At 37.1% G+C, this 60,948-nt stretch overlaps 7 protein-coding genes across 11 annotated transcripts in view; 4 read left to right on the forward strand and 3 right to left on the reverse strand.

The window, feature by feature from the left end:
• LOC128025243 (UAP56-interacting factor) overlaps nucleotides 1-77 on the forward strand; it is a 7,651-nt gene extending 7,574 nt beyond the window's left edge. The window contains exon 9 of the mRNA XM_052611395.1: nucleotides 1-77. This exon is cut by the window's left edge and continues 493 nt beyond it. The gene's annotated coding sequence lies outside the window, so the exon portion shown is untranslated.
• A 746-nt stretch (nucleotides 78-823) lies between these two features.
• On the reverse strand, nucleotides 824-16,650 carry LOC128025231 (TSC22 domain family protein 2). Of its 3 annotated transcripts, XM_052611372.1 has the most exons (5): nucleotides 16,535-16,650; nucleotides 14,555-16,353; nucleotides 7,947-8,021; nucleotides 6,168-6,219; nucleotides 824-2,226 (listed from the first exon to the last, which is right to left on the reverse strand). In XM_052611372.1, exons 2-5 carry the CDS (start codon nucleotides 16,042-16,044, stop codon nucleotides 1,939-1,941), a joined length of 1,905 nt encoding a protein of 634 aa, XP_052467332.1. In that variant the 5' UTR covers nucleotides 16,045-16,353; nucleotides 16,535-16,650; the 3' UTR covers nucleotides 824-1,938. The 3 variants fall into 3 exon arrangements, with proteins under 3 accessions (XP_052467332.1, XP_052467324.1, XP_052467342.1); XM_052611364.1 differs by lacking the exon at nucleotides 16,535-16,650 and having other exon boundaries at nucleotides 14,555-16,528; XM_052611382.1 differs by lacking the exon at nucleotides 7,947-8,021 and having other exon boundaries at nucleotides 14,555-16,571.
• Nucleotides 16,651-21,598: 4,948 nt separating this feature from the next.
• On the forward strand, nucleotides 21,599-26,940 carry LOC128025264 (profilin-2-like). Of its 2 annotated transcripts, none has more exons than XM_052611466.1 (3): nucleotides 21,599-21,957; nucleotides 23,489-23,681; nucleotides 24,953-26,940. In XM_052611466.1, exons 1-3 carry the CDS (start codon nucleotides 21,829-21,831, stop codon nucleotides 25,048-25,050), a joined length of 420 nt encoding a protein of 139 aa, XP_052467426.1. In that variant the 5' UTR covers nucleotides 21,599-21,828; the 3' UTR covers nucleotides 25,051-26,940. The 2 variants fall into 2 exon arrangements, with proteins under 2 accessions (XP_052467426.1, XP_052467418.1); XM_052611458.1 differs by lacking the exon at nucleotides 24,953-26,940 and adding an exon at nucleotides 24,624-24,912.
• Nucleotides 26,941-27,636: 696 nt separating this feature from the next.
• Nucleotides 27,637-31,642, forward strand: LOC128025248 (uncharacterized). Its single transcript, XM_052611409.1, has 6 exons — nucleotides 27,637-28,240; nucleotides 28,546-28,722; nucleotides 28,808-28,926; nucleotides 29,000-29,162; nucleotides 29,245-29,360; nucleotides 29,440-31,642. The coding sequence occupies exons 1-6, from the start codon at nucleotides 27,928-27,930 to the stop codon at nucleotides 31,621-31,623; spliced, it is 3,072 nt and encodes a 1,023-aa protein (XP_052467369.1). The 5' UTR covers nucleotides 27,637-27,927; the 3' UTR covers nucleotides 31,624-31,642.
• A 269-nt stretch (nucleotides 31,643-31,911) lies between these two features.
• LOC128025258 (alpha-2-HS-glycoprotein) lies at nucleotides 31,912-34,876 on the reverse strand. Its single transcript, XM_052611446.1, has 7 exons — nucleotides 34,592-34,876; nucleotides 34,204-34,314; nucleotides 34,039-34,123; nucleotides 33,804-33,955; nucleotides 33,611-33,715; nucleotides 33,167-33,235; nucleotides 31,912-32,841 (listed from the first exon to the last, which is right to left on the reverse strand). The coding sequence occupies exons 1-7, from the start codon at nucleotides 34,799-34,801 to the stop codon at nucleotides 32,503-32,505; spliced, it is 1,071 nt and encodes a 356-aa protein (XP_052467406.1). The 5' UTR covers nucleotides 34,802-34,876; the 3' UTR covers nucleotides 31,912-32,502.
• A 401-nt stretch (nucleotides 34,877-35,277) lies between these two features.
• LOC128025249 (protein crumbs homolog 1-like) lies at nucleotides 35,278-48,618 on the reverse strand. 2 transcript variants are annotated; one of them, XM_052611431.1, is made up of 9 exons: nucleotides 48,444-48,618; nucleotides 46,163-47,110; nucleotides 43,294-43,844; nucleotides 41,824-41,989; nucleotides 39,619-40,525; nucleotides 39,457-39,498; nucleotides 37,260-37,382; nucleotides 35,968-36,074; nucleotides 35,278-35,865 (listed from the first exon to the last, which is right to left on the reverse strand). In XM_052611431.1, the coding sequence occupies exons 1-9, from the start codon at nucleotides 48,490-48,492 to the stop codon at nucleotides 35,822-35,824; spliced, it is 2,937 nt and encodes a 978-aa protein (XP_052467391.1). In that variant the 5' UTR covers nucleotides 48,493-48,618; the 3' UTR covers nucleotides 35,278-35,821. The 2 variants fall into 2 exon arrangements, with proteins under 2 accessions (XP_052467391.1, XP_052467384.1); XM_052611424.1 differs by having other exon boundaries at nucleotides 35,278-36,074; nucleotides 48,444-48,616.
• A 1,254-nt stretch (nucleotides 48,619-49,872) lies between these two features.
• Nucleotides 49,873-60,414, forward strand: zbtb41 (zinc finger and BTB domain containing 41). Its single transcript, XM_052611479.1, has 11 exons — nucleotides 49,873-50,037; nucleotides 50,847-51,898; nucleotides 52,855-53,062; nucleotides 55,256-55,325; nucleotides 55,441-55,588; nucleotides 55,695-55,824; nucleotides 55,925-56,020; nucleotides 56,431-56,537; nucleotides 57,637-57,742; nucleotides 58,473-58,561; nucleotides 59,416-60,414. Exons 1-11 carry the CDS (start codon nucleotides 49,916-49,918, stop codon nucleotides 60,018-60,020), a joined length of 2,733 nt encoding a protein of 910 aa, XP_052467439.1. The 5' UTR covers nucleotides 49,873-49,915; the 3' UTR covers nucleotides 60,021-60,414.
• The last annotated feature ends 534 nt before the right edge of the window (nucleotides 60,415-60,948 follow it).

Genomic DNA, 60,948 nt, shown 5'->3' on the forward strand with positions numbered 1-60,948 from the left:
TTTTGTAGAGCAAAAAAAAAAAAACATTTTAAGATGTTTTATATTATTTCAATTAAAAAACAACATTGTGCAACAAATGTCTTTTTTGATCCCTCCATATTTTATATATATATTATATACACACAAACACACACGACACTTTTAAATGTGTTCTTTTTAACAGTCGATCAAAATGTAGTTTTCTGTACTTTATGCATAAATTCATTGCAACATTTAAAACTATTTGAGTTCATCTCTATTCAGTGGGGAAAATATAACTACATTACAATTAAATAATGAAATATTTGCATTTAAATGTATTTTTTGAAAGTTTTTTTATGATAGTAAATCTAAATTCAATATATAACAATGCATTTTTTTGTAAGAGCTGGTCTTAAAATGTCAAATTTTTTTTTTTTGTTTGAAATGCTTGTATATTTACTTTTTTATAGTGGTTCATCTCCTAGTCTTTTATAGTGAGCTCTATACAAAATATAAAGTACAAACTCATAAATCTGGCATGATGGCTATAAACTTGTATTTATATGACCATTTTATTATTTAATTCAAGTTCACTCTTCTCAATTAATGGGGGTCTTTTTTTTGTGCTTGAAATTGTACATGTTGTGGTCTGAAATGATCAAGTTGTGTTTCTGAACCGTATATGTCCGCAGCCACACATCAAGGTACATCAGTCTTGTTTCCTGGGGAAGTCACTGCCTGCGACCAAATCACGTGAGACTTGAAGTGTGAAAATATAAATTGCGTTGCATAAAGCAGAAACAAGAGCACGGCAGACGATTTCACACCTGGTTTCAAGTGTGATACAAATACTCCCAAGCTGTTTTGTAATTTGAATATTGCATTTATTTAAATACATTAAAATTTGCAATGTAACAAAACTATTGGCATATGAAATTCAAACACCATTTAAATGAATGAAACATGGCTCACTTCATTTTCTGTGGCTAGTGCGTCACACACTAGTCTGTTTTATCTCCTTCCCCCGCCGACATCATTCACAGACTACTTACAATACGAGTGCCCAATACAAATGAGGTAAGAAAGTGGTTTGACTTTTACAGATCATGCAGAACATGCCTAAAAGCAACAACAACAAAAAAAAAGTTTGTGAGGAACAATTAAAAAAAAGAAAAATGTACAGAGAGTGTGCATAACAAACAAACAAAAAAAAAAGAGAATGAATTACACAGCTTTGCATCTTTGGTTACAAAGTAGGTTGAACAACTTCACAGTTTATTTTCTTTTAAACCCCTTTCCCGAACCCAAAAACATACGAGACTTCAGGGCAGCGGGCAGGAGAATATGGCAACACACTACTAGCGACAGAACTGAAGCTTTCTTCATCAGGGCAGACCATTGAGGATTCAGTTTAGATCTTCACCCACACACCTGTACAAACTTGTTACGCTCTTTTCATCTTTACACTATACAAAATGTACATTCACCCCAGGTTCACATTCGTAATCCACAGAGAAACGTCGCTGTTAGTGTTTCCTCTCCACCCACTGCTACTCTTGCATTGATGATTGATTTAGTCAGACCGCTGCTTGATTTGATGACCGGTTGCTGTCGGATTGAAAGGTTCTGTAGACATTGTTCCTCTCTGAAAATAGCAGCCCTGTAATAAATAATAATGAGTAACTGACTGGTGAATCGAAATCGGATGAAGTGTGATGGCTTTGAAAATAGACTCTGAAAACTGCGACGCTAAAAAATACACTCTTTTCATGGCTGGATTCTCTTTATTAAAAAAATAACTCTCTTCACAAACTCTCCACCTCGTCATGGGGGGAAGGGCCAAACGGGACCCAAAGCAAGACCGCAGTCTGCAGGAATGCTAGCGTGTTGTGTCCGAGCAGTGGCGCTGGCGGACGTCACGCACGCTCAGCCCAGTTTCCTGCTGTTGTGATCATACATGCGTCGTTCGCACAGGCTTCAGGCCGAGGTGACATTGGGCTGCGGCTGTCGTGGCAGGGAGTCCATGGTCTCGTTGACGTCCAGCTGAAGGTAAGGCTGAGGTTGGGGCTGGGCTTGGCCCGGGACGGGAGCGTTGGAGGTGGACTGGACGGTGAGCTGAGAGAGCTGCTCATTGTTGGCCAGAGATTTGAGCACTGCGTTCTCTCGCTCCAGCACAGAGTTCCTCTCGAAGAGCTCTTTGATTTGCTCCTTCAACACCTCCACCTCCTCCCGCACGGCGTACATCAGATGGCTTTTCACTAAATCCTGCCAAACATGACAACATTTCAGAAAACAGTACAAAATGGCACCAATTCAACATTTGTCTATTGCACCGCCCTGCATCATATTTCTTAATTTCGGGATGCTGATGCTGATTCTAGCTCATCACACTCTCTCACAAAATACCCATTTCGTGGCATTTTGCATTTCAGCAGCCATCTGTAGGGTGAAGTTGTCTTGTACTGTATCAGCAGAGGTCCTACTCTGACAGATTACAACTATTTGTTCAATTCTCAGCCAATTTTCACATGTATGATTGATTCTGAAGACAATGTTATGCCTAATCCTGAAAATGCAAACACGAGTCAAATTTGTTTTACTATAGAAACTATAGATTTTGTGAAATAAAGCTAATGTCTTGTGTTTATGGAAAGTTCTTTGATATGAAATTCATTGTATTTGAACGCATTTTTCAACTTGTTTGCAGGTTGTAAGGTAAATTACACATTTACATTTGTCATTCAAACTTTTAAACTTGACAGAATGTTATTTTAAAGTAACAACGAATCAATGCTTTTGAATGCAAAGTCAAATCAGAATATGCTTGCTTTTTGCAAATCAGCAGTATTTTGCAAGGCTGCGTTAAAAACAAAAATAAATAAATAAATATTTATTTATTTTTATATATTTTAATAATTTTATATATTTAATATATATATATATATTTTTATACATAGACATATATACACAGGTGTATCTCAAAAAATTTGAATATCATGGGAAAGTTATTTTTTATTATTTATTATTATTAAAAAAAGCTATCTTTCTTATATTCTGGATTCATTAAACACAGACCGAAATATTACATTAGGTTTTTTGTTTTAGTTCTGATAGTTATGACCTACACCTTAGGAAAGTACAAATCAGTATCTCAATTTTTTTGTAAAGATTTTCTTAAAGATCAATCAAAAAAACAATTACAAAACAGAAATGTTCAAGATCTCCACAGCAGGTTTAATTATGCGCTCAATACTTAATTGGGGTTTCTTCTGTAAGAATTACTGCTTCAATGTGGTGTGGCATGGAGGAGATCAGTCTGTGGCACTGCTGAGGAGTTACTGAAGTCCAGGTTGCTTTGATAGCGGTCTTCAGCTCCTCTTTACTGTTTTTCAAATGTTACTTATCTTCCTCTTCACAATACCCCATAGACTCTCTGTGAGGTTCAGGTCAGGCATGTTAGCTGGCCAATCAAGCACAGTAATATCATGGTCATCAAACCACTTGGAAGTGGTTTTGGCACTGTGGGCAGGTGCTAAAGTCCTGCTGGGAAAGGAAATCAGCATCTTCATAAAGCTTGTCAGTAGATGGAAGCATAAAGTGCTCCAAATTTCCTGGTAGATGGCTGCATTGACTTTGGATTTGATAAAACACAATGGAGCAACACCAGCAGACGCCACAGCACACAAAACATCTCTGACTTCAGAAACTTCACACTGGACTTCAAACAGCTTGGATTCTGTGCCTCTACAGTCTCCCTCCAGACTCCAGACCTTGATTTCCAAATGAAATGCTAAATTTAATTTCATCTGAAAAGAGGACTGTGGACCACTGAGCAACAGTCCAGTTCTTTTTCTTCTTACACCAGGTTAAATACTTCTGACATTTTTTCTGGTTCAGGAGTGACTTGACTAAGAATGTGACAGCTGTAGCTCTTTTCCTGAAGAAGTCTTAGCTTGATGACTCTTGATGTGCTTACTCCGGCTTCAGTCCACTCATTGTGAAGCTCTCCCAAGTTCTTGAATCAGCTTTTCCCGACAATCTTCCAAAGGCTGTGGTCATCCCTGCTGCTTGTGCACCTTTACCTACCACACTTTTTCCTTCCAGTCAACTTTCTATGAATATATTTTGATACAGCACTCTGTGAACAGACAGCCCTTTCAGCAATGACCTTCTGTGGCTTAACCTCCTTGTGTCAAGTCAGTAGTCTTTCCCATAATTGTGGTTGCATGTTCTAAACTAGCCCAAGAGGTACCCAGTATTTATACTTAAAATTAATCAAACTAATCAAGCTCAAAATGAAATTCAAATTTTTGAGATACTGAATTTTTTATTTTCCTAAGCTGTAAGTCGTAACCATAAGAATTAAAACTCTTGAAATATTTCAGTTTGTGTGCAATGAATCTAGAATAAGTCAGCTTTTTTAAATTAGAAAACAAAAAATAAAAGACCTTTTCCATGATATTAATTTTTTTTAGATGCACCTGTATAAAATAATAATTTTATACAGTTTTGTTCAAAATAATAGCAGTACAATGTGACTAACCAGAATAATCAAGGTTTTTAGTATATTTTTTATTGCTACGTGGCAAACAAGTTACCAGTAGGTTCAGTAGATTGTCAGAAAACAAACAAGACCCAGCATTCATGATATGCACGCTCTTAAGGCTGTGCAATTGGGCAATTAGTTGAAAGGGGTGTGTTCAAAAAAATAGCAGTGTCTACCTTTGACTGTACAAACTCAAAACTATTTTGTACAAACATTTTTTTTTTCTGGGATTTAGCAATCCTGTGAATCACTAAACTAATATTTAGTTGTATGACCACAGTTTTTTAAAACTGCTTGACATCTGTGTGGCATGGAGTCAACCAACTTGTGGCACCTCTCAGCTGTTATTCCACTCCATGATTCTTTAACAAAATCCCACCATTCATTCACATTTCTTGGTTTTGCTTCAGAAACAGCATTTTTGATATCACCCCACAAGTTCTCAATTGGATTAAGGTCTGGAGATTGGGCTGGCCACTCCATAACATTAATTTTGTTGGTTTGGAACCAAGACTTTGCCCGTTTACTAGTGTGTTTTGGGTCATTGTCTTGTTGAAACAACCATTTCAAGGGCATGTCCTCTTCAGCATAGGGCAACATGACCTCTTCAAGTATTTTAACATATGCAAACTGATCCATGATCCCTGGTATGCGATAAATAGGCCCAACACCATAGTAGGAGAAACATGCCCATATCATGATGCTTGCACCTCCATGCTTCACTGTCTTCACTGTGTACTGTGGCTTGAATTCAGAGTTTGGGGGTCGTCTCACAAACTGCCTGTGGCCCTTGGACCCAAAAAGAACAATTTTACTCTCATCAGTCCACAAAATGTTCCTCCATTTCTCTTTAGGCCAGTTGATGTGTTCTTTGGCAAATTGTAACCTCTTCTGCACATGCCTTTTTTTTAACAGAGGGACTTTGCGGGGGATTCTTGAAAATAGATTAGCTTCACACAGACGTCTTCTAACTGTCACAGTACTTACAGGTAACTCCAGACTGTCTTTGATCATCCTGGAGGTGATCATTGGCTGAGCCTTTGCCATTCTGGTTATTCTTCTATCCATTTTGATGGTTGTCTTCCGTTTTCTTCCACGTCTCTCTGGTTTTGCTCTCCATTTTAAGGCATTGGAGATCATTTTAGCTGAACAGCCTATCATTTTTTGCACCTCTTTATAGGTTTTCCCCTCTCTAATCAACTTTTTAATCAAAGTACGCTGTTCTTCTGAACAATGTCTTGAACGACCCATTTTCCTCAGCTTTCAAATGCATGTTCAACAAGTGTTGGCTTCATCCTTAAATAGGGGCCACCTGATTCACACCTGTTTCTTCACAAAATTGATGACCTCAGTGATTGAATGGCACACTGCTATTTTTTTGAACACACCCCTTTCAACTAATTCAACTAATTGCCCAATTGCACAGCCTTAAGAGCGTGCATATCATGAATGCTGGGTCTCATTTGTTTTCTGAGAATCTACTGAACCTACTGGTAACTTGTTTGCCACGTAGCAATAAAAAAATATACGAAAAACCTTGATTATTCTGGTTAGTCACATTGTACTGCTATTATTTTGAACAATACTGTATATATTTTGAGATTTGAAAAATTTGAAGTTTTGTTTTATATAAAAAAATAAATAAATAAAAAAAACTTACCATTGCTTGCTCTATTTTATTATCAATGGCAACCACACTTGCTCCAGAGGCACTGCAATTGGAAGAAAAAATGAGAGAGAAAGAGAAAAAGAGTTATGCAAAACATTGGTTGCTTACAATTACATCATATTCATTTCGCAGAAGTTTAAAGCCTGCTCATTGCTTCTTTCTCCCAATTTTGTTTCAAGAAATGCATTGTTAGGGAGCCTTTAACCAGCCATAGATTAGGTTACAAGTAGGCACAGGTACCGAAACCTGGTTATGAGACTAGTGGCTAAATTATTATAGTAGCCTGCATTGTATAGATAAGCTCCGACATGATCAATTCTGTTTCACAGTCTCCGATATTTGGATATGATGGTCACATTTCTCCCTCTATAGACAATCGAACAGAACTTTCCAACGGTTCGAGAAGCAACCTTAGAAAATGGTTTTTAAATCATGATGTTTTACTACAGTAAATATTACTGTATTTCACTGTCAAATAAATACAGCTTTGGTGCGCAGAAGTCTCTTTAAAAAAAAAAAAAAAAAAAAGAGAAGTAATCGACCTCAAATTTAGAGTTAAAGGTATCCAGACCCGAGAGTATGATTTGTCTCCTCCTTAATGACACGTTTTTGTATATGTGCTGTTGTTTTTCTGAACACATTTAATCATCTGTAGCACTGAAGCAGAATCTACACGTGTAGATCCTGACAGAAAACGATGACACTGACTTTCTGTACTTTTCCCTACAATCTACTTGCACAGGAAAAGCAGATAAGCATCAACCATAAAAGGTCCATTTAAGAGGAAATGCTTTTAGTACAGAATCACATTTTGGGAGACTAAACTGCTCTGTAAGTTGCACTAAATGTTAACTTTCACAAGCATATCCATACAACCAACTGCAGAAGAATTATACAGCCTCATAAAGGTCAAGAAAAGTTAAAAAGTGACAAAAAAGCCACTTAAATAAGAGCTGAGTGCTGTCCTGCAGTGTCAGGCTGTACAAACGTGTACAAAGAGTGTTTGTGCCCTTCAATATCCACACAAAAGCATAGGCAGACATCTCATCTCATCCTCTCTAATGCCATGAAGTCAAAGTACTGACAAAAGATGATTCTGAACAGGATCACTGTATCTAAAGAAACAGTATGTTGGGGAACTTGTTCGACCGACAAATTAGATCCAGTCTTGCAACATATCCAGGACCAGAGCAATGGCTGCTGAGAACCTCAAGCAAAGGCATTTAAAGACAGGCTTTTCCATACAAACAAAGGACCGCTTGTATTACTTATTCTTGCCTTTATAAACAAGATGCAGTGAGGAGAGAACATAAGGTTAGTCAAGAAACCAAGCTGATGCGCTAGCACTTTATTTTACAGTCCTGTACATGCTACGGTCTTATAGCAATAACTGGGAAATAACCCTGATCCTTCCCCTAAACCTAACCGTACTTTAAACAATCCAGTACTTTCTTGGGTAAGTACATGAACTGTAAAATAAAGTCTAACCCTTAAATGAACGGTTAAAATATTTCAGGAACAAACTTCTGGCTTGGCTTTGTGGCACTCTGCAGCTCAACACTGCCCTATTAATTGCATTAGTGAAAAAGCAACATATTTCAAACATGATTCATCACATTTAGCCCACATTTAAAAATACTGCAATTTGCATATGAGCACTGTACGTTGTGTTTGTGCGGACCATGGTTTAAGCCTCACAGCCGTGCCTGGCCCATGCAGCACACTTCAACCCTCATTTGCCTTCACACCAGGGCCGTCCCGTTACTGTACCTATCACAGGTCATCTTTGAGTCCTTCAGCCTACTGCCAGACTGGAAGGCTTGGAAGAAAGCTGTGGAGGGATTCCTGCACTCCATCCAGCGGAAAGAGAGAAATAGAAAAGGTTACATGAGAAATGAAAAGTACAGGCCGAAGAGGAAATCAGAGGCGTGTTTATTTGAAGTCTGCTTAGTATGTGGTGTTTAAAACCACAAACAGAACAGCTGAGATAAGATGGCCAAGACAGAAGACATTCACTGTATATTTTCAATGATTCTGCCGATGCAAATCAGGCAACATGATTATTGCAATCATTTCAATTCGCTTTTTGACCACTATGTTTCATGACCACGTCAGAATGAGATTGCATCTCATTAAATGTCTATACACTACTGTTCAAAAGCTTTTAAAAAATGTCTTCATGTTTTGGAAGAGGTTTTTATGATCACCAAAGCCGAATTTAAAAAAATTACAGTAAAAACGGTAATATTGTCAGATATTAGAATTTTAAATATTTTTTTATATATTGTAAAACGTAATTTATTCATGATTACTCCAGGCTTCTGTATAACAAGATCTTCAGAAACCATTCTAATATGCAGATTACAACAACGTTTAATTAAAATAAAAATGTATAATGATAGACTTCTATCTATCTATCTATCTATCTATCTATCTATATATATATATATATATATATATATATATATATATATATATAGAGAGAGAGAGAGAGAGAGAGAGAGAGAGAGAGAGAGAGAACTGACCCCAAACCTTTAAACGATGGTTTAGATTACTAGATTTTCTCTTTTACTTTAATAACACTGCATTTAAAAAAGAAAATTCCCCTTTAAAGCTATTTTCAAACAAACACAAAATTATATATCACAGGGATTATATATAGCACAGGGATGGAGATCATTTTTATCTATATTGTCCAGTCATACGATTAAAAAAACCCATCTCACTGACATTTAAAGATATGAATTATGTCTAATAAAGATTGGTCAGTAGCAAAAAGCTGAAGAATCAGTCAAGTTCTTGTGCTAAAGTGGAAGAGACCATCAACATACAGTACCAGGAGCTTTCCTTACAGGAAAAGGACAGAGTGTACTATATTGGGGTGGGAGGCAGGAGCAGACCCTCCGCTCCTCTCCATATAGGAATGGGAGGGGACAGGAGTATGAATATCTGGAGAAACAGCTTTTCCTAGAATCCGTGGAACGCTGGCCGTTCTCTGGTGGGGGTCGAGACCCCACAAGCACACGCTCGCAAAGGGCTCTTTTCCTTCTTACCATGCATGAAACCTCACGGGGACGGCAGATCATATCTGGATCCAATAAACATCAGAATCGTTGTTTTAAAAAGCATTCGACAGCTACGTGTTGAGACAAATATGCACTTTCTGCAGATTCCAAATGTATGGATAATGTTACCCACGAGCTGGCTGGCTAGATTTCTAAAACCATGAGCCAATGAAAAACATACCAGCAAAATAAGGTAACCATAACAGTGGTTAATACCATAACAGTCGGGTTTGCGGAAAATATTATTATTTTATCACTGAGGTCATGTTTATAACTCTGAAGTGGATCAAAACAAATTGCTTTGTCAGAAGAACACAGTTTGAACTAGAATAAATCATTATGGTAATAACCAAAAACAAGTCATCTTGTTTTTGGTTATTATCTGCAATATCGTGCAGCCATACTGTTAAAGTAGGGCCCTAAGAAATCAATTTTATTTTGCCCCAAATTAAGTTTTTAGGACCCGATGAAATCCGTTTTTATTTTTTTCCGAATTCCGTTAAAACCGTCTGTTTTTTTTTTCTCGTTTTAATTATTTATTTAACCCCTATTTAATAGTTACATTTATTTATTTATGTTTATCAAAAAGCATGTCTAATTAAAATCATGAAACTTACATTTTCACATCAATTTATTAGAAGTTTATCGAAAATATAAAAATGTTTAGGTCCCTGTGAAATTGTTTATTTTTTCTTAAAAAAAATTGTGACCAAATTCAGTGTTATAGCATGTCTCATTATTTGAATGCATAAAACAACAATTTTTTTTTTTAAAGTAGCCTTATTTTTCCTCAGAAAATCTGTGTTGTGTATTTAATTCTTTCTGGTTATCAAATGAAGGCATAAAACAAATTTAATATAAATAAAATTAACTTGGCAAACAAAGGGGATTTACCATTCAAATGAAAACATGGAATAAATGTTTTGATTATTCCATAAAAAAATAAATGTTTGTTTCATTTTAGTAGTAGGCTATGTACATTCTCCTAAAAAATAGTAACAGGCACAATGTCTTGAAATCAAACCAGACTTTTATTTTGACGGGTTGCCGTGAATACCTTCACAGTTCTGTGTATGTGATATGAGGCTGGTATTACTCAAAAGTGGGGGAGGGTGGCTCCTTTTTAATGATTAATTTTTTTTTTCTTAAAAAGCATGCCTAATTAATTACAGTCATGAAACTTTCACATTTTAACAAAGTTTAACAAAAATATATTTTATAAATGTCAGATAAAAAGTATTTTCCCCACGTTCTGTTTTGTTTTTATTGCATTAAAACAACTTAATTCATTTAAATGTATTTGACAATAGCCCTATGAAGTTCTGTGTTGTGTATTAACATTTTTCTTGATATCAAATGAAGGCATAAATCATTAATTTAATTCATCTTTTTTTTTCAGGTAAAAGTTAAACTCACTCTTTATTTTTCGGCACAAAGGGGATTACTATTGAAATTAAAACATGAAAGAAATAGCTTATTGTGTGATTATTCTTTAAAAAAAAGTTTTAATAATTTTAATAGTTAAAAGTTAAACCGGACTCTTATTTTGACGGGTTGTCATGAAGACCTGTGTGTATGTGATGTGACAATAGTTTTACTCAAATTAAATGGTCAAATGCTATGAAGTGTCTACTATTTGTTTGCAAATCAGTAACTTATGAGTGAGAAATAAATTCCCTGCTTAATGTAGTGTGGCCGCCCCTTACACAAGACGAAAGAAACAGCTTTTATTCTTAAGACAAAACTGAGATCGTAAATAGATCATGACAACACAGAACTCTACACGAACAAAAGCCTGCAGAAGTTCCCCCACAGGAAGTACCTGAAAAGTTTGTGTACTGCTTTACCATCAGTGCTATTACCTGGGACGGAGGTGTTGAGAAGCTTTTTTTTTAAAGAAAGAGTGAATGCTTGCCTAATACAAAGAGCTTTTAGGTATGAGAGGCATTAGAGAGAGAGAACGAAAGACAGACTGGGTGAGAAGGTTCATTCTGAGCTGTGCTGGTGTTGAGAGACTGACACATTAATCAATGCATAACACTCACATATAAATCTAAGATAATCCTGAAAGTCCTGAAGGTAATGTCAGTTTAAGGCTTTAACTTTCTTCATACTCTACAGGCCTGTCTTGAATAACTGGTGATCTGTCAGGGGATGTTATATGCCAGCATGAGATGACATCATATCTTAAAAATGACAAAAACGGAAGTGGTTACACATTCCTACCAGCAGATGGGGCGAGATCTGACCTCATGTTGCACAATGAGCTAATTCATCCAAAACCCTTTTTAGATCGGAGACTCATAATCCTAAGACTAAGAATGTCAAAAAAACATCATATGGGACAGAGTGATCATTAACTGTTACTTTGCAGGACTTGGACCTGGCTTTGTTGTGAATGACAGTGTGATGCAATCAGTGTTTTATTAGTTGAGCTACACAACACGTTGGTCATATTTCATTTTTCTAAATAATAATATTTTTTTTTTTTAATGTTAAAACCATTAAGATGTTTGCACTGACATTTTAAGTACGTTTCTTTCTTCCATTCCTTTTATTTGTAGTGCAGTTATATTATTGCATCATGGTAATGTATAGCGGCAATTCATCTTATAATAATGGGAATTGAAAAAATTAAATTTATTTCTGTGATCAAAGCTAAATTTTCAGCATCATTATATAAATCATTTAATCATTATATAAATCATCATTTATAAATTTAATGTTTGCTTGCTGAATATAATTGTTTCTTTTAATTATTGACCTGAAACGTTTGAACAGTGCAATCGATTTGAATTAAAAAATAAAAATAAAAAACCTGAATGACAGTTAAATCTCTTGAACAGTATTTAAATATTTTAAATTACAATATTTATGTAAAAAAAAATAAGAAAATAATAAAACTCTGCTATAGATATTTATGCACACTTGCAGTGATTAAAAATGTATGATGTGTGCCAAACCATATATGCAAATAAAATCAAGCTGCACTGTGCAACAAGATAAAGCAGCGACAATTTTGAAATACTTTCATGGAACTTGTGGGGGATCAAAGACAGATGCATGGCATATTTCAGTAATTCCTGCACAGGAATGCTGTCTTGAGGAAATCACTCAACTCATGTTATCTGAACACCTGCCTGTCAGACGACCAGAGACGCTCATGCCCCTATACATAAAGACGATACATAATGAGTCATAAATGGGTAGTGATGCCTGTCTCAGTCTTTTGAAAGAGCAATAAAGAAAAAAATTAATGGATTTTTAACCACGTAGGTGGAGCAACCTTATCTCTAGAAGTAAAAGATAGAAGGTCTACTGTTTGCTACGTGACAGGCCTTCACTATCACATGCCCCTCTTCTATATCAGCTACAAAAGGTGTCACCAGTGACAAGAGTCTCGCCCCCGGCCGGGCGACTGAAGGGCACGTATGAGGAATCGAGATCCAGGCCTCCAGTTTACGACCACGGCCTGCTCGGTCTGTACTTTGACTAGAACCAAGTTAAAGCCACAGAGTGATCTGAAGCACTCGACAGTTCACCATTTCCTCTCGAACATGGCAACAAGTTGATATATTGTGTACAACTTGCAACGCTGGAACTGAAAATCGAGCATCTAAGAGGAAGCCAAGCAGCAACACTTCTCAACTGAAACTGTGTCACCAGATATGCACTTCACGTCGCTTTTCAATTGCGAGAGCATTTTATATTTAGTCTTTTTTGGCATTCTTGTGACATGCGGAAACAAACAAGAAACATTTCTGTTTGCATGCTTGCATTAAGGTTTCTGATAGATTCTGTACACATAACCAGATCTTAAATAAAAACTATCGCACTCCACATTAAAAACAACTCATGTCTTATTAAATACTTTTCAAAAATGTGGGGTCAGTAATATTTATTTACTTTTTATATTTTTTGAAGAAATTATTTTTCAGCAAGGATGCATTAAATTGATCAAAAGTGACAAAGACATTTACAATGTTACAATGCTTCAAATCAGTTAACCAATAATCATGAAAAAAAGTAACATTTTCTTCAAAAAACTGAATAATAATCAGAAATGTTTCTTGAGCAGCAAATCATCATATTAGAATGATTTCTGAAGATCATGTGACACTAAAGACTGGAGAAATTATGCTGGAAATACAGCTTTACATCACAGGAATAAATTACATTTTAAATTGTATTTAAGTAGAAAACAGTTATTTAAAATTGTAATAATATTTCACAATATTACTGTATTTTTGATCAAATAAAATGCAGCCTTGGTGAGCAAAAGATACTTTTTCAAGAACATTTACCAAAAATCTTCCAGACCCCAAACATTTTGAACAGTAGTAATATATATTTATATATATATTATTTATTTATTTTTTAACTGAATGACTGACTTTATTACCAATAAATAAAAATCCTACATAACTAATCAATTTTTAAGGAAAACTAGACAAGTGCATCACAAGACCTGGTACCTCTCCGGTCAAAAGGTCTGGACACACTACATTAAATTTGTTTTTGGATTCACATTTGTATATTTCGTATGATTTGAATAGCGTGAAGTTGGTTAAGAAAATGAACACAGCTGGAAACCACATTATATGAGGTCTTTAACATTTCTATTCATTAAATGACTCTCATAATTCCTTTGTTTCAATGGCTTTACTCATGCTAAAATGTAAAAAAAAAAACTGTCAAAAGTAAAGAGTAAAAAAGTGTGGGTGTGTCCAGACTTTTGCCTGGTAATGAAATAGCAAGAAATGTCATGACCCTAATGAGAACAGCCAAACATCCATCACATGTCACTGCATTCCTCACAGAACAACCACATTAATGCACACAACACTGTGTGGAAAATTACCAAGATGAAGCAGTAAATGCCTATGAAGCCACTCAATCTTACAGAATGATTTCAAAACCATGCTACATTTCTGTTCATCTACATTTGTTGACACTTCTTCCTTTAAATATTCCAATTATTAAAAACAATCTTTGAAATCTTACCGGAGCCTGTGTGTATGCTTTAAAATAAACTGTCTGGAGCTAAACTAAATCAAGACAAAGAAGAGCAGGGTTCCCACACCTGTTTACAGGTGAATTAATTCACTTAAAGGGATCACACCCACACGGACCAGATTCTAGTTAATAAAGTTTTGAGTGTGCCTCAAAAAATCCACTATGTGATAATTTCACTCCGTTATTACACCTGGAAACACATTTTAAAATTCCTTGACATTTCCAGGTCTTCCATGACTATGGGAACCCTGCACGAGAGTGAAAGTTCAGGCAATCAAATCAACAGTGGCACCTCACCTGTCGTCTTCCCCATCAATGGGAATGGGTATCCCGAAAAGACTGTTGACAACCGGGTTGGGCAACGGCAAGCCTTCTGTGATTAAGGGCTTCATCATGTCTTGACTGTGAACCTGCGCAGACGCATCAGACATCCTCCGACTCTTATCCGTCTGGCTGAAGACACTGGTGCTCATGCCCGCTGCCGTCCCATTGTGGGGAGCCTGGGACATCTGGGTGTGTGTGGAGGAATTTGGTACTGAAGCAGGTCCTGGCACAGCGGTGAGCACACTTGAGGCGAGCGTCACCGATGCTACGGGCAAGCTCTGGGTGCTTTGTGGAGCTGTTGATAAACCATGCATTACTCCTGAGGCCTGGTATTGTGCCAGCGTTTGCTGCTGAATGGATGCCAGAGGGACGATGCTGCTCAACAGCCCCACCGCAGGATGCTGCGCCAGATTTGGGACACCTCCAGGGACTCCAGACACTTCTACTGTACCCAGGACTTGCACTCCACCTGTGGCCGTGGTCGGAAGTGGACCTGAGCCCTGACTGACAGCATGTCCGGCGGAAAGGCTCACCCCGGGGAGGGACTGGGGGACAGTAATCGGCATGTTACGCTGGCTGTAATCAGGCTGACTGGTTGATATCAGAGCTGCTTGACTTTGCAGTTGGTGTGTAATAGGCTGGGGTTGATAAAGCAGCGGCTGCACTTGAGGAGACGGAGGGATGCTGGGAGATTTCTGAAGGTGGGTGCCCGGGTGTCCTCCATCGTGGAGACTTTGAGGGACAGCGACATGAGCAGACGGAGGAACTGGCTTATTACTTAAGGACTCGGGTGACCCAGACCCTGACGTGAAGCTGTGCGTGTGCTGTTCTGGATTATGAAGCGGGCTGGTGAAAGACGACCCGTCGGAATTTACATCAGGAGCCATTATAGACCCGACAGTGGCCCCAAGCCCACTGTCTCTGTCCACACCGGGCTCTGTCACATTGGTGTGTCTTATACTATCCCCAGTCCTGCTCATCACAGAGCCCTCGGGGTCTTTATCGTAAAACTCCATACAGGTCCACCGGCCCCTCCTGAAGGGCTCCCCGGAGCCATGGTCAAGCTTTATGACCCTAAAGCGAGAAGTGCAGCTGGTTACAGTCGAGGCAGTTGATGAACTGTTGACTTGTGCAGACTGACTCGTACCTGCTGCTTGAGAACTAGAGCCCAGGACGCCCAGGTGACCCGGGGGGCGAGGGCTAAACCTGCCGTTCAGGGGGGCAGAAGCGGGCAACTGCCCCTCTGATTCACCCACATTATTCAAAGTCTCCTCTGAGGAGCTCCTGTCACATATCTCAGTCCTGGACATGTCAAAGATCTCGGAGGACACGTCCTCTGTGCGGGACTCATCCGGGTCATCCAGGCTCTCGGTGTCGTCGGTCGCGCTGTTCGCCGCGACCTGAGCCTGAGTCACACTCGTGATCTGAAAGCAGCTCTTCTTCTTAGCCGGCATCTTAGACATGTTTACCAGCTCTTTATGACACCAAAACCCCTTAAAGACGCTGCTGACTTCACAGAACAGCAAACTGTTGCGACACCGGACCCCAAATTTCACAGTTTTCCGCGACGGTCGTGTGTCATCCGTCTTCCTCTTCTCTCCTGTTGCATTTTAGACGCGCGCGTGGCGGACGAACACAACCTCCGCGAACGGTGTGCGCGAGCTGACGTGTCGGTTATTAGTTTATCCTCATATGCGGGTGCCCAGAGCTCGGTGAGGCCGCTGTCGTAGATTCGGCTGTGTTCACTCCCCCTGCTGCCTCCACTTCTCTACCTACAGATGAGTATCAAACACATCGTGAACGAGCGCTGTGAGACACCGCCTAAGACGTCACGACACCCGGCGACTAGATCCGGGCGTACTAACAAAACAACCACGAAAATTGTTCGACATTAAAGTTTATAGTCGCCAACTAACTCGCAGACTTCGGTGACAGAAAATCTAAAAATTTTACCTCCTGACAAGATGGCTATATCAATTCGCGATGCATGCTGGGAAACGAGCGCAACAGGCAGGTTGCGTAAAAAGAATGGTGAATATGGCTTATTACGTTCAAGCTAGTGCGGTGGTGTAAGTTCATCGACTCTTTTATATAGTCAACGTACTTTCCGGATAAGGTAAAAACATTTTTTATTCACTTTTAATGTGACTTCTAGTCAGAGTAAATTAATTTTCGAAAATTTGTTTCAGTCTTTAATACAAATAAATAAATAAAGGTTTCCACTATTATTGTCCACATAAAAAATAATAAATATAACTATATACGTTAAATCATAGTGGAAACCTGCCAAAGGATACATTATTTATCAGTACAACTAGGCTACTTCGTTACCTTCTAAAAATCTATCTATCTATCTATCTATCTATCTATCTATCTATCTATCTATCTATCTATCTATCTATCTAAGCTCTGTTTTTGCCAACAGAACGTGTGTGTGTGTTTATATATATATATATATATATATATATATATATATATATATATATATATATATATATATATATATATATATGCATATGTATGTATATGTGTGTGTATATATATATGTATATATGTATGTATTAAAAACTGCTAGATCTGATTACTTTTCTTCTCTTTTAGAAGAAAACAAAACATAACCCCAGGTATTTATTCAATACAGTGGCTAAATTAACGAAAAATAAAGCCTCAACAAGTGTTGACATTTCCCAACACCACAACAGTAATGACTTTATGAACTACTTTACTTCTAAGATCGATACTATTAGAGATAAAATTGCAAACATTCAGCCGTCAGCTACAGTATCACATCAGACAGTGCACTATAGACCCCCCTGAGGAACAGTTCCACTCATTCTCTACTATAGGAGAGGAAGAATTGTATAAACTTGTTAAATCATCTAAACCAACAACATGTATGTTAGACCCTATACCATCTAAGCTCCTAAAAGAGGTGCTTCCAGAAGTCATAGGTCCTCTTCTGACTACGGTATTATTAATTCCTCATTGTCATTAGGATATGTCCTCAAAACCTTCAAACTGGCTGTTATTAAGCCTCTCATAAAAAAAACACAACTTGACCAAAAAGAACTTGTTAATTATAGACCAATCTCGAATCTCCCTTTTCTGTCCAAGATACTAGAAAAGGTGGTATCCTCACAATTATATTCCTTCTTAGAGAAAAATGGTATATGTAAGGATTTCCAGTCAGGATTTAGACAGTATCATAGTACTGAGACTGCTCTCCTTAGAGTTACAAATGATCTGCTCTTATCATCTGATCGTATTTCTCTATTAGTTTTATTGGATCTTAGTGCTGTGTTTGACACAATTGACAACAACATTCTTTTGCATAGACTTGAACACTTTGTTGGCATCAGTGGAAGTGCATTAGCATGGTTTAAATCGTACTTATATGACCGCCATCAGTTCGTAGCAGTGAATGAAGATGTATCATATCGATCACAAGTGCAGTATGGAGTACCTCAAGGCTCAGTACTAGGGCCGCTACTCTTCACGCTTTGTATGTTACCCTTGGGAGATATCATCAGGAAACATGGTGTTAGTTTTCACTGTGATGCTGATGATACTCAGCTCTATATTTCCTCGCAGCCCGGTGAAACACACCAATTTGAAAAACTAATGGAATGCATAGTCGATATAAAAAATTGGATGACGAGTAATTTCTTACTGCTAAATTCAGAAAAAACAGAGGTGTTAATTATAGGGCCTAAAAACTCTGCTTGTAATAACCTAGAACACTGTCTAAGACTTGATGGTTGCTCTGTCAATTCTTCGTCATCAGTTAGGAACCTAGGTGTGCTACTTGATCAGTGCTTTGACGCAATGTATTTTGTTTAAAGCGCTATATAAATAAAGGTGATTGATTGATATGTATGTATGTATGTATGTATGTATGTATGTATGTATATATATATATATATATATATATATATAAATTGCATAAAGTACAACATATAAAACACTTGACAATCTGACCCGACTTAACATTTATGAAAAACAACTTTTAACTATTAACTATTTACTATGACTCCTTTTACTACTTTTACTATTAAAATCTACATGTTTTTTTTTTTTGTTCTTGCCTGAATATATTCAAGTGAATTTTTTATTGAGCATGCTATATATATATATAAATCAAGTTTAAGAGAGAACAGTGAAATCAATATATAGCATGAAATATATTTTTATGTATTATTATAATTCAGTGATATTGTGCAGAATATTAACAATGACCAGCAGAGGGAGTGATTGTATTCTCCACACACTGATTTTTCTGATTTCACTTCATCGCTTGAGAATTCTGTAACTCTCTATTGGCTCTCTTTTATATTATTTTGGGTTCCAAGGGTCCAAATATGTAATAATTGCACTTTCTGCATGTCAAGTGTAATACAGAACTAACGCTCTGTAAATTGACGACCATTAACCTACTTTGAGGAAAATCAGGAAGTGGTTTAGTTCAGGAGGAACCTGCCATCTTGTGGATTTTCAAAGATTTATTACAGTTCGTAAAGCTCCACTTCTTTCACATTTTAGAAAATGTATTTTTCACAAAGAATGTAGGAAAATCTGTCCTTTTTATATGCATTATGTCCTTATTCTTAAACCACCACTTTAATTTTGTTCCTTAAAGCAGCTAATCCAAATAATGTGACACATTTTACTACTTTTTATCTTAAATCCTCTGTTGGATTTAGAGGAGTGACACGGTCAGGTGATTACAATAATGTTCCTCGGCTGTCTCGCAAAAGAGAGATAACAAGACTGTAGACAATGGGTGTGCCTCCAAAATGATTGACCTGTAAATATTAATATCTATGGCTTTGTTGTGTCATTGTCTGACACTTGATCTGTCCTGACATTATGACAATGGATGTCAGTAGTGAATCACCAACCTGTCTCTGTGTGAAAAGAGAAAAATATGAGCTAGAAAAATCAACAGCATTTAAGTTTTAGGTTTCAGATAATTTATTAGATGTTTAATGACAACATACGTCTGAAAGAGCAGATTCTATTGTATAATTTGATATATGACATTAACTTAACGTTCACAAAAATTATATAAACCAAAAATGGAATAGCTGACCTGATGGGGAGGGTGTTGTTTTTTTTTTTTTTAATTTAGCCTGTTTTTTATTTATTCTTCAGAAGTTAGCTGTTCTAAATGTAAAATGTTTCCTTTTTTTTTTACTTTTTGGATTAAAAAGCTTATAATGAAATGGGCTGGAGTTGGGGGAAGACTGCAGGCCTGGTATTACAATTATTTTAACATGACATGATTAAAAAAAAACAAAAAAGTACATTTATTAACAAAATATATTAATATAAAAAAAACGTAATGTCCTGTACAGTTTATTGCCTTGAGATGCCTCTCAGATGACCCTTCATCACTGGGCCTCCTGATGAAATGATATTTAACATTTAATATTTACAATTTGCCTAAAGGCAATGTGTATAGGCAAATGTGAATACATTTTGACCCGTATTTGGGGTACTAAATAAGAATCCCTTTTTTAAAGTTCACCCAAAAATGACACATCATCTCAAACTTTTATTTCTATTTATTTATTTTGTGGAATGTAAACAATTATTTTTTGAGGAATGTATAATGAGGGTCCATACAATGGACATCAATACCATTAGAGTTTTTACAATATTTTGAATTTGATTTTGTTTTTACATGTTCCATTCCATAACATTGTGTGGGTTTCCATTATTATTATTATTATTATTATTATTATTATTATTATTAAATGTCTATATAGTTTTTATTTTATTTATTTTTTACATTTTCAGTCTTCGCTTTTGTCATTGTACAAATGTTTTAGTAGCTAGTTAGCCTAACTAACTAACCCTGGGAAGTAATGTAACCAGAACTGTTTGGTAATCATCATAGTTCAAAATATTTTAATTTACATTTACATTTATTAATTTAGCAGACGCTTTTATCCAAAGCGACTTACAGTGACAATTGCATAATAAATGAAAAGAAAATAGAATACAAAAAGATTAGAAAGGTAGTTAGATTTTTTTAAAGAATAGAATTAGAATAGTGAGTGTTAAAGTTAGAGGGTCAAATAAAGATGGAAGAGATGTGTTTTAAGCCGATTCTTGAAGATGGCTAAGGACTCAGCTGCTCGGATTGAGTTGGGAAGGTCATTCCACCAGGAGGGAACATTTAATTTAAAAGTCCGTAAAAGTCACTTTGTGCTTCTTTGGGATGGCACAATCAAGCGATGTTCACTTACAGAACGCAAGCTTCTAGAGGGCACTTTTTTCACAATTTGTGTGAAAATATAGGTTTGGAAAACCATAGGAGTGAGTAAAAGATGACAGATTTTTTTTTTTTATTATTGATACTTTCCTGAAATAACGGAACTCATCATATTGAAAAATAATACAAAAACTAACTAATTCATGAGTCATGATGAAAAACAAACACTTCAGCTCTGTGGCCTCAGTTGGACCTACCTGTGGGTCAAATATTGCTTCATCATAATTATGTTAAAAAATCTATAAGTGGTGGAGCATAAAAATAGATATATATGGTATCTTTTAAAAGCTCAGAACCTCAGCTTTCATTAAAACCCAATCACTTTTGCATTTTTGTTATATGAGAAAAGATTTTAAGGTCTGAATTTGATATCCAAGTTTTTCTTCAAAATGACACTATTGTCACGTATCTGTGAGCATGCATGGTCAAACGACACAGTAATAGGTCTCAGATCTGCAAATCAAAACATGCAATTCAGCCAAAAACTTTTATTACTCTTAGTTTGGATTATATGCGTTTATAATAACATTGTTAATATATACAATATTATATATGCAATATTCCATCACTGTGTTGAAATTCAGTTTTTTTTTTGGAAATTGAGACCATTTTTATCATTTTTCTCCAGTGTATGTGGGTAGGGCGCTCTTTTAAAAACTACGCGATGTTTGAAAGCAATTACATCTTGATAATGAGACTGAGCTGACGTTTTCATATCAGAGGGTCTATTTTCATCCAGCGTCGCAGTGGCGGCGGTGAGTCGTCTGCGCGGAGGGATATAGCGCGGGACTACACCCAGCGCTGTCTGAGTCGGTCGGCTTTCTTTCCTGCCCGAGCTGGGATTTCACACGAGCCAGACAGCACAGGAGACGCCAAAACCCTCCATCCGCGCAACTTTTAGCACTTGTAGCGTTATATCCACTCCAGTGGGTGCAGTTCGTCCTATACATCCTTTCAAATCACAGAAAAAATGTCTTGGCAAAGCTACGTGGATAATCTGATGGCGGATGGCAGCTGCCAGGATGCCGCCATTGTTGGCTACACGGACGCCAAATACGTTTGGGCATCGTCAGAGGGTGGTACTTTTAGCGGTATAACGGTAAGATTATGCTAGATTAGCACCCGTTGTGTGGTTAACGCTTCGTTTTCATTGAATTCGGGGTGTGATTTGTGTTGTAGGGCAAGCGGAGGGATTCGGGTGTTAGCAAGCTAGTCATCTTTAGCACGCGTGCACGGGGAGCCGGTCTCGTGCCCAGCGCGAGCAAACCGATTAAGCGTTTATCTCAATAAAATCAACACTAGTTATTGTGTTTATAATTAACAAAGCTGCAACGGTACAACCAAACCTCACTGTAACTCCGACAAAAAAAAGCGAGAGGTCGGAGTTAACTGAAGTGTTTCTCCTGAATGGATCGAGGCCCGGATGAAAGCACAGGGCTGTGGCCACGGCCTCTACATTTCATTACTCATATCACAATAAAACACATTATGATTATCTAATGACCCTAGTTAACGTGCAACCGCTGTATAGCCGAGTCCACACAGCAAGTTCACTTTAGATTTCGACGACTTTCATTGGATGCAAACCGGTCTGACTCTGATTAAATCACACATTTTCTCTTGCATTATTCAGCAATATCGATTCCCACCATATCTAGCGCGGAGTGCATTGTGTTTATGTCATAAGTCCTTCAGATGCACAGATCTCCTCGCTAGATCGTTGATACTATCAGAGATCTTTCTCGGTCTGATCAGTCTTTAGATGAACTGCAGTCTTAGGACGTGAGAGGAGGAAGTTCAGTCCTGTGCTTCAAGTTTTCCCGACAGGAACACAAAGATGGCGCTCACTGTTAGTGTTAGAGCACCTCGAGCCTGAACTGTGCTGTTATCATTGAGCTGTAAAAAATAACCCCCCCCCCCCCAAAAAAAAAGGTAGCTCAACCTAAATTGCTATTTTGAATGGGTTAGATTGCTTGCACTCATGGCATGCTGATGCATGCAAATAATCAATTCAGGTTTTCTACAAAAGTATCTACAGCTTGTGTGACCTGCATGATACTAAACCTTACTTAAAGGGTTAGTTCACCCTAAAATGAAAATTATCATTTGTCGTTCCAAACCCGTAAGACCTCCGTTTATCTTCTGAACAAATTTTAAGATATTTTAGATTTAGTCCGAGAGCTCTCAGTCCCTCCATTGAAGCTGTGTGTACGGTCTACTGTCCATGTCCAGAAAGGTAAGAAAAACATCATCAAAGTAGTCCATGTGACATCAGAGGGTCACTTAGAATATGTTGAAGCATCGAAAATACATTTTGGTCCAAAAAGTACAACTTTATTCAGCATTGTCTTCTCTTCCGGGTCTGTTGTGAGTGTGACCGCTGATGTACGACGCTGCTTACGTGTTTTCTGGTGCGCCCAATAACAAAGATAACACATCAGCAGCGCCACTGCAGTGTTGTGAACGTGCTCACAACAGACCCGGAAGAGAAGACAATCTTACGGGTTTGGAACGACATGAGATAATGACATGAGTCATTAATTACATGATTTTCATTTTTGGGTGAACTAACCCTTTAATGATCTGACTATTCAAACAAGTGTCTTTTTTTTTAATGCTTAATTTTTCAGCCTGATGAAATCGATATCATTGTTGGCAAAGACCGAGAGGGCTTCTTCACCAGTGGGCTGACTCTAGGGAAAAAGAAGTGCTCTGTGATCAGAGACAGCCTTCCGTTGGAAGGGGACTGGACGATGGACATCAGGACAAAGAGTCACAATGGAGAGCCGACATACAATGTTTCCATAGGCAGAGCTGGCAAAGGTAAACTATACGAGTGATGTGTTTATTTTAGCACACAAATAAGCATTTGATCAGTTATCTATGTCTGCTCAGAACAGGTATTAGTATAGATTAGCCTGGGAAATGTCTAATTCCTTACGATTTTTCATAACTAATTTAGGAAAATGAGCCTTAGTGCTGAGACGTGCCCACTCATACAGTCTGCCTTTGTGGTCCTCTTTTTGAATATAAGGAAGGTATAGTTTTAAGCCAGTGTAATCTTCTGTCCCCCACTCATCCTTTCTGAAAAACACCCAAGCGCTGGATTTCAGCGCTGTGCATGTACAAGCTTTTCTTGATCTAACAGGTTTCTTAAACCGGGTGTGAGATTTTCCTTCTCCCTATCACTGTTTAATGAATCCGGCCCTGAGCTATCAATCTTCTGGTTGTGCGGTAAACACCCCTCCACACCCTATTATCTAAGTTTGATAAATCATCAGGGCGCTAGTCAAGTGGACACTGATTATTTGATATACAATCCCTTTTGGTTTTACAGATCTGACTGAATAAACAAAGATGGGTTGCTTGTATTACACCCAGCGTGTTTAACACGCGTTCAGTACACAACACCGCATCAGTGTGTTCCTATGAAAGCTAAATGTTTCTAAGAGATTTAGGGTGTGTGTGTGTGGGGCAGTCAAGGTCCTTAGGAATGTGGCAGCGTCAAATTCCTCTTCCTATTTCCTCTTTCCTGTACACTATAATATCTCTACAAAGCTCAAGCGGCCAACTTCAGACTTCCTTGTCAAAATCTCTGATTAACTTTCCTCTACTTGGTTGCTTTTAATGGTGAAGCGCATGTGCATGCAAACACTTCTGATTGCAATTGTGATTCTCTTTCTCCTCTGTTTCATGATTGTTCCCTTTTTTTCCCCTAACCACGGCACTTCTCAACTTTCCCCTTCTCTATTTCTTCTCTTTCAGTCTTGGTTCTTGTAATGGGCAAAGAAGGGGTCCATGGAGGCGGATTGAATAAGAAGGCATACTCAATGGCAAAATACTTGAGGGATTCAGGGTTCTAATGTAATTAAGCTTGTTTAGTTTCACTTGAGGGACAGAAAGAAGTTTGCTGTTAAGCTTTCTCCTTCAAGCAGTTAATGTCTTGGAAAAATTTAATAGCAATCAAGGAAAGAATGGTGATAATATCCTATAATGTCCCCGTGTCATCGGGGGGAAAGACTTTTTTTTTTTTTTTTTTTTTTTTTCTCAGTTTTGTTCATTTGTCATCTTTTTTCTTTCCTTATGTACTCCAGTGTTGGTTATAGTCATGGGAAAGGAAGGTACCCACGGAGGATCGCTCAACAAGAAAGCATTTAGCATGGCTGAGTACCTGAGGAAAGTTGGATACTAAAGCAGCCCCTTCCCATCCATCCACACAGCAGCTCACTTTAATACACCGCTCCACACTTCCCACCCACTCACCCTCATCCTCGCCCCCTTTTTGTCAACTTGACAGCACTACCAGAAACAGTTAGTAGATGCATCCATCATTGTCTTTCTCCAAATCTATCTGTCCATTTTTTTAAAATGAAGTTCTCCTTTTGTTTAATGCTCCATGTCCTTTAGTTGATCTTTTGTGTGCCACACTAAATCAAGCATGTTGGTTTTATGAAGGTTCAATCACAAACACTACTGTACATACCATAGGTGTAAAAATGAAGGTTTTTAAAAAAAAGAATTGGATTACCCAAATTGTGTAAATTCACAAGTTAAGGCACTACATTGTCCTTTTTTTTTTTCTTAGGCACTGCTAATGAACCAGCTTAGATAGATTGACGCCTCTCGAGTGCTTTGAGCCCTTGCTGAGCTCTCATGGTCTTCCTTGTATACAGCATGTCCAGGGTGGAACAAGTGCATGCATATCTTTTAGATCAATATCACGTTTTCCAGTAGCTAACCACACCACCTTGTCTCAGCTTTGAGAATGAAGTTAACCAGTCACGTAACACTTTTCTTTTTTCTTATTGTTATTGTTTTTCTATTCTTTTCTTGGTTTGATCCTGAATTCATTTAGTAAACACATCTGCCCCTGCCCTTGTGAACTGCACCACTTTTGCCCCAGCTACTATTATATGCCCTCGACCTTCTTTAGTTTGAAAACCTTAAATCAAATGCTTTTGCTGTTGTATTTGGATGTGGTCTTGTAAGTCATTTGTCTAATGTTGGAATATGTAGAGTGTGGTGGCAGATCAGCATTTACAAGGTTTGGGTTAAGTTGTTTCTCAAGAGCCTTTGCATCCCGGACTCTGTATGGACATTCCATCACTACAATAGCTCGGGCACTTATAATTGTTGTTTGCCAGCTCCTGTAAAATGTTTTTCTTTTTGTCCTTTTTTTTTTTTTTTTTAAGACAAAGTGCTGCCATCCCAATGTACCTCTGGTTCTGTCCATTTCACTTTGGGTTCTCTAATAGGACCAATTTTTTTGTTGCATCCAGTGGGATTAACAGAATTGCTCCAAACTATTGTGAAGGATGACTGCTAGCTTCATCTGTTGCCGACTTTATAACACTAAATTTTCCACACTTCAGATACACAATGTAACACCAAGCTCATTTGTATTAAACACTATTACTGGCTTAACAGTTTGAAATTAAAAATCAAATGTATATCTACCTGAAAATTCCTCTCATGAATGTCTTGAATAGATGAAATGGCAGTCTTATTGTAAACGTGTCACCTTAAACATTTTTGACTTTTAATCCGTTATTTTCAAGAATGAAACCATTTGGAAGTCATTGCCTTGTAAACTACTTAATTGCGATGTATCAAACTGTCATAGCACGGTACAAATGCTTCATTAAATAGAAAAAAAAAAAAAAAAAGATGCTGAAGTAAACTGTGTACACTAACTTTTTTTTTCTGGGATATGGTGGTATTAGTTGGAAAAAGATCACTAGTTGAAGTCAGTGTATTGTGGAAACTTGTTAAATAAAGCTGTGTATCCTGTGCCATAATGTAGATCTGATCTGTTGCTACTGTGAGATGGATTTTAACTGCTGCCCTTGAGAGGAGTCGATTCTTCAGTGGCACCTTTGGGCTATTTGGCATCAGTTCAACCTCCAGGGCATGTGGAAAAAATGTACAGATTAAAGAAAAGATAAAATTGTCTAATTCTCTCCCTTCTTACATTAGACCAGCTGATATTCAACTCAATTAAAGTGCAAGGAAAGAAAAAAAATGCCATGATTTAACCACCTTGTTTACAGACGGATCAAATAAACCTATTCCAACCAGAAAACTGATTTTGTTCACTTGTCTGACTTCAAGCGTCTACACATCAGTTTGTAGAAAATTAAGTTTAGATTACAAGTTTATATTAATTATTGTCAATGACGTGTGAGACTGAAGGGGTCGCTATAATCACACAACCTCAGATGACTCGGTTTAATCCTATTGCCGGTAAAATTAGCCTATCTGATGTAAAGAGTTTATGTTTTATACGCCACAACATATAATTTGACACTTGAGGATGTCATTTAGTTTTGAAACCAGCAAACGTAGGCATACATACATAATATGAGCTATACTTGCACGCACAGTATTTAGAGCTGTAAAAGACATTGTTTCTGAAGTTGTGTTGTATCAAAAAGTGCAATATTGTTATTAAAATAACCATTTTCGATTTGAATAGATTTTAAACTGGAATGTATTCCTGTGCAAAGCTGTATTTTCAGCATCGTTACTCCAGTCTTTAGTGTCACATGATCTTTCAGAAATCATTCTAATAAGTTGATTTGCTGCTGAAGAATTATTATTGTCTCCCTTGCTCCTCCGGAGATCTGTGCACGCCCCTGCTTTTGATCAAATTAATGCATCCTTGAAGGATAAAAGTACTGGGGGGAAGGAAAAGAAAATTCTTACTGACTCTAAACTTTTGAACAGTAGTGTATAATGTTACAAAATCTTTCTAAAAAATAATAATTTGTAAAAAAAAAAAAAAAAAGAAAGAAAGAAAAAACTGTTTCTGAAAAAAAATTCTTACTGTCCAAAACTTGACCAGTAACGTTAGTTAAGTCACACACACACACACACAAATAGGTGGATAAGCTCACATACTCATGCACAACCCTTCTTTCCCCTCACTAGGCTTTTTAACAGGTGCCTCTGATTTGCCAGACGTGCCCTAATTGTAGACGTAAGATCTTGTATATTTCAGCTGCTCGAGCTGGCCCCGGGTTTCGCGACACTACAGTGGTGTGGTGCGTGTGCAAAACGGCCTTGTCGAATGGCGTTTAAAGCGAAACCAATCCTGACGTGTTGTATATTCATTCGGCTTAGCTTTATTACAGTTAGTGGTTTTGCGGTATTTCATGAGGGAAAACGGTTTGATTCAGCGGGATATTTTAATAAGAATGCACGAACAATAGAGTCATTTGATCGAGGGGACCAGAAGCCGAAATCTGCAGCACAGGTTGGGCGTCTTCTCATTTGGCAAGACCAATCTTCAAAATCACATGGTGGTGGTAGTGTCCGGTTTTCTTCGGACTTCAATTCTAACAATCAACCCGATGAGAACACAAACCAATCGGAGGATTCAGGTAAAAATGTCCCTGTGATTTGCTTAATTAATTTGTATTGATTTAAGTGACTAAATTATAGAATAAAAAATGTTAGCCTGAAAGCACTGCAAATCTCTTTGGATAAAGGGTCTACTAAATGCATGCATTTAAATTGAATTTATAATGTTCAAATATTAGGTCGTTTCTGAATGAATAGATGGATACTTGTAGCAGTTGCTCAAGATGTCTTTGATCCTTGCAAAGAGATTGTTTTTAATAGCATGTTAACTATTCCAATTTGGAGTTGTCTTTCTGTTCACCTTTTCTGCATCTTCTTTCAATAGGCTGGATGAAGCTGCAACATCTTGGGGAACAGGTTTATGGTCTAAACACCCTGTATACTCCATCAGTGGAAAGGCTACTTGGAATGAAACCCAAGGTGGATTGTGTTGGAGATTTGATGAAATTGACAGTTCATGGACGAGAGGCTCCTTTTGGGTCCAACTTTCTTATTGATCGAGGTTTGCTTCTCCATTGACCTGATTAAAAAACAACAACATTACTTTATTTTCATTAAAAAAAATATATATTTTTGTTCTTCTGTAGGAAGATTCCCACCGCTTCCATTGGTGCAGTTGCCCTCGGAATGTGGTCATATTTTTTTGAGAACATGGAGAGACTTTGTTTTCACTATACCATATAATGGATGTTACGTATCACAAGAGGTTTGTTTATATTTTGATGTAAATTTGAGTATAGCATGTATGATCTCTTCTAACTTCCCTCCTTTGTTTTCAGAGAGACACTTTTGTTCTTCCTTTACTTTGGTGGGGATTGCCTGTGAAAATGTCTTGTTCCTCCCTGACCTCGACAGAAAGTGAGCCAATGGTCACCTGCTTCAGTAATGGTATGATTGTGAGGCTGAATAGTAGAGGAGTTTCCGAAAACCTGAAGATCAAAGGTAAAACAAAGGTCCATGCTTGTTTACATAGGTTAATGTGAGCTTTACAGGTCTAAATTTCCTTAATTCTGCTTAAACCTAGGAATGAATGAATGGCAGCCTCTTCTGAAAGTGTCTGCTAGATGTGGATACAGCCTGGTGTCACATCCAGAAGGTGTGGTCATCCATGCCCCATATATGCCATGCATGGAGCCAAAGGTATTAAACATGTACATTTTTACCTGAATTTCATTGTCACTCATAATGTAATACACTAACCTTTTGCCTTACTTTACAGGATGGGATGTTCACTCTCAGCATGGCAATAGAGAGTGAGTTTAATCTGTCCTGCCCAGCACTGTCACAAAGTCTTCCTATAAGTGCACCTGATCTTGCACATGAAAATGAACTAATTTCTGTACCTCATGCTCTGACTTCAACAACACTCCCTCCCACCACAATTTCTACAACTACTAAAATGACTCCACCAAAACGGGCTCCAACAACAAGTTCAACAAGTTCAGTTCAGAAGTTGGCTTCTCCTCCCTTCCCTCATTACATCCCTGGCCAACCTGTTCCTCCTAGTTACCCTTTCCTCCTTTTTCCTCCAAACATACCACCAAAGATTCTTCCTCCAGGTCCCAAAATTGTGGGTCCTCCAACTGCTATTACCAAGAGGCCACAAGCCCAGGTTTACACAAAACGTCCTCAAACTTGGTACCCTTGGTACCCTAAGCCCAGCTTGGGACTTACCCGTGATACCAGTCATCAAAGTGCAGCTGGGTCACATTATCCAAGAAAACCTTTGATGGCCCCCATCACTCCCCTACTAAAACCAACAGGTAATCCTCAAGATCAGTTGACTTTCACCACACCCACTGTCCCTCCTTTGCAGTGGGTGCCTATGTATCCTCCCAGCAATATGATGCATCCTTTATATCCTGGAAAACCTGAATTTGTGTCTACCTCCTCAGCAGTCTTTCCTCAAGTCCCCTACCGGTCTCATCACTCCCAAATCATACAAAGACCCTCTGAACCACATTCTCCACCAAAACCAGAGTCTAAAACACCTATACCTGCCCCTACAAGAAAAACAGGACCACAGCTCCTCCAATCTCTGTGGTACAAACCCTTCCCGCCACATCGTTCCGAAATGCCACCTGTTCCTACAAAAGTTCTGCGTAGTAAAACCATTTCGACCTATGGGGCTGTTACTTCCAGTTCAACAACGTATTCAGAAGAGCCTGAACAAGCTTTAAAACCAAAAGCTTTTGTGCTTCCATACAAATCGGATGTTAAGTGTCCTCCTATGAACTTTCAATTAGCTTTAAGCCCAAGCACTGATTCTACCCTTTCACTCCCCAAACTTCAAGTTGTTCACACCCATACCCCAATAAAGGCTCCATCAACTCTAATTAGTTCATCCCATGCATGTTCTTTTCACTGCCCAACTTCCTGTTCCAGACCCCCTTCAATTGTTTACCACCACCACAACCATCACCATTTTGGTCATCCTTTTCAAATGTCTAATCTTGACATTTCAAGTGTGACCAAAATCAAAGGCCAGATGTTGTCATCTCCTTATGAATCTCCTGGTTCAAATCTTCTTTCCCTTATTCAGGCTATGGGTTATAATCATGGCCAACTTTCCTCTCAACATACAGCTGTACCACCAGCTTCAGATTATACAGCAATGCAATATTTGGTGGAGAATCCCCTCTTTAAGGATACCGATGCCCCTGTTACTTCACAGTATTTGACCGAGCCAACCATGTCGCCCTACATTTTTAGGAAGTTGGAATCCACTGCTCCTCCTCCGCAGTCTACAATGAAACCTGCGAATGTTGCTCCCGTTATACATCCTTTGGGACCTTCTAAGCTGCATTCTAGACTCTTACAAAACCGAACATTTGCTGAACCTCTTGATTTTTCAGACCGAAGCCCAGACCCAGCAGTGAACCAGCCTGAGATAAAGCGGTATTTCTCCCCGTGGGGCCATGACACGCAGCCAATGTTAGTTGCTCCAAATAATGTTCCCTCTTTTGAGGAAATGGTCCAACATGACATTTCTTCAAAACCTACAATGCCTCCAACCCATGGCAAAAATGTGTTTATGAATTACTGGTATCAAGCTTCTAATTCGAATGCCAAGCCCTCCATGTCTAATTTTCCCACAAAAGACTCTTTTACCCAGATGCTATTGCCTCCGCTATCCAATAATCAAATCAAATCGTCAAATTGGTCTCCTCAACCAGAGCAAAGTCATGGTAAGACCCCTGCACTACAACAGAATTTTCAGCCCTTGATGCAGTTTCACAACTCTGTGCCAGTAATCAGCCCTGAGCTGCATTTCCCTCCAAATGGAGAATCCATTCAAATTCCAGCAGTTAGGAGGCCAAGATTATTTGAGACTCACTGGGTTCCTGCTGTTCAATCTAAAAAGGATTCAGAGAGAGCTGGAAATGGTGCTAACTTGCAATAAAAGAGTTTAAGTGGAAAAACTGTTATTGGATTTTCTTTTTGGTTGTCACACTGTTTTAAATTGGTGTTATTCATCAGGCATATGAAATGTGTACAAGAGGTTGAGGATGGTTTGAATGTTTATATCAGCAATCCTGTTCCTGTAGAGCCACTTTCCAGCAGAGTTAGAGTTGACTTTCCAGCAAACCAGATAGCAATGGTCTGTGTATTCGGTGTCATCTCTACCAGAAACCCTAGGTCACTTTCTTAGAGGAGAAAGTTAAAAAAAAAAAATTTATGTGCCCATACCTCAGTTTGCCTTCAACCTGACAATGTTTTTATTGTAAAATGACAGTTCAGCAGAATTAATACATTTTGAATAGGCTCCGTATTAGAATGGGAATATTACCTATGATGCACAAAATTTATAAAAAATACAAGAAAATCTGTGTCTCACTTATGAATGTTGTATAGGCCCATTTAAAATATACAGTGTCCATGAACAGACTTTTTCCTCAAAGCCATTTCTGTGAAGAGTGTGATAAAGATATGACTCCCATCCTGTGACAGAATGACATCAATAAGTGATCATTCCTAATGGGAGATAATAAGTGAGATCTTACGATGAAAATCTGCACAAACCTTTTTTTGTTATTGAACATTTCAAACTATTTTCATAATTTGAAAGGTGAAAATGCTGCTTATTATAAAATGTATTAAACACAGATTCATAAACAGTTACATTTTATTACAGCACCACAGTAACAGGCACAGCCTTTATTGATTAACAAAAAGGGCAGTTTTGTTTATACAAGTGACCTACTGCACTTACTAGTTTGGTGGCTACCTCAGAACAAGATTAGTTAATGTCATCCGTATATGGTCATGAAATTTTACCAGGTCAGAAATGTTTATTTTTTCCTGGACAAATTGGAGCGAGGAAAACCGGCTTTAAAAGAACAGGTGTTTTTTCTGACGCTGCTGCATCTACTGCTGGCCCTTCTGTTGCAGGGACCTCCCTCTTTACAACAGCAGCTAGCTTTGGCACCACCTCGACTGATTCGGCTGATTCAGAGGATTCTGCCGAGAGCAGGCCGCTGGCCGAGGGGTCATGGATTGCTGTCAGCTTGTGATGTTTGAGGCTGTGGATGGAAGGGTTCTGCTGAGGTCCAAAGGTGTGTGCATGCAGAAGTTTTTGGACTTGCACTGTGGCGTTGCTTGCTGGATCCACAGCTTGGGTCTGTCATGAATAAAAGAATAATTAAAGTTGTATAGTGTGTGTAACTTTAGCTTAATCTGAGTTTAAGGTTTCAAGGTGATGGATGTAATTTATATGCCAATAATGGTACCAAATGGAAATTTGGTCTATTTGGTGGATGAACTGCGCCAGTCATGTAATGTAAAAATAATAGAAAAAATACAACAAACTTAACACTGCAGGTTGTGTCTCTGATTTAATATAAATCCAGTTACTGATTAAAACCAGGCATTGCATTCTCAACATGAACAGATTTTACATTGTAAGTGCACATTGTGTTAATGTGAAATAATAAAGAGATATTTACTGGGCCAAAGATTTTGCAGTCAACATCATTCAGTTTGGCAGAACCTTCAGCTAGACAGAGGCCATGGATCTAAAAATAGTCACAGATATGGATTAGACATCAACATGTAAGACGGTTCAACCCATTTTGCTTCTGTAATCTGATGTTATTTCTAAACAAAAGAGGATATTCAACAGAAAAAATGTAGGACGAGACTTGATTTTATGTGTGGGATTTGATCATAAAAAGCAGCCATGCAGAATGGGACGTGTGGGGTTTAAAAATGAAGAGGGCCTGGTGAAATCATCTGAAAAGTAAAGTCACCTCAAAGGTTTAGCAACAATGTCTTATGCACAATAAACCAGGAAAGTGTTTTCAGAAATTAAAAAGAGGCATTTGCTTTTAATGTTGACTTTGACACACAAAGCCAAAGTCTCTCTCTCAAAGATTTTTCAATTTTCTTACAGCAACATTGTGATTCTGAGGAATGCATATATCATCATCTTGACTTGTGCAGTTTGTCCCAATAATGGCATATTCTGCAAAGTACCGACGTCCACCACTGACAATCTGTGAAAAAAAAATCAGAAAACAGCACCACATGTCTATTGGGAGCTTTATCGTCTAAAGATAATTTTTAGTACTCCATGTTCATTACCTGGGATGTTATGCGTCCAATTTCAAGGAGTGCAAACTTTGTGTTTAGAGTATTATTTTTATTGAAATAATCTAAAGAGGATGCAATGAGTTGGAGGCCATCGGTGTCATTTAAACGAACGAGTTGAGGGCAGCCTAAGCATTCATTTGATTCTAGACACAACAACAAAAAACATCTCCTCTCTGTGATCAGATCACAAGTGCATTTGTTTTACAGTGCTCTTTTGTCCTCTTACCCGTCTCAGTTTTACACTTGAATGCCACAACAGACAGACCTTGAGTTGTATTTGCAAGTACAAAATCACAATCTGCCTCAACTGCCTAGAAGAGAACCAAAAAGATACTTGATTCATTGCAATATAACATTTCTGAAAGTACACATAAATAAAGTTGGCTCTCACCGTATTAACTTTTTCTCTGACTGGACAAAGGCTCACTGGCGTTGGATCCAAGACATGACACGTAGTTTCCAGAAAATCCAACTCCAGATGATACGTATCCGCTTGAAGTGGCTTCAGAAAGACATCTGAATCTTAAAAGCCCCATTTATACCAGTGATAAAATGTGCTAAGTGATGATTTTGGTGTAAAAGAAACCTTTTTGAATTGTAGTGTAGCTATAAAAACATTAGTTTATAGAGAAAGTGTGCATGTGTAGCTGGATGTTATGGTTCGTCCATTCCAGTGGACAAAATTATCATGCAATATCATATCTAAATTTTTTAAGCCAATGTTACCAACTTGTATACACCATCACACAAGCATTATTCATGATTATCCGTTATCTTACCATGGAGACGATCTTGATTTCCTCAATTTGATTGAGGGCATATTTGTAACCGTGTGTGTGTTGAGCATTGAGGAAATCCTGTGCCACCAGAGCAGCTGCTTCAGCCTCCGGGGAATCGCAGGGAGGGAAGCTAACGCTGGGCATAACCCCCTGCGCCCGTGACCCCATTACCAGGAGCCCGACAACAGTGAGCGTAGCACAGAGCTGCATGCTGAACAGTAATAACCCAAAATCCTGAAGCGAATATGTGGACAGAAGGTAACCGGGTTTGCTGTATATATATATATGACGTACTTTAGTCTTGACCACATGGCCAATGTAAAGACATTGTGGCTTCTGTTACGTAAATGACTCCAATGAACCAACTTTGGGTGCCAAAGTAAACGAGAAGCAGGGGAAGCAGGGGTGCTTTTAAACTTTGACCACGTCCTTGATGATAAAACTAACATGAATGGAGCCTGAATGAAAACATCCCGCTCCAGTCAGGTTTTTTGAACGAGTTCACAATAAGAAATAATGCATTTTCAACTAATATAATCAGAAAAGTAAAAGCCTTTGATTTGACTAACGTTTTTGTAAAAGTTTGTCAGATTTCAACACTTGCTTTTATACTTCTAAATAAAAGATTTTGCTGTTTCTGGTGCTTATCAATACCCAGCAATACAAAGCAAACATAACATGCAAACTTGTTTTTCTGAAGTGACTCTATTTGCCTGACTATTGCGGAAATCCAGTTCAACTACTACACAGTGGTCTAAAAGTCCAGGATTAAATATTGAATCCAGAAAAAAAGAAAAGAAAAAAGCATTTAATCATGTGCAAATCCATGCTTTCCTTATCATCAGAATATGACAGCATTTCATAACATTGGGCTTTATACATATTATGATTAACCGCATTTGTTCTAGTGTTGTGCACGTGTTCTGAGAACATTTTCAAAAATAGATATTTATGAGGAAAAAGAAGGCACATGTAAAGCCTTTCACTGTCAGATGCTACAATGTGTATAGATCTGAGTTTTTATAGTTTTTATAATATTATTCTAAAATGTTTCATTTTCTCCAAATTATTATTCAGAATATGCTGTTTAAAGTGCTCTACTAGCAGACAACAAATCACATATTGGTATTCTCAATGAATGTTTCTTAACTACATTTTGTCCAAGGATTGCGACTTCCCATAATGACCTTTCATAATATTTTGCATCCTTCAGCCCACATGCTTCTGGTCCTAGTCATCATTGGCTGCGTTCCACTCAACCTCTGGGTCATCATCTAAACGCAAGATCAGGTATGACAACAGCTGGAAGATGTTCTGCCACAGGAGCAGGAACACATAGACGTAGAAGTCACTGACGTCGATCTGACAGTGGTCACCTGCAAAGCTCATCTCGCACACACACTGGAACCTGTTGATCAGGTTGCGGCAGAAGCCTCCATTAAGGCAGGGGTCAGATGCACATTCATCCAGCTCCAGCTCGCACCTGTTGAAGAAAATCAGTCATTCAGATGGAAAGAAGACCATCTCATGACACATTCCAAAAAGTAGGCCGAAAAACTAGATTACATTCTCTGAAAAAAGGTTGTAGCTCTCTCCTTCTTTACTCGTCCATGGGATTTGTTTTCTCCTTCTGAGAAGTCTGATTGCGAATAGCACACGTCTCTTTGTTAAGCTGCATTGTAAAGTGTCATTCATGTCTGTGTACAAATAGTGCAGGACTTGTTCCGTGTTTATTCAAGTATTATCAATAATAATAGCTTTACTATATCTAATGTTTCCTGGCTTAAACAGAACCACTAAGATCATTCAGGCCAAATTTTGAATGCACCCATTCAGAATGAGACATTAGATAGTCCTTAAAGTGAAATGGACTATTACCGTCAACATGTGTGTGCTAGGTATTTTTATGCTATTCATATATATATATATATATATATATATATATATATATATATATATATATATATATATATATATATATATATATATATATATATATATATATATATATATATATATATATGTATGTATTTGTATATTTATTTATATGTGTGTGCATATAAAATACTCTTCAAATCTTTTTAATTGATCAGAAGCGACAATTAAGACAATTATAATGTTACAAAGAATTTCTATTTCAAATAAATGCTGTTCTTTTGAGCTTTCTATTCATCAGAGAATCCTGCAAAACAATCATAGCTTCTGCAAAAATATGAAGCACTACTGTTTTCAACATTGATAATCATAAATGTTTCATGAGCACCTGTTACGTTAATGAACTTTTGTTTCCTTATTTGGTCATCTTCCTTTTCTTGTTTTGGTAATTGATTATTCCCCACCTGTCTCCAGTTCCCTCATTACCTCCTGTGTATTTAAATACCCGGTCTGTTCAGTTCTCCCTCGTCCTTGATTGTATCTTTCTATGTTAATGCTGTCTATGTATATTTGTGATTGTTTATGCTGTGATTGTGAAGTTAATGTAATATAGTATATTGTCTGTAATCTCCTTCGTTATCCAGTAAACTCCTCATTTGTTCCAGATCCTCCTCTAGCACTTTGTCTTGCGTTTAGCATACACCCCTCACTTGTAACAGCACCAAATCAGCATATTAGAATGATTTCTGAATATTTGCAACCTATTCACTGTGGTAAAGGTTCATACTCTTACCACTGTCCAGTGAATCCAGGCAGACAGTCACAATTATTCTCTACAGAAGAGCAATTCCCACCATTGAAGCAACTGTAATTCCATCTCTCATTCCCACAGAAAGACACAGGAAGTTTAGGGTATCTAGAGAAAAATGTGATAAAAGGAGAACACTTTATAAAGACATATTCTTGTTAATAAGTAAGATACTACAATTATATAAGCAACAAAGATTCTAATAGAGAAAAGCATATATTACAGGTTTTTATTTGCAAACAGTTTGTGAAAAGACTATTATGTCCAAATTCACAGTGTTCATAAAACAGCAGGCCAAAAGTCCCTGGATGACCTATACTGAGATACTGAAGTGCATATCTGATCATGTGTTTACTATCCCATGAGGTCACGGGACTGGAGTTGTGAGTGGCAGTGAACTGATGCAACTGTTGCCAAAAGTCACGACAATGACAACGTGTTGAACATGGATTACAGTCATACTACACACATTCATACTTCATAGAACATTTTTATTAATTATCAGACATTGTCTTACAGTAGGGATTATTAAACTTGTGGATGCAAAGGAAATTATGATCACGTGAGGGACCCTTGCTAACATGTAAATAGAGCTGTTCATTTAAATATTAATTGATAGGGTTATAAGAACAATACATTGTCCCCTAAACAGTGTTGGGGAAAGTTACTTTTAAAAGTAATGCATTACAATATTGCGCTACTCCCTAAAAAAGTAACTAATTACGTTTACTTAGTAAATTTTTATGAAAAGTTATGCATTAAGTTATTTTTGTGTTACTTTTTTGTTACTTTTTAAATATGAGCAGGATTGTTTTTAACATAGTATGTTCTATTTATAGCAAATGCAAAAAGTGTAATGAATGAACCTCAAGCTGAAGGAAAAGTTAATTCATGTCTGTACAGGAGAAGACAGTTCAACACTCTTCAGCAATAAAAAACTAAAAAATATTGAAGCACAATTGCTAGTTTATCTAAAGTCATTTTTGCTTATTAGTATGGATGAACTGGATCATCGAAGGTCAGCAGAAAAGACATTAGTTAATAAAATGGGATTAGATACATTTGTGTTATTTAACATTTAATTATTGCAGGTTCGCAATATATTCTGAGTTTGCATTTCACTGTTTTAATTCATTTTGATGAATACTAAACGAATACTTTTTTTCATGTGGGATGAATTGATGCACATTCACATTTAGTCTAGAACTGCATCATGTTCACACAGCGCACACAACCCCTCTGTACTACTGATTACTCCCAATATGGGCACAGGAGAATTGTTAGTCAATAAATGGAAAAACAAAGTAAAGTAGTTTTGAAAAAGTAACTCTAAGGTGACGATGTTACAAAGTAACTACACTAATGAGCACAGAGTCAAGTTAATAAACTTACTATAGGGTTAAGGCTAAGGTAAGGGTTTGGTTTATGGTTAGTTGCTTGTAATTATACATAATTTTGCTGTTTTTACACAACTCTCTGGAATACTTGATTCTGATTGGTGGGTCACGACCTTCTAAGGTGGTGCGACCATAGACAGTATAAAAACGGAGCGACACAACAAAACCCCGACAGAAAACTGCTGCTGCGTTGTATTTATGACATATTGCCATTAATTTCAAATGATTTTCAACGGTATCTTTGTCAGATCCAGTGTAGGCAGACTTTAGCTGTTGGTGACAACTGTTGCATCCAGTGTTTACATGATTTAATTAATTATTTTATTGCCTTAATTATTTATGTGGTGAAATAATTTATGTGGTGTAATAATTGGTTTCCCTTAAATGTCCGTTTACTTTGAAGTTGCTGCTTGCTCACAACTGCTGTCTTCACAGAAGCTTTGCGTGCATAATTCAACTCGAATCAATATTTTGCGTCTAATTATTTACTTATGTGGAAATTAGTCATCTTATAAGTGGGTTAATGTACATCCAGCCAGTTGTTATCTCAGAATAAACCCTTTCAGGCTGATACAAGACCGATCTTTGTTGGTCATTTGAGCAAAGCCATTTCTTAGGAACTTTTTTCTTTGCAAAAGCTTTGCATTTAAAGAACTAATCAAATATTTTACTGCTGTAAAATGGGGATGCAATCACCATGTCAGTGTTTATTCTGCAAAAACTACTGGTTGAATTTCTTCTAGCCCCCAATTTGATAATGAATATTTATTTTAAGTCAGACTCACGGAAACCTGTCGATATACCATGGAAGCTCTGGAACTCTCTCCCTGAAACAGAAATGAAACATTACATTCATGCACTTATAAGAAAGTCAGCATTTCAAGACACTGCTGAAGACTTCATCTCTCGAGTTGCATTGCAGTGGTGAGCATAGGAAACATATTCACCTGCAGAAAGGACCCGTCGTGCCTCTTGGACAGAGACATGAGTAATGTTTCAGTCCTCTTAGGCATGTTCCACCATTACTGCACTTGTGGTGGGCACATATATCTACATCTTTTTCACAGCGCCTGCCGGTGTAGCCTGCATCACACGAGCACTCGTATCCAGATGAGATCGCTCTGCAGGCTCCGTGAACACACGGGTTTGATGCACAATCATCTACAGTGAATTCACACCGTTGGCCATCCCAATCAGATGGGCAATGGCATTTGAAAAAGTCGAATAGATCTTCACAAAGCCCTTCATTTTGGCAAGGGTCAGGCTCACAGACATTAGATCCCCAGCAGCCGAAGTAAGGAGTACCAGAAGTCCTCAGAAACTGTTCTTCCTGGGGTCTGGGCAGGTTCAGCTCCACTTCACTGTAATGTGGCAATGCAAGGCCTCCGATCTCCACCAAACCGACACAGCCAGCGAAGTTACCCTCCGAATCAGGTCCCAAGCCCCCTAAGATGATGTCTACATCTTCTCTGAGGAAATCCAGATTTTCTGAGACTGTAAATGAGACCGAGGGTTTCTCCCAGTGCTCGTCCAGAACTAATCTCCATCTGGATGACTGGAGGACTGAGCTGTCCATGCTGAAGTCTGCTTTGTGCCACTGACCATCATTCACCAGATCCAGGCTGTGGATATATACATAGGAGGTTTGTTGTTTTCCCTGCAGCTCTAAAACCACGTGTCCATCGTGGATGGAAATGGTAATGAACTGAGAATCCCGCTCAGCATGCAGTAGAGTCGCATTCTGCTCCCTGGTACGGAAATGCATTGAAATGCTGCCGAGGTATCGCTGTATTTTTCCATTGCCACGATATGTGATTATGTGGCTGTCGCTGCGGAGGCTAACATTGACCAAACCTGCAAAGTGGTCAGGAAAAATGCATCAGTGCATCACATGCATACTACTTACAAACAGAACAATAAATATATATACATTTAATCTTTTTCGTCATAGCTCTTCATCAGTTAACATTTATTTTATTGTTTACTTAATGTTTTTTAATGATTTAAGTTGTAGTTTAGTTAACTATAAAATCCTTTACTATTAAAGCATTTCGTTTTTTTAGTTAAAATTGAGTAATTGGGTCTCAAATTTACTTCAGTCCCTGTTTTCCAGTTCATGGGGCTAGAAAGATCTTAAAGTTACATTGTCACTTTCATGCAAACTATATGTGATGTGAAAAATCGTAAAAAACATTTAGTCTGGCATACAGGTCATATTGAGAAGTTTAGGACAAGGCCCACAATGCGACGGTCTCAAGATGATTAAATGAGCTAAAACAACTAAAAATTCTGATATTTCCTATTTTCATTTACACGCCAAACAAGTATAAGAACAAGTTTTCACACTGAATATATGAGAAAACCTAAATCTTGAATTTTAGATCTGGAAAAGAACTGTCACTTAATAAAATCTTATAACTGTTACACTTCACTGCGGGAGGAACAAGGAGACAAGGAGCATGATTAACGATCTTTTAATTTCTTAAAACACAAGGGTAATCCAGCATAAGAGCAAGGACCATCACAGATATGGACGATGTAGACCTGGAACTTAAATACTAGAGATTATTACTAGACACAGGAGTGAGACGATCAACATGGGACATGGAACACATGGAGGGAAAAACATGAGCCAAGAACTCAGTGGGCCTATTTATTGGGTTAAATAATGTGATTTGAAAAAAATTCCTTATCCTTACTCCTTATTCAGCAAATAAGATAAATCAGACAAGTATTTGCACCTTTCTGTAGACCTTGGAGTTAAAAAGTTTGAGAATCATTACAGTAGACCTCCAAACTCCAAATTCCTCTATTCGTGTTTATTCACATGAACTGTATCAGGCGATACATGTTTCAGAAAGCGTGAATAAACAGACCCTTATTTTTGTTTTACTTCCAAAGTGTATCCCCTGAACACCATATTACATTTCTTCCCTGCAACATATGGTTATGTCATTAAGGACAAGCACACATGGCGTGGCAAATCCAACAAAGGATAATCTTTCAAGGCTTTTATAAATCCCCAGAATAGCTACACATGACAATTATCAGTTATATAACTGAACTGAGGATAGGTACCATAGCATTAATACTTAGACATCATCAACCTTTTCTTTAACACTTTTAATTAGAATAATTTACATTCAACTTACATTCGAAGCCCTGAGTGTGGGCTTGACACACGGCAGAGGACGGACATGGAGACAGCTCACACCACCTGACCTCCTCACAGCGCTGTCCCGCTATATTGGGTGGGCAGCTGCACGTGAAGTCATCCCACAAGGAGTAACACACACCTCCATGCAAGCAGGGATTATTCTACAACAGATACTCACAATCACTCATTACAGTACAAACTCTCAATTTAAACACTAAAAATTAATCTACTGTCCTTCAATTTCACATAATATTATTTAGTTCTTTAGCAGTGCTTCTTAAACTGCTGTCCACAGACCCATGGAATCTGTGGTCACACTTTATTTTAGGGTCCAATTCTCAGTATTAACTTACCATTAACTATGACTTTTGCCTCAATTAACTCCTTATTTGCTGCTTATTAATAGTTTATAAGGTAGTTGTTAAGTTTAGGGTATTGGGTAGGATTATGGATGTCATGCATTGTATGTACTTTATAAGCACTAATAAACAGCCAATATGTTAATAATAGACATGCTAATAAGCAGCTAGTTATTAGTGTTAATTGGACCCTATACTAAAGTGTTACTGAATCTGTTTCAAACAGAGAGAGGGTATGGATTACCCCTGAATTATGAAGATTGTGAATGATGAAATAATTCATACTATAAGGAACTTTATCACATTTTTCAGAATTTATGATGTTTGCAAAATGTAAAATACAGATTCATTATATTTAGGGAGTTATGTCTAAATGTATGGCTGAGGACAAGCATTTTTATTCCAGAATTCTGAACATTGTGAAATATATAATCATTCACAATATATGAAAATGTATCAGATTTACATTGGTAACATATAAACTTTTTTTAGAAATGTTATCAAATTGGAAAAAAAAGATTATAGTTCAAGTCAAGCATTATTATTCCAAAATTATTTACATTGTGAATGATGAAATAATTTTTCCAAAATATTTGAAGTATCCGAAATATTCAAACATATTAATCATATTTTGAAAGTTTTCGTAAATTGGAAAAAAAAAATATGGTTCAAGTCAAGCGTTATTATTTCAAAATTATGAACTTTATGAATAATGTAGTCATTCATAATATATTAATATTTATAATATTTCCAAAATATTTTAAGTTTACAATATATTCAAACTAATTTAGAAAGTTTAACAAATTGGGGGGAAAAAAAGTATTATTCCAGAATTGTGAACACTGTAATAATTGATTTAATCATTTATAATATTTGATTATTAATCAGATCATTCATAATAGATTTGAAATATTCCAACATACAAATATTGTTGCTGATAATGTGATTGCAATGTTTAACTGAGAGAGTGTTAATTGTTTCTTTTGTGAAATCGTTTGAATATCTGATGCACTTTCATGTCAGTTGGGCATTTCTTGATCCGAGTAACAGCCAAACTGACCAACATTTTACACCAGTACCATAATCATGGATCTGCAAATGCTTACAGTGCAGAAATCGTCTCCAGTACAGCCACGCGTGACTTTCATCGAGCTCTGGAGCCGGTACGAGCTCACCGGGACACTGATGGGGTAGAACTGCAGGCGTCTGCTGTTTATACGGAGGTCTTGGATACAGCCCTTAAAGTAGCCGCCGAAGGCTAGCGATGCACGGCGACCCGGTAAACCCCCCACATACACCGCATCTCCAGCCTGGACCAGCACACCGCGGATGGGGACGCGGCCTTGGCTCTTAGCAGACATAAACAGGGACAGGGATTCTGCCTCCACAAGCACAGTTATCAGATGAAATTGACCGTCACTGACTGTTTCTGTTCCTAGCAGGCTTTCAAAGTTGTTGATTTGAACTTTGACCTTTCCATCCTCTAACCAGACACGCAGATACTGACTGGTAGTGTTGGAGAGGACCAGGAGCAATCCCTGTGAGCGGCGCGTGCGAACGAACATGGACACGGTGTTACTGTCACCTGGACTGTCTTCTACTGAGAACACAGCGTAGCTCTCCAGATCTTCACTTCCAAACCTTGCAGTCACATACTCTGAGAAAACAGAGTGGACAGCAGCGTAAGAGAAAGGTACAATGCAGAACATACATATACATTTTATTGGTTTTTGACCAAGAAGATTGTTTCTGCGATTGATGTAGTGTTTACATGCTCAATAAGTGATATTCAAAAATTACTTTTAGAGATTATTTTTTAGCTTTTTAAACAATTTCTTATTAAATCAACAAAAATGGGTAACACTTTATGATAACTGCATGCTATTAATCATTAGTTAAGCATTAGGAAACAGTTAATTAATCATTTATAAAGCATTAATAAACATTTATAAGCAGTTTATAAATATAGATATAAATGCTTTATAACTGATTTAAAAGCATATCTATAATGTGTTTAATAATTGTTTTTTCATTCTTTATTAATGATCAATTTATCATTTCTAAATTAAGTATAGCATTATTTACACACCAGTTATTAAGGAGTTGTCAGTGGTTCATAAGATCACTTAGAAATTGTAAGTAAATGATTAATAAATTATTTAAATGTGCATTCATACATCTTTTTATTCAGACATATAGTAATAGTTACTTATAGTGTTAATAAATGGTTTATTAACATGTATTTCTACTGTAATTCAGGGTTAATTAAGGTAGTTATAAAACATATGTAGTTGTTAGTTAACTATTTTTGTGAGCTCATCTAAAGTGAGGACTATTTATGCCTTGTAAAGCTTTTACAAATGAGATTTAAAGGCTGTTAATATTTCTATGTTCTGTATCACTGTGTTGTGTTTGTTTCCGTTTTTTGTTTAGAAGATAACTGAGCCTTTAAATATCCTTTATAAATGCTTTACAAGGCATAACTAGTCCACACTTTAGATGAGCTCACATAAATAGTTAACTGATCATTACTAAATGCTTTATAACTACCTGAATTTACTACATTTCTTGTGATCTTATGAATCACTGGCAACTCCTAAATAACTGGTTTGTAAATAATGCTATACTTCATTGAGAAATGATAAATTGATCTTATTACTGTCTATTAATGCTTTATAAATTATGAATGATCTGTTTATTAATGCTTAATTAATGATTAATAGTGTGCAGTTATTATAAAGTGTTACCCAAAAATGCATATACTACAAACATAAAAACATAATATGCATTAGAAATATTTTGAATATTATGAATAGTATTATCAACAACAACAACAACAAAATATATGAAGTTATGAAAATAGATGTTGTCCACCCATTCCCAACAGAATTTGTTTTGCCCTATGACACTTTTTACATGACACTATGTTTCTTTCTTAACAGGATCTGTCTTATAAAGTTAGCCTGGATTAAATATGTTAATATCACGTTTCTTTAAAACACAGTTCAGGTGTGACTGGTTTAAACCCTCCATATGCAGTCGGTTTGTTTTTGCCTAAGTGTATGTCTGGGTGTTTTCTTTAGCACTCTAATCTCATTTTATGTCTCTGCACTAAGTTTAACCCTCTAAGGGTTACTAAATTTAGCTTCTCTGCTAAGCAGTTTTATCAATGACGTTGCTGTAGAGATAATGGCGACCAGAAAAGATGAATGTTCATTCTAAATTATTTAAAATTCTATCTTGGTTTAATCAGAAATAGGCTACTTTAAATAGTAAAAGAAAAAAAAGGACTTTCTTCTCAAGCACAAGATGTCATGAAGTGTGTGTTGTTTAAGATGATAATCCAATAGATATATTTTTCTATGTAAAGAAGCCTTTGGTCATTTTTAAATAGTCAAACCTTAGTCGATCAAGTTCAGTTAATGTGTAGTTTCATATTAACACATCTTCATATCCACTAAAAATCACTGCAACACCAAAAAAGCCATTGCAAAATGACTCAAAAAAACAAAGTTATATTTCTAAGAAACACTATTTTTTCACTCTTAAAAAAACATCTGCGGTTCCATGAACAGCTTTTAACATCCATGGAATCTTTCCATTGGACAAAAGGTTTTATAGAATTTAAAATGTTCTTCACACTTGCGTTTAAGAATTGTTCACTGAAAGGTTCTTTGGGGAACCAAAAATGGTTCTTCTGTGGCAAACCCCCTTTTAAAGGCACCTGAATTTGGTTGCAGATGACACTTTAATATTGCAATGGCATTCAAACCTTTGACTTAAAGAGACTTAAAGGCCACCAGCAAATCAGTTAATGACATTCTTTAAAAAATATATATTTTGTGTTCAACAGAGGAAAGAAACCCATACCGTTTTGAATTGCAGAATTACTATCCCTTTAAGGGTCTAAATCCATAATTCGGTTCATTCTATATGCAAACTAACCCAAGTTGTATAATGTAAGCGTGATCTTACCATCTAAACAGTGCTCGCCCTCATAAGGCCGATGGCATTCGCAGCTAAAGCTCCTCCATCCAGTCTTGACACATCTGCCTCTGTTCTGGCATGGGTTTTCCTTGCAGGGGTCCCAGTCACTGCAGCCCTGTTTCACATTCATTTGATTAGCAGGACTCCTCAGTCCCAGTCCGGGCACCACTACGCGTGAATCTAACCACACATCCCTCATACATCCCAAAAAGCCTGAAGCAGTCTCGTTCTCTCCTCTTCCACCTATGTAGAGATTCTGGACCACAGGATACTCAGACAGACCTGAACCCAGATCAGGCTCTGCTCGATCGATCTGTACTTCCATATGACACATGTCCTCAAGGCAAGACGGGTCTGCAAGACTCAGTCCGAGCATGTTGTTGTGCAGCGAGGCCTTGACCGTGTGCCAATGTCCATCGGAGACCATCGGTGGAAGCTCTAGAAAAACGCTTTCAGTGTCCTGGACTCGCTGCAAGGTATGCCGTACTCTTCCATTCACTAACTCCAGCATAAGATTCTGATCTTCAACTTGGCACTGGAGCAGAGCGGCCGCTGCCTGAAACGTGCGGAAACTCAGAGTGACATTCAAAGGGTCGAAAGCATTAGTGAGTTTGGTTTGGACCTGCATGAATCCAGTTTCTTCAAAGGAGAAGGCGGTGGACGTCTGGCATTTCGTTCCTGTGAAACCCTCAGGGCAGATGCAGCTGTATCGATGCCGTCCTTTGTCCAGGTACGGTTGGCAAGTGGCACCGTTCTGGCACCAGTGACGTTCACAGCCGAGCAGGATTACCGTGCAGTACGGCCCTCCATAGAGGTGTCCATTATAGCTCATTTGGGAACAGTGACATTTGTATTGTCCATCCTGATTCTCACACACGCCACCGTTCATGCATGGGTTTATGTCACAACCATTAATATTCTCCTCACTGCAGACTCCTGAGGCAGAGAAGAGAAGCGTTTCAAGACTTTTTACAGTGTCAGTGTCATACAGTGTCACTGACAAACATTAGCTAAAGGGATGGTTCACCAAAAAAATGTTTATTCTGCCATTTATACTCACCCTCATATCATTTCAAACCTGTAAGACCTTCATTCATCTACATAACAAAAATTGTGGACACGCACACACACACACGCGCACACACACACACACACACACACACACAAAACTGCAACTCTTTTTGTCCATGCATTGAAAGTCAAAGAGGTCCAAAGTAACACTGGACTTTAATTTGATGGACAAAAACATTAAGACATCTTCCAAACTATCATCATTCGTGTTCAACTAAAGAAAGAAGTCATACTGGTTTGGAATGACATGAGGATGAATAAATAATGATTTTTCTTTTTTTTTCAATTGCATATTATGTTTTTGCTCATATCAATTTGAGTGAAATGTTTTAAAAAAAATCACAAATAATTTCATAGTATGTAGTATGTTCTTAAAAAAATAAAAATAATTAAATAGCACCTTAAAATATTAAACCTCATGTATTTACAATAAATATATATATATATATTTATATATATATATATATATATATATATATATATATATATATAAATATATATATATATATATATATATATATATATATATATATATATATATATATATATATATATATATATATATATATTTAACAATAAACTTATAAAGGATAAATATTTAAATTAGTTTATACAACTTATTTTGGTGTATAGAAGTACCTAACTTTTACAGTTTGCCTGAAAAGTTCTGAAAGTTCTAAATCACTATTACATGATTTATTAGATTAACATAACAAGCTTAATCCTCTTAATTTTAAACGACTGAACTTGGATGTGCAAACATGAATATTTTTGAGTTTATATTAGTCCAATAAAATCACAGATCAAAGTTGATAGACACAAAGTTGATAGTAAGTCTACTGTTAAGAATACTATTAAGTATACTAAGTACTCTCAAGTCTCAACTGTGAACTTCAGATTTTTATTTATTTAATTATTTATTTAGATTGTGTACTGCATGAATGATTTTTCACAATCATACTAGAACTGGATGAATGATTTTTGGGTAAAATCTTTCGATTTACTTAAATTATCTTGCTATAATGGAAGCAAGACAACCAAATATCTTTCTAATTCTATTAAAATCACATGTGTGAGGATTTATGGAACAAAAGCATTATGCATTCCAGGTTGCAATTAGTTTCATCAATGCCATTGAACATGCACATTTGTAATCCATAAGTATGCAACAAGACAACATTGTAATGAAAATTGTTACCTGCATTGAGCAACACTACAATCCAGAAAGAAGTGCCCAGCCTTGACATGATTTTAGTTATAAACTGACTAAACAGGCAGGAGACCTAAAACCAGCCTTTGTAAAACACCATAACCCTCAGAGACTTCCTTGGCTCTTCCTCATTCATCTGTGTTTAGGATGGACTGACTTCTCATTGGGTTCACCGCTACCCTTGGGATTATGGTAATGCACTTACATGTGTAATGAACTGGTTTGAGGCCAGGGACAGGAGCCATGGCTAATCTGAGAGAGCTCACGCATCTTCACCTCTAAAAACGACTCAAGACAGATCTGAATGAAGTTACTAACCATTCTTAGACAGTAGAACTCTATTATAAAGGCATAACCTACTATTTAGATTTCAGTGCTAATTAATTTTACATGTGAGGAATAGTGAAGAAAAAACAGTATCAGAATAACACAACTCAGCAAAAAATAGATATAAGCATTTTAATATAAAGCCTTTGATCTTTGGAGCATTAGTCTTTAAAACTTCTCAGACACCTTACAAACTGTAAATGATCCATATATAATTTTGTGCAGAAATGTAAAAATGATGAAAATACATAGGTATTTAAAACAAATTTCAAAACGTTGTACAGGAAATTAATCCAAACCTGGGAAAAAAAAAAAATTGGCATGACGCAAGGAATTCATAGACACCAAGTACATTATACATATTATATATGAGCAAAAATAGCCTTTTTTTCAGATTTCATGACCTATAGTTTTTACTGTCACTAAATTTGGCAGGAACCCTCAGATCGTAGAGCTAACGAAGCCTACCAAGTTTCCTTTCAGTAGATTAAAGTGTTACTGAGATACAGCCTTTCATCCAGTTTTGGGTCAACATCGCTAACTTTGTGAAACTATAACTTTTGAACAAAGACCGCTCAGTTGGTTCAGTCTAATGGTCATCCGAACCAAATTTGGTGAGAATCTGACACAATTTGAAAGAGAAATACCAAAAATAGTCAAAATAAAGTGCATTAAAAAAATGGTGGCTACTGTAATAGGCAGAGTCTTACTGTAAGACATTAATACGTAATAAGATTAACTAAAATCATTTATAGGACAAAGATTTCAAATGCTATAATTTAAAGAAACTGATGATGCACTGATACAACGGATACAATCATACTGGAACGGGATATTTCAGGCGGGAATGTTAAATATATAACATACAGACAGCTGCTCTATTCACCAAATAGCCAACTACATTACCCACAATGCTATGCCTCATCAGGACGACTTCGTTCGTGGCACGTTGTTATTGTTGTTGTTATTTATACATTAAAACACATATACTGTTAACTTTCATTCAATTTCAGGTCACATAAATTTTATTCTGGGAGGATTAATACACTATTTATTTTAACCTATGGAAGGTGAAGACGTATCGCATTCAGCCAATGACAAAACAGCTTGTTGAGACGTAGGAACCCCGGACGATGGAAAAAGGACACAAGCGTCTAATAATCAGAAGAAAAAACCTGTGTTCTGTTATTTGTATACAAAGGCAAAATAAGCGACCTGTTCAAAACACCGATTTTTTTTATTATTCTCTTCAAAGGTAAGACTGTAACTGGAAATAAGTCACTATGTGCAGTTCGCCACGGGCCTTTTTGTGGTCGTTTGTCAACGCACTCCTGTTGTGGAGGGGCCCTGTGGGCGCAGGATCATATAATGGGGGGCCGTAGGGGGTAGTGCACTTCAGATTCGCATTGTCCTCTTTCGGAAGGCGCTAGATTTTGGAATCGTGTGTGCAGTGTAATGTATGCTGACTATGTTGTAATGCGTTTATTCCGTTGTACCATTCCCCTCGACCCAGTGCAAAACTGCAAGCCAGATGTCATCGTATATATGGGTCCGTCAATTCTTCTCTCTGTCTGAAGTTACAGGCTGCATGTCACTGAGTCCACATCCGAGTTCATCTCTCTTCAGTTTCACAGCAGTGTCTCTACTTTTTGTCAGCGACATTAGATACATAGTGGAAACAAATGAGATGATATCAGAGTCAACATGCATGTTCTTCAAACGTTTTTGGGGATTTTTAGATAATTTGTCTTCAGAAAGCATTAGTAGTAATGTCACAAAAACAATTTGGCAATGAAATTAATATGTGAGATACAAAATATGGTTTTGCCAGCAGCGTAAACTCAACTCCATCAGATTTGCTTCAGACAACAGACAGCACGAAATCATTATTGGATTCACATAATGGTTGTTAAAAATGAAAACATAAGCAAAGACAGAAATACAACAAGCAGGAGTTTGTACCCAAACATAATAGAATACCGAAGCAGAAACATTGTTTGCAGTTTCACTTCATCACTCAATAATCAATGTTTGTATAACAGTCCGATAATTACTCTTTTTCAGTGGATTTTTTGTTAAAACTCTAAACATGAAGAAGAAAGTCAATGCACCTCATCAGACGAAAGTGAAAGATATCAGCAGCAAAGAAACTGCATCTGACGGTGTGGCCATTAACGACTGTTCACAGGAAAAGAGGCATCTGATAATATCCCAAACTGATGGCTGCTTCTTGAAGTTCTTGAACGAAGACCGGCAGAAGCTGCCATCGCTCTGTGACATAACCGTCACGGTCTGTGGGAAGATGTATCGGGCCCACAAAGTGGTTTTGGCTTTCGGCAGTGGCTTTTTTCATGCCAAACTCAGCGAAAACCCTGAACTACAGCATGTTGTCATTGATAACATCGAGGTCTTTATCTTTGGACGTTTGCTCGACTTCCTGTACACGTCTGAATTCGAAGTTCCAGAAAGCCAGATTCCTGCTCTGTCCGAGGCTGCCTGTTTTCTGGAGATGATGGAAGCTGTAAATCTGTTAGCAAAGTGGGCGACCCCAGCTCACGGTGATGAAGAACGTGATGTTCAGCAGGTCCCAGCGGAGACTCCGGACGTCCAGACTTCGACAGGAGCAGCTCAGTGCTCTTTCTGCAGTCGTAGCTTCTGCTATAAGAAGTCTCTGGAGAATCACCTGGCTAGGTCGCACAGCGCTGGTTGCCAAGTTGAGGACGAGCAAAACATAGCAAGCACATCTGTGGTCACCACCCGCAGATCTGCCCGCCAGAGGAGGACCCCTGCTAAATTTGAGGCTGAGGCTGGAAAGTCTGGTCCAAAAACTCCAAAGCATGATGCCGCCGCTTATGAGGAGGAGGAAAGTGAGGAAGAGCAACAGTTTGAGCAGGAAGAGCAAAGTAGTAAAGACGGGCGAGAAGAAACGGTCGAGGAGGCAGAGTGTGAAGACGGTGAGAAGCAAGACGAGGAACATGAGGCTGAAGCCCAGAAGGAAACCCAGCACAGCCAAGCCACGAATGTGTTTCCAGAAGGACTGGCTCCCGTTGTGATCCAGAGCGCTAACAAGAAGACTCTCAAGTGTCCCAAATGTGACAAAACCTTTGATCGTATAGGTGAGAACTATAACGTGAAGGCTGACGGACGATCAGTGACATGACCAGCCTTTTTGTCTTGTTTGTTTATTTATTAAAAAGTATTTTTCATACACTACAAATATCATTTTTAAATGTTTTCAAATGAAGTCAGCAAGGCTGCGGTTATTTGATCAAAAAATAGAATAAAAACAATCGTATTGTAAAATATGATTATAATAAAAGCGATTTCATTTTTTGTGCTTTTAATTGAATTTTCAGCATTAATTTAATTAATATTGTGAAATATTAATACCATGTAAAATATTTTTTGTCTTTAATTTACTAATAAATATAATTTATTCCTATGGTGCAAAGCTGTATTTTCAGCAGTCTTCAGTGTCACATGATCCTTCAGAAATCATAATAATATGATGATTTACTGCCCAAGAAACATTTCTGATTATTATCAATGTTGAAAACAGTTGTGCTGCTTAATATTTTTGCCAAAACCATGAGTTTTTGATAAGAAGAAAGCATTTATTTGAAATAGAAATCTTTTGTAACAATGTAAAAAACAACTTAATTTTAAATAAATTAGTTTAATGTGCCTTTGTTGAATAAAAATATATGTGTGTATTATATATATATATATATATATATATATTACTGACCCCAAACATTTGAACATGCTAAGACTTGAATACACCTGTTCAACGATGAGCATGTTTTAATTTCTTTATTAAAATAAATTTTGATATTTTTAAGGCATAATCTCAAAAATATCATGCCGCTGTGTTCCATCTGTCCTGAGATCATAAGGAAGGAAACACCTTTAAAATAATTACATTCCTGAAAAGAAAGCTTTATTAATCAGTTCGGCTTAAACTTTTATTATTATTCCTATCAAAAAAATAAAAAAACTAAATAATTGCTGAATGCCATATATGCAGTAGTCTCTGTCTGAGTCAACCCTTTGCTTTTTCTTCGTTTTGTAGGTAAATATGAGAGTCACACCAGAGTACACACAGGAGAAAAACCTTTCCAGTGTGACATCTGTCTCCAGTGCTACTCCACCAAATCAAACCTCACCGTGCACAAGAAGAAACACGACAGTGATGCGCCCGTCCAGAGGAAAGAGCACAAGTGTCCCTTCTGCAACAAACTGCATGCCAGCAAGAAGACTCTCAGCAGACACGTCAAGAGGTGTGCTTCACAAAACCTGTCCAGAACATATCCACACAGAAAACAAAAGAAATATGAAAATCTACTTTAGCATTTTAGAAAATCGAGCCTATTGTATTTATTAAGATTGCTTTTGCATTGCAATGTTAATTTCATGAGCTCTTTTCTCAATAGCATGATGCAAAGAATTTACACTTAAATGTAGACATTCTTTTTGCTTAAAGACTTCGGATTAAATTCTCCTGTTCTATTTCCAATCAATTGAATGTGATGAGCCAGTTTGAATAGAGAAAGTGGTTCATTCTCCAGTTTTGCGACATTATGTGTACTGCAATGAGCATCAGCAAAAGAAAGATAACCAAAAAATTATCTGAGGTGCTCAGACACAACAGTATAGCCAGACACGGAGACTCTCAAGGCTACAAGTGCATCTCCAGAGAACTTGATGTTCCTGTGTCCACCGTAAATAATATAATCAAGACGTTTCATGGCAGTGTAGACCGCCTCACTGGATGTGAAAGGAATGCACTGTGCCCCCAACTTTAATAATCAGCATTGAGATAATCAGCATAAAAAAGAAAAAACCCTCTAAAGTAGAAAATATGAAAAGCAATGTCAAGGTCATACCATCTTTGGAGTGAGTATTACTTTCTTTCTTATGTGGAACACACAATAAAATGTTTGGAATAATGTTGGTAGTCAAACAATTAACTTTCTTCCATTATATTTTTTGACCATACACTAGAAGATATTGGGAACCAAAACTGTTTTGTGTTCCACATTTGAAAGTCGTAAAGGTTTGTAATAGGGTTGTCAAAATGGCTTAAAAAATATATCCGATTTTTTCGCTAAAATATTCACAAAATTCAAATTATATTCGAATTTAAAATGCATCATTTCAGTTAGAGTGAAGAAATGCTTTTGGCTTCTCTTCTTCAGCCACAAGAGGGCACATAGAGCAAAATAATACTGCACGTTTATTCAAAGCATCAGATGACATGAATATCTGTGAAAAAAATAGTGCAATAATGTTTATAAAGGAATTATAATTAATTTTCTTAAACAACTATAAACAAAACAGCATGCATGCACAGCATAGTTTAATAAAAAGGACATAAAATAAATTTTTCATTTGTAGACACGAGTTAAAGTGGGATGGGGAAAAAACCCACCATAAATTCTCGACATGTTTTTTCTAAGTTGAACTTGAATTAATTTTACATGGCTTTCTAAACATGCGACTATTTCATGCGAGACGCGAGTGCAACGTTGATGGATGTCCCTTTAGAAACGGCTTGGTTTCAGTTTTGATGTAAACAAAATCTTCTCCGTATTGATGTTCTCTTTTCCCCAAAATATTTGTCATTATAAGCGCCGCATCCAGTGGCTTCAATTGCACAGGCTAACAAACGTGTTATAATGCAAGGACACGTCCATCGTCATCGCATCTCGTGCGTCACTGATTAGGCCGCCTCCTTAACGCACACCTAAAATTCAAATGCAACGGTTTTACATTCGAATATGCATTTTTATTTTAAATTTGACGAATATTCAAAATTAAAAAAATTTTGACAGCCCTATTTGGTAATGACATGAGGATGAGTAAATGACAGACTTTTTATTTTTAGGGGAACTTTCCCTTTAAGAGATGGCAATTATGTACTCTGAGTTTTCTAAATTAATAAATGGAACATTTTTCACAAACTGTGATTAAGCCTTTCCACAGTTATTAACACTTTAAATTTAATAAATCTAAAGATTTTGTATATTTTTATTTTATATATTTTTTATTTTATACACATTTGTTAGACTGTACTGTGTGTTATATTACTCTACTTACTATATTATATTACATTACTTACATTTGATGTCTTTTTCTGTTCTGACTGCCATTATTAAATCTGTCTATTTTCTTTTGGAAATTTGTGGAAACGCTATCATGGATTTTTAATTATTTATTAGTTTTTTTTTTTTTTTTTTGTTTTTCATTTTACTATTGGAGCAAATTGGATCACAAAAAAAGTGTAGTCTCCCATTCACTGCGATCTGCTTCTAAGATTCCTGGAAACGTCAGCCGGGTCCATTCTTTTGATGCATTATGTTTCCTATTCAGTTTTTACATGTTCCTGAAGCCATCGTCTGTTTTGCTAATGAAATAGTTTGTTAGCTCGCCTTTAGTATGTGATCACAGTCCAACACATTGTCTGCTAACAGATTTCACCCCGACCACCTCCAGGACTTTCTCACTCAGAAGAAGAAGAAGAGCGAAGGCTGGAAATGTGACGTGAGTTCTTTGTCTTGTTTTTTATTTGATTTATTTCATGCACTACATCTGAATTCTGCTTGCAAACAGTTTTACAGTTGTTAGTATGATTTCTCTCCTGATGCTGCTTTTGTAGATCTGTCACAAGTCCTTCAGTCGTCGCCCTCATCTGGAGGAGCACATGATCTTACATTCACAGGACAAGCCCTTCAAGTGTGCCTACTGTGATGACTACTTTAAATCACGATTTGCTCGGTTGAAGCACCAAGAAAAATTCCATTTAGGTAAAGCTTCACTGAAACCTTTATTGTTAATGAACCCGACGAGTTGATCTTGCATTGAACTTGTATTGAGTTTATCTTTAATGCTGAAAAAATGCTTAATATCCAGGACCCTTTCCTTGTGACATCTGTGGTCGTCAGTTTAATGACACGGGCAACCGCAAGCGGCACATAGAGTGCACACACGGGGGGAAGAGGAAGTGGACCTGCTTTCTGTGCGGCAAATCAGTTCGAGAGAGGTATTGACGCAGCTTTTAGGCACCAAAACTGTATGCAAATGCAAGAATGGTTGGATGTTTTATTCAAATACAAGCTGCTAATCTTCAAACTTTTTTTCAGGACAACCCTCAGGGAGCATCTGAGGATCCATAGCGGGGAGAAACCTCACCTGTGCAGCATCTGCGGACAAAGTTTCCGTCACGGAAGCTCCTACAGGTCTGTGAGAGTCTTGAACCGCTCTATGGTTAGATCAAACATGATTTATTTCCAGAAAACGAAGTCTGAGAGAATATGTGCAGATGAATAGTTAAGCGAGCAACATATGATACTTAAATTAGGAATATACACATCATTTTAGATTTTTTGTTGTTCTCTTCTGCACCCTAAAGATGCATTTATTTGATCAAAAACAAAGTAAGACCTGTAAACATTATTACAACTTAAAATAACGGTTTACTACTTGACATTAGTAACAACATTAATGTCTTTACTGTCTGTTTAATTGAATGCGGTCTTGATCAGTATAAGTATTAACCCCAAACATTTGAACAAGATTAAAAGTAATGGGATATTAATATGAAATGTGATCATGTTATTTATTACTGTTGCTGTTTTTTTTTCTTCAGGCTTCACCTTCGCATTCATCATGAGGACAAGCGCTATGAATGTGACGAATGTGGCAAAACGTTCATCCGCCATGATCATCTAAAGAAACACAAAAAAACTCACACAGGTGTTTTACAGATTCAAGTTGCATTTTATATATATATATATATATATATATATATATATATATATATATATATATATATATATATATATATATATATATACATTATGAATAAATTAAATAAATTTGAACATGCTATATCATATGCTAAATTAATTCAAGGTGGCATAACTGTTTGACAGCCATCATGTCAGGAGCGCTTCTGTTATGCTTTAAATGTTTATATGGAGGACAAGCTTTTAAAATGTAGAGAAAAAAATTCCCTTGATCTTTTGACATATAAGAGGACACTGTGCTCGTTAGTCTAAAAAAAGCTTATATTGAAGCCAATCTGCCAAAACGCCAGCTTGTGGAATGTGCCACTTTATGACATAATAGTGTCTAAGCCCCGCCTCCAAAGAAGATGATCAACGCCTGCTCCTACATCACTGCCTGTTTAGCTCCGCCCACCAATTCCTGCATATAGTCTAACTGTTTGTATTACGTGGTCACTATTGCTTCAGTTGTTGTTACAGATCGTTTGATATGTGCTGAGTATTTATATGTTTTTATCCTAAATCACAGCAGCGCCCATCTGTGAACGATGTAGCTGTCAAACACACAGCTGTCAGTCAATCATAGCAGTGGGCGTTTACTTCTGTGTTGACAATACGTCATGCCTATTCAAACAGAGCATTGAGTAGCAGAAAAAAACCTTTTGCTTCTAAACTATGATGCTTTTTGATGTCAAATGTTGATAAAATTATAAGTGGACCTCAGAGAACAGTACAAAATAATAAAAAGGCAGTTCATGAGCCCTTTAAAAATAAAATTCAAAGTTATTATAAAGAATGTTGGTAACCAAACAGGTTTCCATTGTATGGTCAAAAATTAATGGAAGTCAATGGGGACCAAAACTTGGTTACTAAGATTTTCATTTTTGAGTGGACTATCCATTTAAGATAAAACATTGTAAAATCCAACTGGAGAGTTGCTAATAGTTCAGTATTATACTCTCCATATAAGATGCTTCATCCTTCTCATGACTGCTTATCATGTTCAAAAACTGCATCAAAGAACTTATACGAGAAGTCTTGTAACGTGTGTGTGTGTGTGTGTGTAGGGGAGAGAGCACACCAGTGTGAGGAGTGTGGAAAGTGCTTCAGACGTGCTGATCACCTGACTGTCCATTATAAAAGCATTCACCTGGGAGAGAAGATCTGGCGAAGGTACAACAAATTCAATTTCAGAAACAAAAAGACACATTGGGTCTCATTCTGTAAGCAAACATACGCAAAAATTTGTGAGTGAAGTTTGCATTCAAACATTTCATGATTCAAATTAAACTTTAATTCTAAATTTACTCTAAATTTACAAATTAAAAAAAAAACTGAAACCACACGTGCAAAAAACATATTCTGCCTTATAAATGTGTTAAGATTAATATATTTCATCTTAACATTATATGTAGTTTAGATTCAATGTATATATCAGCTGAAATATATTTTGTTATATACAGAGACAAGCTGTTGTAATTCCAGCTGTGAGGTTTCTCTGAATAACAATGTAGATATACGTATGTACAGCTGACTCATGTAATCAGGGTCTGCAGGAAAGGTGTTTCTTGTGTTTGAACTGGTTTTGAGGATGGCATTTCTCATGGTTCTTAGAGACTGTCATGTGTTTGCTGAGAGTGATGAAAGGTTGTGTGTAAAGCTCTTATTATGAGATGGGTTGGGTGTGTTTTATGCAAATGAATAGTTTATCCCAAAGATTGGTTAGAATGGTTAAAAACAAAGTCATGTGCGTACATACACGTGTTGTGAACTGAGACGTATTGTTTTTTTGTGAAGATGATGACATTCAGTGTTTGTTATGGAGTATAAAACAGTGGCTGCAGTTGATTTTTTTGTGCATGTGAGATCTGTGATTTCATGATCATGTATTGAATCTTGACAGGTATAAAGCAGTGGTGCATCAGTGTCAGGTGTGCAAGAAAGAGTTCAGGGGGAAGACCAACCTCATGTCGCATTTCAGAACACATTCAGGTAAAATACACAACCATTAAAAAGATTTTTTCCGAAAGAAATTAATACTATTCTATTCAGCAAGGATGCATGAAAGTGACAGTAAAGACTTTATGGAAGATTTATGTTTCAAATGATTTCTGAAGGATCGTGTGAGTAATGGTGCTGAAAATTCAACTTTGCATCACAGAGAACGGTTTAAATTGTAATTTCACAATATTACTCTTACTATATTTTTCCATCGGTCTTAGTGACACCAAACTATTAAATGAAATCAACAAAAATAAAAATTGTAACAATAAAAAATTTAACTAATAGATATCTCCATACTTCACTAGTTGACTGATTATGTTAAGAATTGAAGTTTTCTGAAATGGTATGTTTAAATATGCATTTTCTAATTATAGATGTACGCATTTGCATACATTTCCAGAACAGAAATTGGATAAAGCCAGGTGCAAAATTTGCTAATTTTTTTTGACATATTAGATTTTTGAGCTCCTTAAATCAGAAAAAACTTGCAGAAGCCAGATTTATTTATTTATTTAGCAAGGTTTTTAATAATTAAATATTGTGTAAAATCAGGCAAACACATATATGAACAAAAAACTTAATATAGATGGGAATAAAACCTCAGGTTTGATGCAAGTGCCGATTTCGGGCTCATTAGAAAAAAACTAATTTTGACAAAATACTTTTTAAAGATAAAATCGTAGTTGAAATCTACAGAGTGCAAACAGATAAAGTGTAATATTAAAATAACATTTTATGAAATAGACAAATAGACCGATGCATGAAATGATGATGCAGTGTCTTCAGATGATGGCTGTTCTGCTCCTCAGCGTTTTTCCTGATCTGTGTTTTGCTCTGCTCAGGTGAGAAACCCCACCGGTGTGTGATCTGCAACCAGACCTTCCGCATCAAGAAGACTTTGACCAAACACATGGTCATTCACTCAGACGTACGTCCTTTCAACTGCCCGCACTGCAGCGCTACCTTCAAGCGTAAGGACAAGCTGAAGTATCACGTGGACCACGTGCACAGCGGCCGCCCGCTCGAGCAGCAACAGCCCAGCCATGCTGCGGCCCCCGCTAGCAAACTCCCCGAGTCCAACGAAACGCCCAAACCGTACCACAACACACCTAAGACCGTGCTGCAGGGTGTGGCGGCTGACGTTTGCGTCCCTGTGATGCTCGTCCCCGTCCAGATGACAGAGGAAACCGAACTTGCTGTGCACAAGACACCACACGGGGTCCTTCCAGCTGTGAGCCAGCAACAGCAGACGGGCTACCAGTCCGCCACTGACCTGGTGTTCTTAGAAAAGTACACCCTCACGCCTCAGCCGACCAACATCGTGCACCCGGTGCGGCCCGAGCAGATGCTGGACCCTCGAGAGCAGTCTTACCTGGGAACGCTACTGGGACTGGACTCGACGACATCTGTGCAAAACATGTCTAATGCTGCTGAACATACTCATTAATTCAGATGTGTTCTTCACACAAACTCATTTTGCTATTTAGTCTCTTTGTGCTGTTCTTAAAGGCATAGTTGACTCTAAAATGATGCATGTTGGTTCTACAGAAATTTCCTTAAATTGTTTTATTCAAAGCAAAAAAGAAATCGAAAGAACATGAATTAGAATAAATACAGAATTTGTAAATTATTGCTTTTAATATCTAAGGGAAAACGGTTAATAATGAAATAATGATTGCAAATGAAATTTGTGTGTTCAGATAGTTGACAGAAGGAAATAACCTGCTGTTGGTGTGTGAATGAATAACAGTCTCAGAGACTTCTGAATTCAGCACCTTAGACAAAAGTTTGCTTGTGTTTCTGTTAATAAAGCACTCTGGAGATCAGGAAGTTTTTTCATACTGCTTGTTATGGGCTTCTTTACTTTGTCCGCTCGTTCAGTCACATGGTGGGATGTTGGGTGAAAATAAAAAAGGCTGAGACATAACAATTTCAACTTTCTTAGAGTAATAGCCAAAAAAGTCAAATGAAGTTCTGATAGCTTGTTATGTGAATCAATGAGATCTTTGTAAGAGTATAACAGCCTATGCATAAAATGCATAATGTCAGATGTCACTCTATATCGACCAATAATTAGTCTTAGTAAGATGATTAATGCAATATATATATATTTATGATTAAGAGATGAACAAATAAACATTGTTAATGGTTAAGTTAACCTAAGTTGCTTCAGTCCAGTAAGTGTTCATCTTTAAATATGACATCAACAGAAGTCATTTAGGATTGTGTACAACAGGTTTTTCGATCATGTTGATAATTTAGATTCCCAATAAATATGATACAGTATGCTTTATAGACTTAAAGATGATTTTATCAACATAGCAGTTTTGTTCATTTGTTTTTCTGCAATTTTATTTGTATATGATCATTTCCTA

Source organism: Carassius gibelio, chromosome A2 (genome assembly GCF_023724105.1).
Source record: "Carassius gibelio isolate Cgi1373 ecotype wild population from Czech Republic chromosome A2, carGib1.2-hapl.c, whole genome shotgun sequence".
In the NCBI taxonomy this organism is placed as follows: domain Eukaryota; kingdom Metazoa; phylum Chordata; class Actinopteri; order Cypriniformes; family Cyprinidae; genus Carassius; species Carassius gibelio.

What these genes read in the sequence shown, in the direction of transcription:
- LOC128025231 (XM_052611372.1), bottom strand. Translation starts at nt 16,044, where the DNA reads ATGTCTAAGATGCCGGCTAAGAAGAAGAGCTGCTTTCAGATCACGAGT. An exon ending in TCAAAGATGACCTGTGATAG is followed by an intron (nt 6,220 to 7,946) that starts GTACAGTAACGG and finishes TTCCAATTGCAG; the next exon opens with TGCCTCTGGAGCAAGTGTGG. An exon ending in ATAAAATAGAGCAAGCAATG is followed by an intron (nt 2,227 to 6,167) that starts GTAAGTTTTTTT and finishes CATGTTTGGCAG; the next exon opens with GATTTAGTGAAAAGCCATCT.
- LOC128025264 (XM_052611466.1), top strand. Translation starts at nt 21,829, where the DNA reads ATGTCTTGGCAAAGCTACGTGGATAATCTGATGGCGGATGGCAGCTGC. An exon ending in GTACTTTTAGCGGTATAACG is followed by an intron (nt 21,958 to 23,488) that starts GTAAGATTATGC and finishes TTAATTTTTCAG; the next exon opens with CCTGATGAAATCGATATCAT. An exon ending in CATAGGCAGAGCTGGCAAAG is followed by an intron (nt 23,682 to 24,952) that starts GTAAACTATACG and finishes TATGTACTCCAG; the next exon opens with TGTTGGTTATAGTCATGGGA.
- LOC128025248 (XM_052611409.1), top strand. Translation starts at nt 27,928, where the DNA reads ATGGCGTTTAAAGCGAAACCAATCCTGACGTGTTGTATATTCATTCGG. An exon ending in CAACTTTCTTATTGATCGAG is followed by an intron (nt 28,723 to 28,807) that starts GTTTGCTTCTCC and finishes GTTCTTCTGTAG; the next exon opens with GAAGATTCCCACCGCTTCCA. An exon ending in CGAAAACCTGAAGATCAAAG is followed by an intron (nt 29,163 to 29,244) that starts GTAAAACAAAGG and finishes GCTTAAACCTAG; the next exon opens with GAATGAATGAATGGCAGCCT.
- LOC128025258 (XM_052611446.1), bottom strand. Translation starts at nt 34,801, where the DNA reads ATGCAGCTCTGTGCTACGCTCACTGTTGTCGGGCTCCTGGTAATGGGG. An exon ending in AAATCAAGATCGTCTCCATG is followed by an intron (nt 34,315 to 34,591) that starts GTAAGATAACGG and finishes GTCTTTCTGAAG; the next exon opens with CCACTTCAAGCGGATACGTA. An exon ending in CAAGTGTAAAACTGAGACGG is followed by an intron (nt 33,956 to 34,038) that starts GTAAGAGGACAA and finishes TGTTGTGTCTAG; the next exon opens with AATCAAATGAATGCTTAGGC.
- LOC128025249 (XM_052611424.1), bottom strand. Translation starts at nt 48,492, where the DNA reads ATGTCAAGGCTGGGCACTTCTTTCTGGATTGTAGTGTTGCTCAATGCA. An exon ending in GGGCGAGCACTGTTTAGATG is followed by an intron (nt 43,845 to 46,162) that starts GTAAGATCACGC and finishes CTGTTTTCTCAG; the next exon opens with AGTATGTGACTGCAAGGTTT. An exon ending in CTGGAGACGATTTCTGCACT is followed by an intron (nt 41,990 to 43,293) that starts GTAAGCATTTGC and finishes TATCTGTTGTAG; the next exon opens with AATAATCCCTGCTTGCATGG.
- zbtb41 (XM_052611479.1), top strand. Translation starts at nt 49,916, where the DNA reads ATGGAAAAAGGACACAAGCGTCTAATAATCAGAAGAAAAAACCTGTGT. An exon ending in TTTTATTATTCTCTTCAAAG is followed by an intron (nt 50,038 to 50,846) that starts GTAAGACTGTAA and finishes ACTCTTTTTCAG; the next exon opens with TGGATTTTTTGTTAAAACTC. An exon ending in GCGAAGGCTGGAAATGTGAC is followed by an intron (nt 55,326 to 55,440) that starts GTGAGTTCTTTG and finishes CTGCTTTTGTAG; the next exon opens with ATCTGTCACAAGTCCTTCAG.